This window comes from Vicia villosa, unplaced genomic scaffold (genome assembly GCF_029867415.1).
Source record: "Vicia villosa cultivar HV-30 ecotype Madison, WI unplaced genomic scaffold, Vvil1.0 ctg.000022F_1_1_1, whole genome shotgun sequence".
Lineage (NCBI taxonomy): Eukaryota > Viridiplantae > Streptophyta > Magnoliopsida > Fabales > Fabaceae > Vicia > Vicia villosa.
Window position 1 is genome coordinate 13,301 of NW_026704954.1, and position 72,089 is coordinate 85,389.

At 33.7% G+C, this 72,089-nt stretch overlaps 4 protein-coding genes and 1 long non-coding RNA gene across 5 annotated transcripts; 4 read left to right on the forward strand and 1 right to left on the reverse strand.

The window, feature by feature from the left end:
- Nucleotides 1-23,256: 23,256 nt before the first annotated feature.
- Nucleotides 23,257-26,036, reverse strand: LOC131621995 (B3 domain-containing protein At3g18960-like). The gene is made up of 5 exons (XM_058893052.1): nucleotides 25,959-26,036; nucleotides 25,017-25,425; nucleotides 24,209-24,315; nucleotides 23,478-23,765; nucleotides 23,257-23,392 (listed from the first exon to the last, which is right to left on the reverse strand). Exons 1-5 carry the CDS (start codon nucleotides 26,034-26,036, stop codon nucleotides 23,351-23,353), a joined length of 924 nt encoding a protein of 307 aa, XP_058749035.1. The 3' UTR covers nucleotides 23,257-23,350.
- Nucleotides 26,037-28,100: 2,064 nt separating this feature from the next.
- On the forward strand, nucleotides 28,101-29,263 carry LOC131622007 (uncharacterized). Its single transcript, XR_009289731.1, has 3 exons — nucleotides 28,101-28,197; nucleotides 28,389-28,453; nucleotides 29,020-29,263. It is a non-coding gene; the product is annotated as an uncharacterized LOC131622007 (long non-coding RNA).
- A 2,239-nt stretch (nucleotides 29,264-31,502) lies between these two features.
- LOC131621996 (uncharacterized) lies at nucleotides 31,503-33,063 on the forward strand. Its single transcript, XM_058893053.1, has 3 exons — nucleotides 31,503-31,649; nucleotides 31,942-32,127; nucleotides 32,218-33,063. Exons 1-3 carry the CDS (start codon nucleotides 31,503-31,505, stop codon nucleotides 33,061-33,063), a joined length of 1,179 nt encoding a protein of 392 aa, XP_058749036.1.
- A 7,075-nt stretch (nucleotides 33,064-40,138) lies between these two features.
- On the forward strand, nucleotides 40,139-40,516 carry LOC131621997 (uncharacterized). The gene has a single exon (XM_058893054.1). The coding sequence runs from the start codon at nucleotides 40,139-40,141 to the stop codon at nucleotides 40,514-40,516; it is 378 nt and encodes a 125-aa protein (XP_058749037.1).
- Nucleotides 40,517-46,958: 6,442 nt separating this feature from the next.
- Nucleotides 46,959-47,462, forward strand: LOC131621998 (uncharacterized). Its single transcript, XM_058893055.1, has one exon. The coding sequence runs from the start codon at nucleotides 46,959-46,961 to the stop codon at nucleotides 47,460-47,462; it is 504 nt and encodes a 167-aa protein (XP_058749038.1).
- The last annotated feature ends 24,627 nt before the right edge of the window (nucleotides 47,463-72,089 follow it).

Below are 72,089 nucleotides of genomic sequence, written 5' to 3' on the forward strand. Positions count from 1 at the left end.
AATATTGGTTCTATGATTAAGAATATATAATATTGTTTTATAGTTAAGAAATATGCTATTGTTTGGTTTGTTTGGTTTATAAACAAGACTATTTTGTTCTTCTCTTGATGACATAAGAATATTGGTTCTATAGTTAAGAATATATGATTTTGTTTGGTTTATTAAGAATATTTTATGGTTCTATATTTAAGAATATGTGATATTTCTTGGTTTGTTAAGAATGTATATTATTGTTAGATTTGTTAAGTTTATTTGGTTCTATTTTTGACATTGCCGTTAATGATTTGTAGAACCAAGAAGAAACAAAATTATGATCCTATTAATTTTGAAACACTTGGTGATCATTCTAATTGGGTGTTGGAGGATTCCCCACCATTCTTGACCATTGAGGAGGTGGAAGCGCTACACAATGATCTTGCTAGTATGACAATCCAACCTATTTCAAATGATATTGATATGGTATTGATTTTTGTGATTACAATTATGTTATTTTAATTTCTTAAAATATGTTAATTTCTAAACTCTTTAAATTGATGTTTTTATAGATGAATTAAATTTGGATGAGGTTGATGTTGAGGGAGATGCACCACTTAACTCCGGAGAAAACAACCAAAGTAATGATATCATTGATGGGGAAGATGTTGCAAATGCGATTGATTTTGTCGGAGATGGTTTTGATATTGAAGGAGATCCCAACATTGAGATAATTTTACCTCCTTGGAACTAAATTTAATAGATATTTGAGTGTTTTGGTTCTAAAGTACTCAATTAGTTTATGTTGCAATTAGACTTTGTAATTTGTACTACTTTGTTACGTGTAATACTTATGTTTAAATTTGCACTAAATTTGTGATTTTTAAGTGCTGAGCAAACTATATCAGTGCTTTTTAAGAGCCTTAAACTATATGGATTATTAGTATTTTCAGCACCTAATGTACAACTTCTGAATTTGTGATTTTTAAGAGCCTTATTTATAGATTATGCTGATAATGGATCAGCTTTTTAGTGCTAGTTATAATTTTTTTAGAAATTGAATGATCCGGTTCGACCGGTTTTATACCTATATAGTTTTATTATAATGACAGGTTAAATCCGGTTTAATCCGATTTGGTCATGCGGTTTGACCAGTGACCCAGTGGTTCGACCGATGAACTAGTGACCCAGTACCCTCACCGGTTTGATGACCGGTCCAGTTTTAAAACATTGCTTTTAGCCATGATCTAACTTTCTGAACTTTTCTTTATTGTTATTATTACTATTATTTTTACTTCTATTATTTTTATATTATTGTTATTATTACTATTATACTATTATTATTTTTATATTATTATTATTATTATTATTATTATTATTATTATTATCCTATTTTTGCAGGTACTTCTTTGGCCAAAAAGGAACGGGTGTAAAATCCTATCTCTCATTCTTGACACTAGTTTTTCACTCCATTTTTTAATTAACCATTTAACCCTGTGTTTTTTCTTTTCTCCTCGACAAACCTTTTAGTGCAGGAATATGAATTTACCATTGTTAGGGCATAAAACTTTTGCCTCTTCGAAAACCCCATTGGTACACCATGGACTTTCCAGCCTGCGCCACACCATATTGCTCGCTAAGTTTTTTCTAATTTATTTTATTTTAATTATAACTACTTCTTTTTCTTCTTCTTTTTTTCACTAAAACTTTTTTTATTATTCTTAATTAATTCTTTTTTTCTTTTTTTACACTTAACTCTTTTAAAAAAAAAATTTAGTTTTAAATAATTTAGCTTTTAGATTAAATAATTTAATTAAATTTATTTAGGTTAAATAGTTTAGTTTTTTTAACAATAATCTAATAAATTAGGATTTAAATTAGGATAAATAATTAGATAATTAATTTAATTTTTAGATTAATTTTAGGTTAAATGAATTAAATTAGATATTTTAGGTTAAGTAATTAGTAATTAATTAAATAATTTAAATTTTCTAGGTTTAGCCTTTTACTTCAAAAAACCGTGGAAACCTTAAGGCCTACGTTAGGTAGGTGTTGCCCATTATCTGTAACCATTAGGTTTTTCCCACTAGATTTTCTCCCTTAGGTAAATGTTGTCCGTTTTCATTTTTAGGCTAATAATATATTTTTAGACTAATGATTTATTTTTAGGCTAATTAATTTAAATTTAGGTTTATTAGTTGTTAACCTCAATTTTTATTTTTATTTTTAGGTTTTAATTTATTTATCCTTAATTTGATTTTAGGTTAACTTCTAAGATTTAAGATTCATCACCACAAATACCCTCATTTTCTTAATTATAATTTTTCTCCGATTTCTCATCTCATATCCCATTGATTGTAGCATGTGTGTTTAAATTTTTATTTATTTACTTAAATTTTGTTATTTAAATTTTAGAAAGCATGTGTAGGTCGCAAAAAGTTTTCTTGTAATAGTTGTAGGTTTTTATTTTCTGCTTTTATTTTCTGCCTTTTTCCCTTGTTTGTTTTGGTTTTGTAATTCCCCTGCCCCGAAGCCTTGTAATAGCATAGGTTTATTTTCTGCCTTTTATTTCCTGCAATATTAACTGTTAGCCATTGAATAGGATTGTATGGCAAGATTAAAAGCAACATAGCATAACCCTAATTTTCAGGATTAATATAAATCAATCACTATTGTTTCACACACACACACACCTTTAGGATAATTCCTCTTATGCTGCCTTCGAATAAAATAGTCAAGTCCCTCGAGCGTAGGGATACCTTAGCCTGCTGCCTTCGATTCAAAAATCATCATAGTCCCTTCGGAATAAAGATCATAGTCCCTTCGAGTTGCCTACGATAAAATGATCTCGTCCCTCGATGTTGCCTTTGATTAAATAATGATCGTCCCTTCGAATGCTAAGGTATCCTTACTGGTTGCCTAAAATGACTATTTCCATCCTTTCCTAAGACTTCCTACCTCCCTTATGGTATGGATAGACTTATGGAAAACGATGACCCTCAATGACCCGTACATCCAATGAAAGGACTACCTACCTCCTTATGGTATGGATATCCATTTCAAACGAAAGACTTAAAGAACAAGAAAGACAAACTTAGGGTAGATAGCTTTTAACTGATTGCTCACAATCAATTTAAAAGTCAAAATGCTTTTCAGACTTCTTTTCAAAACGATTTCCAAAAGGATACACTTATTTACAAGTTGAAGTCCTTATTCAAAAATCATTTCTAAACACACACTACACTATTTTCAAACATTTCAAGCAAACAATTGAGCTAAGCAAGTAAGAGCCCATGGATAACCATGGATACAAAGGGTGCTTACACCTTCCCTTTGTATAACCTACCCCCCGAACTCAATCTCTTTCAAAAAGATCTTTCCTGTTTTTTTAGCCTTTCCAATTGGATAAAATAAAAGTCGGTGGAGACTCTTGCTATCCGCAACATTTAAAAAAGTCAGTTCTCTCACCGTATTACAGAACTGGCGACTCTGCCGGGGATCTTAAAAGAAGGGTTTCCTTAAAGTTTAGTTCACTTTAATGTTTGTTTGTTTTGCTTGCTTTACTCTTCAAAGGTTGTTTTAGGAATTGAATGGAAGATGAATCATATACCCGGATTCGAGTACACCTTAAGATAGGAGTGGCATAGTCATGGCGACCTTTCTCATGTATGTGGGAGATGAGTCAATATGAGAGTTCACGCTTAAGTTAGGCCGCCATTGTTATATGCATACCTCTTTTTCATGAGGGAGGTTTATGTATGTACCTTGGTTGAGTCGGAGCTTAAGGACCTTTAGTCACCTTTAACCCATCTTGGCCTTTAGGAACGTAGTGGGGGGACTACCCTTGATGTATGTTGAAGGACACAATCACTACCCGATACTACAACTCAGATAGGTTCTTTCTCAAAGTATCATTGCATGGTATGTATGTATCACGTTCGAGGGTGCTTTAGAGGGATTGACAATTCTGAGTAACTTTGTAGAACATGTTGCTAATTTCATCCTTATCCTTAGAAGTACCTATTGGGGAAGGATAATTACCTGGTCAAACTCCATGCAAGCCTTTAAACCTAAGGACACTTGTGTGATTTGCTTGTGTGTGCTACTAACCCTTTGATTTCCTTGTAGGAATTGTTTGTAGGACTTACTCGTCCTTGTTACCTTATGTTTTTCCTGACGCATTACATTCGCATGACATCATGACATCATAACATAGTATGCTAACTAACCCTTTCAAGGATTTATTTTCCTCTAGCCATGTACCTTCGAATTCAGAAGAATAAGTATCCCAAATCAGAGGCTATGACCCATTGGATATGGTGAGCTTGATTCCCATAGAAGAACATCCAAGAATCAGAGTTCTTCAAACGAAGATGCGACCAAATCATTTTCTAATGTTGCTAACTAAATTCCTTAAAGATCCTTGAAAACATTGCATCTGCATTCATAACATCGCATAACAGGTTTCCTACAACGGGTTTCTCATCCTTCCTCGCTGTTTATTTCAGCGTCATGAATCTCGAGCAATCAGTCAAAGACCTTCAGGCTCAGAATAACCAGTTCCAAGAGATGATTTTTAACTTGTCCAAGACGCAAGACGAGCTGAAAACCTTGTGAATTAAGAAGGAGGAGGATTAGTATATGCAGCAAAGCGGTTGGAAATCCAAACCTAAGCGATCATTTACTCTGTTGCACATGTCGTTGTCTCAAGTTCTGCAACAACTGCTCAATCAAAACTTGATAACCTTATTCCCTCCGTATTCAGTTCCTACCAATCATGCTCACGGGTGCAAGTATAATGCAAGATGTGCTTATCATTCGAACAGTCCTGGTCATAATATCGAAGATTGTGGACCATTGAAGCATAGGATTCAAGACTTAATTGACGACAAGATCATTGACTTCAACTCACCTGAGATGGCAGATGCTATGTATAACCAGAAAGGTCGTAATAAACGCAACCTATCTGTTGGGGCAGTTCCACAATAATGAAGCAAGCCAGATGCACCTAAGCGTTAATTCACCCAGATTAATATGTCACTGGCTCAGGCATTACAATACTTTTTGAAGTCAGAGTTGATTACTTTAAAGGATCCCCCTAAGAATCCTAGTACTTCTTCTCGCGGCTATAATCCCAATGCGAGGTGTGCGTACCACTCTGATAGCCCCTGGTCACGATACAAATAGTTGTTAGATGTTGAGGAACAAGATCCAAGACATGATTGATGCTGGTGAAATTGAGTTCAACCCTCCTGAGACTCCCGTGGGGATCACCGCTCCCATGCCTAGTCATGACAAGACTGATTAATGGCTAGAAGGATGGACTGCCAGATCATTAGTTCTACTTTCATTTGCAATTTCTATTCTGTTTGTTTATACATTTGACTTATGATAGACATTATTCATTTTAATAATCATCACCAATGCATTGCATATGTTTGTCTTGAATAAATCATTTCACTATCACTCATTTAAACTGTGTCTTTACTTTATTTATGTTTTGTGATATTCAACTCCTACTAAGCTGTAAGCCTTTTGAGGGAGGATGACGAAAATGATACCACATCCTCATACAATATTGCTTTCGAACAGACTGTGCTGACAATGTACAGGCATTGTTTCAATTCCTAAATAGTGGAGATATAAGGATATTAATCCCTCGTCAACCCCTTTAAGCCTAAGAAGTAGAAGTTTCCTTTCTCGTACAGATTAAAAACTTGATCATAACCTGGGGGTAGGGTAGTTACTCAGTTAACTCAGCTTCACCAATATGCTTTTTACACAATTGGTGATGGGTTCCCGTAACCGTTAAGCCAGGTAGTCAACATCCATAAAAAAAAACTGTTAAGTCAAAACCTATGAAGGAGACTTACCAAAAATCAAAACATCCCGCTGACTGTAATCTCAAAATAAACAGTTCAGGCAAAAGTTAGGGATAACAAAGTCAAAAAAGAGGTTGTTAAAAATCCTCGACAAAAGAAAATATTACAAAAAGGATGGCTGCCTATTCAAATAAACTTCCGGTGCTTCAACCATCATCAAATGTCAGTATTACGACTTCAAAGCTCTGTTAGGACTTAAACGCAAAGTTAACTGAGCATAGGATCGAAGAACATCATGAAGATTAGGATGGGTACAAATACACTTTGAGCCATTATCCTTTGTTTCTTAAACTGTGAACCAAGCCACGTTACAACCCTTGAAAGTCCTAACTGAAGCATGGTTAGTTCGAAAGCATACTGTCACTAAAAAGGTATCCTGACTCCTTAAGGTTAACCATAAATGCTGAGTTGACATCACGTTCTTATAAATATCACGCTTTTACATATTCTATTTTAATGTTTTTAAAAAAACACTCAAGACAGACATATGCATTGCATCTCATGAATTCATTATTAAACATATTCTACTACATAATTTCAAATGTTAGCATCAGGAAGAATCTGCACAGGGTACGACTAATGACTAAAAGTCATCCTGACAAACGAAACCACTTCAGTAGCAACATCTCTTACACCTGACTCAGTTTGATTAGAAGTCAATGTATACAAGGGGCACGACATGTTTTGTCCAGCCAATCTAGGGCAATCAGGTCAAGATTCAAAGAATCTCTCAAGAATGCCAAACAATTAGGGGCATGCACCTCATTGGGTCTGAAGCTACTTCCTGATCAGTCAGGGGCATCATCCTAAGTTTATGAGTACTAGGGGCATCACCTATAGTATATATCCCGGAAGGTCCTCACAAGGAGAATCTCTCAAAGGTCCCTACTAGCTGGGGCAGAGCTATGCAAGGCCTGACTGACATTTCAACCAATACTTATTGGTATATCCCAATCAATACAAGGCCAGAAATGGCAGTTACTATAACCACTGGGGGCAATATTCAAAGCATCCATGTCTTCCCACAGAGCCGATTTCATAAAACCATATCCCCACAGAGTAATCCTCGGGAAGCTATCTTCGAATAATCTCCCCTCCAACAAGGTTTGTTCAAATTCATCATCTCCACAAAGGTTGGTACTCACAGTTGAGCTGGGTCAAATGGAACATCGAATATTCTATCCATCTCTCTTATCTCCATTCAGGGTACATCAAGATCAATCATTCAAGGTACATCCATCCCCATGTAGTAGTCAAAGATATCCAACTAAATATCCTCGAGCATGAAGCGAGAGTTCCTACTAGAATGGGAAGACTTGTACTCCGTATTCTCTGCAACAGTCAGGGATTTATTTTCCCCGCCAGACGCTACTACCATTTGCTGTCGTCGTTAACGACATTTTGCATTCATGCATCATGTACCCCATGGCATATGCATAACACTCTCATTCATTTCAAAAAACATTACAATACATGCATCACGACATTGCATAAAACTAATGTTGCTTTTTCAGTCTATTCCTACAAATCAAATGAACATTATCTTCTAGATATAATGCAGAGATAATCAAGTCAACAATTTAATTCTGACACTCATTCAAGACAGAGATTTAGTTCTGATACTTAATTTTCGATATCTTCTAGAGATAGTTCAGAGATAATCAAGACAGAGATTTAGTTCTGATACTTAATTTTGGATATCTTCCAGAGATAGTTTAGAGATAATCAAGACAAAGATTTAGTTCTGATACTCAATTTTGGATATCTTCCAGAGATAGTTCAGAGATAATCAAGATAGAGATTTAGTTCTGATACTTAATTTTGGATATCTTCCAGAGATAGTTCAGAAATAATCACGACAGAGATTTAGTTCTGATACTTAATTTTGGGTATTCCCTAGAGATAGTTCAGAGATAATCAAGGCAATGATTTAGTTCTGATACTTAGTTCCGGGTATTCTCCAGAGATAGTTCAGAGATAATCAAGAAACATTCAAAGATCTAATTCTATCATCACGAACGGTGTAGACACGATCATCTTTCCAAGATCTAATTCAGTTACTACGAACGATACTGACACGATCGTCCTTCAAAGATCTAATTTAGTTACTACGAACGGTGCTGACATGGTCAACATTCAAAGATCTAATTCTATCATCACGAACGGTGTTGACACGAATATCTTTCTAAGATCTAATTCGGTCACCACGAACGGTGCTGACACGATCAACATTCAAAGATCTAATTTAGTTACTATGAACGGTGCGGACACGATCAACATTCAAAGATCTAATTCGGTCACCACGAACGGTGCTGACACGATCAACCTGCAAAGATCTAATTCGGTCACCACGAATGGTGCTGACACGATCAACCTTCAAAGAAAGAGGTAGAATCGATACGAAGATTCATTTTGACACTCATCAAGACATCAGATCCAGTCTAATGTACGACTCGTCCTAAGTACATCCCTTCAGATATAGCATAACGTACGACTATTCCTATTAACCACATGACATTTCTTCAGATACCGTCTAGCATACGACTTATTCTGACCTCTATCTTATCTCCAAAAACGGATGGCATCTTTAAACCCATCTCCGGAAAAAAGTCCCTGCATCAGCAAGTGCAAATTTCTTGGTATTCTAGTGTTCAATCCTCTTCCACCTTCAGATTCCGACAGGCACACAAGCCAATCTATATCCTCAGGTTTAAGAAGATTGAACAGGGGCAGCTGTCATACCCCAAATTTGCCCTCATATAATTACAAATGTCATTTTATTTCGATTAAGTGACATGACACAATTGGTAAGGCTTTGAGGGTAAGAGGTATAAGAGCGAGAGGTCTCGAGTTCGAATCTCACTTCTAACATTTTTTATTTTAATTGTTTCTAGCTTTATTTTCATTCATATTCAAAAATCACAAAAAAAAATGTTTTTTTCGTCTTATTTATTAATTTTCATACTAATTAAATATGCATTTTTTAAATAGTCAAATTTTCATTTTTATGCACTTTTTAGCCAAAAATCATCACAAAAATATTTTTTTAATCATTTAATTATTATCTTCGAATTTATTTATTATGTATTTTTAATTTTTTTTATTATTGTAACTATTATCATTACTAACATTTTTTTATTATAATAATTATTATTACTAACCATTTTTGTTAATTACTTCTATTATTATTATATTATTTTATTATTACTATTATACTATTATTATTTTTATTATATTATTATCATTATTATTATTATTATTATTATTATTATTATTATTATTATTATCCTATTTTTGCAGGTACTTCTTTGGCCAAAGAGGAGCGGGTGTAAAATCTTATCTATCATTCCTAACACTAGTTTTTCACTCCATTTTTAATTAACCATTAACCCTGTGTTTTTTCTTTTCTCCTCGACAAACCTTTCAATGCAGGAATATAAGTTTACCATTGTTAGGGCATAAAGCTTTTGCCTCTTCGAAAACTCCATTGGTACACCATGGACTTTCCAGCCTGCGCCACACCAGATTGCTCGCTAAATTTTTTCTAATTTATTTTATTTTAATTATAACTACTTCTTTTTCTTCTTTTTTTTTTAACTAATTTTTTTATTATTATTCTTAATTAATTCTTTTTTTCTTTTTTTACACTTAACTCTTTTAAAAAAAATAATTAAATTTAGTTTGAAATAATTTAGTTTTTAGATTAAATAATTTAATTAAATGTATTTAGGTTAAATAGTTTAGTTTTTTTGAATAATAATCTAATAAATTAGGATTTAAATTAGGATAAATAATTAGATAATTAATTTAATTTTTAGATTAATTTTAGGTTAAATAAATTAAATTAGGGTGTAATTTTAGGTTAAGTAATTAGTAATTAATTAAATAATTTCAACTTTCTAGGTTTAGCCTTTAACTTCAAAAAACCGTGAAAACCTTAAGGCCTACGTTAGGTAGGTGTTGCCCATTATCTGTAACCATTAGGTTTTTCCCACTGGATTTTCTCCCTTAGGTAAATGTTGTCCGTTTTCATTTTTAGGCTAATAATATATTTTTAGGCTAATGATTTATTTTTAGACTAATTAATTTAAATTTAGGTTTATTAATTGTTAACCTCAATTTTTATTTTTATTTTTAGGTTTTAATTTATTTATCCTTAATTTGATTTTAGGTTAACTTCTAAGATTTAAGATTCATCACCACAAATACCCTCATTTTCTTAATTATAATTTTTCTCTGATTTCTCTTCTCATCTCATATCTCATTGATTGTCGCATGTGTGTTTAAATTTTTATATATTTACTTAATTTCTGTTATTTAAATTTTAGAAAGCATGTGTTGGTCGCAAAAAGTTTTCTTGTAATAGTTGTAGGTTTTTATTTTCTGCTTTTATTTTTTGCCTTTTTCCCTTGTTTTTTATTTTATTTTGTAATTCCCCTGCCCCGAAGCCTTGTAATAGCGTAGGTTTATTTTCTGCCTTTTATTTCCTGCAATATTAACTGTTAGCAATTGAATAAGATTGTATGACAAGACTAAAAGCAACATAGCATAACCCTAATTTTCAGGATTAATATAAACCAATCACTATTGTTTCACACACACACACACACACACACACACACACACACACACACACACACCTTTAGGGTAATTCCTCTTATGCTGCCTTCGAATAAAATAGTCAAGTCCCTCGAGCGTAGGGATACCTTAGCCTGCTGCCTTTGATTCAAAAATCATCATAGTCCCTTCGGAATAAAGATCATAGTCCCTTCGAGTTGCCTACGATAAAATGATCTCGTCCCTCGATGTTGCCTTTGATTAAATGATGACCGTCCCTTCGAATACTAAGGTATCCTTACTGGTTGCCTAAAATGACTATTTCCAACCTTTCCTAAGACTTCCTACCTCCCTTATGGTATGAATAGACTTATAGAAAACGATGACCTTCGATGACCCCTACATCCAATGAAAGGACTACCTACCCTCCTTATGGTATGGATAGCTCTTTCAAACGAAAGACTTAAAGAACAAGAAAGACAAACTTAGGGTAGGTAGCTTTTAACTGCTTGCTCACAATCAATTCAAAATTCAAAATACTTTTCACACTTGTTTTCAAAACGATTTCCAAAAGGCTACACTTATTTACAAGTTAAAGTCCTTATTCAAAAATCTTTTCTAAACACACACTACACTCTTTTCAAACATTTCAAGCAAATAAGTGAGCTAAGCAAGTAAGAGCCCATGGATAACCATGGATACAAAGGGTGCTTACACATTCCCTTTGTATAACCTACCCCCGAACTCAATCTCTTTCAAAAAGGTCTTTCCTGTTCTTTTAGCCTTTCTAATTGGATAAAATAAAAGTCGGTGGCGACTCTTCTATCCGCAACATTAAAAAAAGTCAGCTCTCCCACCGTATTACAAAGTGGGTACAATAAACAAATCAAAATGCAAAAATGGTACAATAACTAACCTGAATCGATTTACACAAAACAATACAAAAGAACACAGTGGTTCCTCCTAAAACAAATTGTAAAAAAAGATAACCTTGTCGGGCAACAAAGTGCAAGTGTGTACCATAAACAAATCAAAATGAAAAAATGGTACAATAGCTAAACCTAAATAGGGACCATAACCACCGTTTATGTGAGGGAACTCAAGCTTTAGCTCCACTTAAAACGAAGAAGACGATGCAGTCAGAATAACAATAGGAGAAATTTTAGGGTTACTTTTCTTATCAGTTTGGTGACTTTGTAATGTGATTTTGGATTACAACATGATTTAATAGGTTTGAAGCCACGTATGATAACCAAGACTCTATAAAATATAATGTTAAATGAAAAAATGTTACATGTGTAGTGTCACGTAGGCTGCCGTTAACTCCATTTGACGTTAGGGACTAATGATATGGATGAAAAAGTTTAGAGGGACGATTCATTAATGAAAATTTTTAGAGGGACTAAACTTAAAAACCGCAATATTTATAGGGACTAGAAACATATTTAACCCTTTATAGTATATTTACTATAAATAAAAAATAATATATTTTATATATTATTTTGTAATGTAGCCTTTAATAATTAATATGATTTACCTTTAAATAATATATTATCGGCTTAATTACAACTTAAGTTCCCCTATTTTGCCTTTTTCTTGATTTTTATTCCTCTATTTTAAAAACCACTATTTTAGTATCCTTTTTAAGTTTTCTATGCAATTTTTGTCCCCCTATTTTGCTTTATTCTGCAAAATTAGTCCATATTTTTGTCCATTTTTCAACAGAAAACTCAAAAGGGGGCCAAAATCATGGTTTTAAAAAGAGAAACTCTAACCCCACCCCTTGGGTCTCTTCTGCACCATGTGCGTTGCCCAAAATCCCCCCTGCTTACGTAGATGTAACGTCGGAAGCACCTTTCTTTATTTCAAATTTCATTTGTTCCGTAGATGCATCTAAGGAAGACTTCCAGCAATGCATCTACAGAAGCATTTGATCTTATATTCGCCCTTCTTCTCCTCCCTCATTCTTCACTTTTCTTCTTTTTCACACTCTCAAACTCTCTCAACCTCAAAAATCAAAATCCACCAAAGTTGTTTTTTTCTCTCGAGTTCGACGGTAGACGTGTGCATCAATGATCAACACATTCCAACAACTTCAAAACTCAATTTAATTGGTAAGTTTTCGAGATTTCGAGTTATTTTAGAGTATTTCCTGTAATAGAGTTTGAATACACTTTTAGGTGTAGAAATTATTAGTTAGTTTTAGAAACATAGTTTAGAGACAATGTAGGTATTTTTTATGTGTAAAACGGACGATCAAGCCACCAAAAGGGGGTTTTATAGTTGTTGGAACAGTGAGAGACGCCATTGTTGTGTCCTTGAAGTTTCAGAACCTTCCGTAGGTGCATCTACAGAACAAATGAAATTAGGTTGTTCCGTAGATGCACCTATGGAAAAATTCCAATTTTTGAAATGCTGGCTGCTTCTATAGCTACATCTACGGAAGATTTCCGTATTTGCACCTACAGAGGTAAATTTGTTTTTTTCCTTTTCTTTTTATAACTAAATTGTATCTAACTCGATTTTATTTGTAATATAATGCAGACATTATGACCGACCAGTTAGACAAACTTATACGTGGGAGGATTGCACCGCATGCCTCTGTGCGACGTGCACGGATGTAGGTAGTGTCACAGGTGGAGGATGGATCCGCCGTTCCAGCAGATGTACCTGATATATCTGTTCCAGCAGATGTACCTGATACATCCGTTCCAAATGGATGAATCCTCTGTTTTGGATGGTTGGCTGCCAGTTCGACCATCACTATTCGTTATCTTCCAAAACGCGTCATGCGGCAGTTCGGCTACTGTCAGATGATACCTTTCCACCATTCTGTCTCAACTCCTGTGCTAGTGACCCGTCGGCAGATAGATGAGGTCTTTGCAGACTTCGAGCATCACATGGTTCCTGACGAGGCTCGGGCGACTAGATCCGAGTGAGACTGGAGTTGCACCGACGAGTACATCACTTGGTACTTCACAGTGTCATGAGTTAGTTGACATGGAGCGGGTAGGCATTGCCGATGGTTTCTTATTTGAGGGTCTAATCATAGGCCTATACTGGATGACATCATTCAGGTGGAAAATGAGGCATTTTTGTACCGTCGACATCGTGCCAGGACAGGTGGGGTACTTAACGGTAGAGGTAGAGTAGCCATCAGATGACATGGTGGACACAGAGGCGGGGCCAGAGGCAGAGGAGGTGAGGAGGATGTTATCCCGCACACACAGTAGTGATGCCTGTGATTTTATTGATGTTTGTATTTTGATTACATTCATGTACTTTATTTTGATTATGTATTTGACACTATTTGGATGATTTATATGATGTATTCTTTTGGTGTATTATATTTCACTGCCTTTAAATTGCACTACTTTGATGTAATTTGATGTTCCATTTTTGTTAAAAAATATTGGAGTTTAGGAGTGAAATGTAGTTGATTTGAAAATATAAAAAAAGATTCCGTAGGTACATCTACGAAACATTCTATTTTTAACACATTTCGTAGATACATCTACGGAAGGTTCACTGAACTGAATTAATTTAAATTTTCCCAACATTCACTATGTTTTTAATGCTTCCGTAGATGTACCTACGAAAAAACAAATTTTGTTAAAAAAAGTGCTTCCAGATGTGTATCTACGGATTCAGGGGGCATAATTTGAATTTTGCTAGGTGCGTAAGAGTATAAGGGGTGCATTGAGATATTCTCTTTAAAAATGGGGGACCAAAAGTGAAAAAAAGAAGACAAAACAGAGGGACCAAAGTTGCAATTAAGCCTATATTATTTTATAATCTCTCCTTCCATAATTAATTTATCCTTCAATATATATTTTGTTTACTTAAAAAACAATAAATTTTCCTTCATTAATAAATTTATTCTTCAATAATATATTATTTTTCAATTGCTTATTCAATAATTAATTTAGTTTTGTTTACTAATAAAAACAAAGCGATATTTATAAGAAAGGAAAATCTTAATTGAATGGCAATTAGAAACTTATCATTTTTAATTTATTTTGGTTTCTCACCACCGGGTCATTTCTGGCATCAAGTGGTTATATTCCCTTCTGATCGCAGTTGCGGGGAATCAAACTGTGGTCCTTCCTACAAAGTTCAATGCCAATCACTACTGAACCAACTAACGATTAGTGAAACTTATCATTTAATTCTAATAAAAATATCTATATTATTTTCTAGAAAAAGACAATAATTGAATAACAATATGAAAATATTAATTGAATGATAATAAGAAATTGTAAGGCAATAATTGAATGACAATAGTAAATGATATTGAAATTTTAATTTATCAAAAGACCATTAGTAATATTTTTATGATAAAATGTTATTAGTTATACTAAAAAAAATTACAAATATTTGTTTTTGTTCCTATAAAAATTACAAATATTCGGAAAACACAAATTTCACAAGACCATTTTGTTCCTATAAAAATTGATTTAATAAATTAAGTATGATTTTATAATTTATCTAAAAAATATCATAAATTAAATGAAAAAAATTATATCTAATATTTTGACATAATACAAAAAAAAATTACTTAACTTCTTCTAATAAGAATTTCATATAATTAATTTTAATTTGAAACTAATAGATAAAAAAGTATTTATTTAATATTTAATCTAAATTACCTTAAAATAATTGGAATATAAAAAATCATGTTAAAAGATACAAAGTTATAGGTTTTAAATTAGATTAGTCAAAATAACCAAAATGTAATTTGTTATAATCCATCATTTTTTTTCTTATATAGTAATTCAAATAAGCACTTATTAATAGAACTCCAAATTAATTAATTTTATTTTATTTTGATTTTCAAATTTGTTTTTATTTAGAACGTCAATTTTTTAGACCACATCAATTTGCTTTTATAAAAATTGATTCAATCAATAAAGTATGATTTATTTTATAATTATTTTAAACAAAAATATCATATACCCGATGGAAAATGATATATGATATTATGGTATGATACAAGGAATAATAAAATTGACATGAAAAAATGTTGGATTTTTTATGATAAAATGTTAGAATTTATTTTAAAATTGATACAGAAATTTGTTTTTACAAAAAAAAATGAGACAATTATGATTGGTGAATAAACAAATTTTTTAACGAAGACACAAATTTATTATTATTTTTTATATTTAAAACAAAAGGCCAAGATATCAACTATTATATATTTATTTACTATTTACAACGACATTGCGCCACCTGTGTGAATATATGGGTAGATGACTACTTAATTATTTCCTTTATTTTCTCTACTAAAATGTACATTTTTGTTGGATTGAGACTATTTAATTTGTATATATTATATATACATTTTTTAACCATCACTATATTATATTTATTTACTATTTATAAGGATATTGTGTGACCCGTGCAAACGCATAAGTAGATGACTACTTAATTATTTCCTTTATTTTTCTACTAAATTATACATTTCCGACGGGCCGAGACTACTTAATTTGTATATCTTTTAAAAATATTTCTTAGCCATCACTATACTATATTTATTTACTATTTATAACGATATTGTGCGACTCATGTGAACGCACGGGTGTAACTCGGTTTTTCGAACTGACTCCTACTCTTTCTTTTGATTTCCGCATAGCAAAAATGTTTGTTTGCGGGTTTTTTTGTTGTTGCAAGAGTTGCCACCGACTTTTATTTTATCCAAATAGGAAAGGCATAAAAGAACAGGAAAGACCTTTTGACAGATTTTGGGTTCGGGGGGTTGGTTATACAAAGGGAAGGTTTTAATCACCCTTTGTATCCATGGTTATCCATGGGCTCTTAATTTTGCTTAGATCACTTTTTGTCTTGTTTGATTTTGTTTGCTTGAAAAGGTGTAAGAGTGTGTGTTTGAAAAATGTTTTGACTTTGTAATAATCCTTGGGGGATGTATACAAATATCATTTTTTGAATGGTTTGACTTTGTAATAATCCTTGGCGGATGTATACAAATATCATATTTTTTGAAATTATTTTGACAACGAGGTATGAAAAGTATTTGAACTTTTGATTTGAAAAACCTTGTAATGATCCTTGGCGGATGCCTACAAAGTTTTATCTTTTGAAATTTGTTTTGTGAAAACAGTGATTGAAAGTTTGGTTGAAAACCGTTTTGAAATTGATTTGAAAATAGAATAAGTGAAGATGGACACTAGGTCACATAGGTCTCTGAAGAGTTTCGCCGGGAATAATGCCCTTCAAATACCAGATGAAAGTTTTTGAAAATAGATGAGAAGTTTTGAAAACACGTTGTTTGAAAATGAAAAGTGTTTGAGCAAGTAATTAGGAGTTACCTACCCTCAATTTATAAGATCTTTCCTTTTCTTAAATGATGGTATAATAAAAAAAGGTAGCAAGAGAGGAAACCCTAGAGGTGCAAGTGTGCGAAGTGTTTTTTTTTAAAGTTTTATCTTGATTATTAATGTTTTAGCTCAAAGGTAAAAATATGGTCCAAGTGGACAAAAGGAAGATGGCGGAAACATAAACAATGCGTCCAAATGGACAAAGAGAAAATAGCGGAAACATAAATAATATGTCCAAATGGACAAAGAGAAAATAACATAAACATAAATAATACGTCCAAATGGACAAAGATAAAATAACATAAACATAAATAATACGTCCAAATGGACAAAGAGAAAATAACATAAACATAAATAATACGTCCAAATGAACAAAGAGAAAATAACATAAACATAAATATGATGAATGATAAAATAAAGCATAAAACAAGAAATATAAAGAACAATATAATAAAATGCGGAAATTAAAGTCAATTGTTAGTACGTTAGCACGCGAATCATCTTGAAGCTAGTCAAGTATATCCACGATGTTAGTGAAGATCGATGGTGAGTGAATGATGATCTCGGATTTAAAGTTAATGAAAATTTATCAGAAGCTTGATAGAATCATAGCGACTACACGATAAATTTTCAAAAGTCTTAAATCAACTGCATACAATCTCTGCCATATTTGATCTTTTATTCTGATTCGGGACAAAGAAAAAGATAAGAAATAATATAAAATAATATACAAAAATAAACCTAACAAGAAAAACATTCTTTTTTTATGTCAAAAATTAGAATATAAAAATATAAACCTAAATCTAAAAGGAAAATATTTTTGGAGTTTTTTTGATTGGTTGAAAATAATTAAAAAGCAATATTTACATAATTACTAATTAATTAAGCAAAATAAATTAATTATGAAGAAAAATAAAATATTTTTATGTTAAAAATTAAATAAATATTTTATTAACTTAAAACTGAAATTAAAATATTTTTTTGGTTTTTTAAAGTATTTTTAATTAATTTTAAAAAGAAAATAGATTAAATAAGAAAATATAAAGAAAATTAAATAAACTAGATCCTGTGTGGTTAATTTATGATAGACCATGGTGGTCTGCGCATGCTGGTGCGTTGGATGAAACTGCTGGAAGATCTAATGGCATAGATGGAGAGTGCATGGTGTACACATGTAAAGAAAAAGCACCAGACTTTGAATTAAGTGCAATCTCAGTCAGCATGGGCCCACGTGGGAGAGAGAAGACCTTGGAAGGTTGACTGGCCAATGGGAATGCAAGAAACTGCCACGCAGCTTGGTCAAAGAGTCTTGGCTACTATTCATCTTCTTCAACCTCTTACCTGCGGAATTGGCTACGGATTTTCCTGCGGATTTTCCTTCAAATTTTCAAGCTCTTGGACGACCTACAAAATGAAGATGGAAAAAAACAAGGGCCACCCAAATCACCTAATTTGACCCTTCTGAACATGATAGCGGTGTTAGTTTTTCCGTTTGAGCAACATAGCTATGAGTTTGGAGCTTGGCCATGGTTATGTTCACACATGGTGTTTTAACATGGTTCTCTTGGTTCTGGCCATTAAAGCTTCATGCTAACATTCAAAGTTACTCTAAATATTCCCAGGAACATGTTAGTGTCATTAGATTTCAACAAAATATAACAATAATAAAAATATGATAAAATTTGAAATATGCATAAATATGGAGTTTTTGATTCATGAACTCCTAACACTACTACATGTTATAGGCTACATGATGCTTACTCTATGATGTCCCAAGAGTGGAATAGAGTGATTGAAATTGATTGAAAGTGTCTATTTGAATGAGCCTTGATTTTTACAAGTTTATTGAAACTTTTGGAAAATATAAAGTTCTTAAGCTATGGCTTTTTGGTGATTGTTGTTGTTGTTCTTCTTGATCCCTTTTCCTCTCCTTTTTGATGATTTTTGTGGCCCCTTGTGGCTTATCTTGAATGAAGGAATGAACTCTTATTTATAGGCCAAGCAAGTGGAATTACCATGATTGATTTTGGAAACGAAGATAAAATGGAATATTTTTTCAATGAGTGCATTTCTTTAACCATGGTTAAAACACTCAAGTGTTATTCTCTCCAATCTCAAATCTTATCTTTAAGCATCTTGAATGGTCATTGCTTGCATCACATGAAGCTTCCTTGCATTATCCTTGAATTATCTCACTTTAATTAAACTTTAAATGAATAAAATTCAATTAAAAATGAAATAAAAAATGTCATGAATCATGGATATGTTGTGAATGCCCTTGAACATATGAGAACCAAGATTGAATCACAAAAGAATTGGTCTTTTTTGAAAAAGAATCAAATTTTGGTCATTACTTGTTTCATGCATTCTTCCAAAAAAGGTCAACTTCATCAAGGCATATCTCTCTCAATTTTGACCCTATGAAAGTGTTCTTGTACTTTTTGGAAAGCCCAAGATGTCCTCTACAAGCCACTTTGGAAGCTTTTTTGCATTTGGAGAAGTTATCTTGATGATATAGGCTTTGACAAAAAACTGTTTTTTGTTGACTTTCAAAATGACCTGTAATGTTTTGGCTTATATCTTTTATGCGAAGCATTTCTTGACCTTGGGCTCAACATAAAAGTTGTATAGAATTGAATTTCCTTGAGAACGAGCTTTGGTTGGAATTTTTTTGATGAATCAGGAGAGAGTTATGGCTAGTCAAAGTTCAGTTGACTTTTAGGTCAAAAACCCTAATTTTGCAATTTTGAGTTTTGTTGATTTCTGAACTTTTCTTGATGAATTATGATAAATACTTGATCAAATGATGAATATTACTTCAAATAATTGATGTTGACCAAAAATCTTGATTTTTGACTGTAGTTGACTTTTCTCTAATGAACTGCAGTTTTGCGATCTTTCATTGAATCAAGGTCTTCTCCTCAATTGAATGACATGAATGGACTATAATGTTGATTTGAAGGCCTTTGAATCATATTTTGAGTCTTGGAATCATCTCCTGATTAAAAGTCAATCCTCTGGTGAAATTAGGTCAAAACCCTAATTTGGCGCTTCTGGCGATCTTGAGAGTTGTCTGCCTTAAACTGAGCCATTCTTGGACTTGAATATTGATTGAAGGAACCTTTGAATCTTGAGAGAATGTTAAACCTCTCGTGGGCCTCAAAACCCTAATTTCTTCAGCTTTCTCTTGATCATTCTCCTGTCTTTTAACACACAAGCAACACACTTTTTTCTTTTTTTTTGTTAGTAAATAAAAATATGCATGATGATAAATGATAATGATAATGATCATAACACTTAGAAAATGATGGGATCTCAGAGGTCAAAAATTGGGGTGCAACAACGGGTAGATAATGATTTTATATATGTGTCTATGTGAAGTGTACTACATCATATACTCATATATTTTTTTAACGTAATTTCTATATATATCCTTACAGCTACTACAACGTAATAAATTAAATTAAATTAATATGACAATCATCATTTAAGACATTTTTTCTCTTAAGGATGAAGTATTTTTATATGTATTTTTTAACTATAACTATATAATATTTATTTAATATATATCAACTTTGTGTGACCCATGCAAACGCACGGATCTCTTACTAGTTCTCTATAAATGAGTAAGGAATAAACTGTAGCACAAATTGGAAAAAGAACGTCAAACAAATGATTCCTGATACAATTTCATGTTATGACCATAAACATAGCTTGCAGCTGATGACTTGTAGCTGGTAGCTGGTAGTTGGTAGCTGATAGCTGATAAGTTAATTTGAGTGTTTGATAAATTAGCTGTTATACTAGCTGATAAATACAAAATGACGTAAAAGGACATTCTTAAATAAGAAATTGATAGTCTCATTATATTATTATATTATATTATTAAATTAATTTTTATAAAATAAAAATACATATATTAGCAAACACATGTAAAAAAAATTAATATATATTAAAATTAAAAATAACATCAAAATATATCGAACAATTATATATAAATTTTTAAATTAACTTTTATAATAAAATCTATATATAAATTTTATGAGATATATAAATTAACATCATTAAGATTTTGAATTCAATTATATTAATCTAAAATAATAATAAAAAATAATTTTATTGTCTATTTTACGGTAAAACTCCAATATTATTACGAATCTTCGTTGTCGTAATAATCTCTTAATGTTTCACAAATTTAAAAATTAGCAACACTATCTCTAAATTTATTATAAGGCATGTAATTTTAATGTCGTTAAAAAATATTAAATATTGCATTTTTTTTATTAATCGACACGAATATAATTATACAATGAAAAGATTATTATTATTATTATTATTATATATATATATATATATATATATATATATATATATATATATATATATATATATATATATATATATATATATATATATATATATATATATATATATATATATATATATAAGGGTAAAATTATATTTTTGTTAAAATAATAAGGGTATAAATGAAATCAAAAGTCACAAGCTAAAAGCTAAAAGCTCAAAAGCTACTTTAAATAGCTTTTGAGAAAAAAAAACTAAAAACTAGTAAAAAAGCTACAAGCTAAAAGTTAAATGACAGTTACCAAACATAGTTTTTTTTGTTAATATGAACTGAAAAGCTAAAAACTAAAAATTAAAAGCTCTTTTCTGGTGTTACCAAACAGAACCTAACACAAGTACACATCAATATTTAAAATTTATGGGATTCAACACAATTACAAAACATCTTATAAGACCACAACCGAAAATTGATACCATAACAATAAGCATGAAAAACTTTAGCCAAACAAATTGCATATTTGTAATTAATTAAGGTAATTAAATGGTTAATTAACTATAGTAGTTTTTTTTAAGCCAAATTATAAAGAGAACTAAGAGTTCTCAAACCTGATTACAAGAAAGAACGAGACAAGGCTCGACATAAAGAAAGATTATTATCTAATTGAAATTCAAGATAAATAAAACAAAGGGTTTTTGCTAAATTTATAGAAGCTACAATTTGGATGAGTAATTTTTTCGATGAAAGACCATCTCCAAACCAAAGCCTTTATGTTCCACACCACGTCAAGAATATTCCATTCATTGTTTCTAAATATAATGCCATTCCTCAATATCCACAAATTCTAACAAATTGCCAACCAAATAACTCCCGCCTTACCAACCCACACCTTTTTGCAAATGCAAAAATCGCTCTAAGATATAGAGCTTTCTTAAGATTCGATCTCCGTGGGGGATATGTGGGGATGGAGATGGGGGAAAATATTCCCCCTGTAACGGGGATTGGGGACTGGGAGAGGGAATAAACTTGGGGGCGGGGTGAGGAGCAAGAAAGCATCCTCCAAACATTCTCTGCGCCTTGTTGACATCCCTCAGGGGCGGAGCCAAGGCCCAGCTAGCCCGGGCGCTGCCCGGGCTCAACCCCTATTTTCTTTGTACTCCCCTAATTTAATAGACGAATTTTAGACAAAATCAGGAGCAAAATTAGTAAAAATAAGGTGTGTAAATTAAAACAGATGAATAATCAATAATGTAAATTTTTTGCCCAGGCTGCATAAAATTTCTGGCTCCGCCACTGACATCCCTACTCCTACATTAACAAGAAACATAATTATTTTCGTTCTATTAATAATTATGATCAATAAATTGGTCATAATATCAAACTTATTATACACAAAAAAAAAATTGAAATATGTTATATGTTTCATACAAAAAACATACATGTCATTTGAGAAACAGCATGATACTATTGTAATGACCAAGTGACTATTACTATAAGAAAACTCAAACTATTGTAATGACCACAGTGACTATTACTATAAGAAAACTCAAAAACTATTGTAATGACCAAGTGACTATTACTATAAGAAAATTCAAAAAGTAATGACCAAGTGACTCAATTGCTAAGGAAAGTTAAGTAAACTCAAAAAAGCATCAATCAGAGTCTCAATAGTTGATTTGTTTTTTTTATAAGCAAATATATGTATCATGAGCGTAAGGGGTATTCAGCCCATATACAACAATCCCACAGAACAATATCTCCTGACAAGTCTTAGAGAGAAAATCTAATGGACATTTGCACCATTCATAAAAAGAACACATTGAATGTTTCAATAGTTGATTTGTTGATCCATCTCTTATCCACATAGTTGATTTGTTGATTTGTTGATCCATCTCTTAATTTGAAATATGGGTATTTAAGAAAAATTGAAAAAAATTAGTTATTTGAATGTTTTTGTTGTAAAACATGGTTATTTAAAAAAAAAACATCCATAAGTCATACAAAACTAAATTCAATGAAGATTTGCATGAAATTTTAGTTATAGCTTAAGTCACAATAAAGATAACAAACAACATGGGTACAAGGTCTAACCTTCTATTGCATACTACAAAAATTACTCAAGAGTTAACAATAGAAGAAGCATAATATATCATCAACTAATGACTAAAAATGCAAAATACTTGTTTTAAAAGCTAAACTGCTTCTTGGTTATAATAAGTAGTAGATTAGTAAGTTTTCATTTGTTGACAGAATTTCTAAAACACTCTTCTGGTTGTGATGATTTTCATTCCTTTTCTCTATCTATCCTTTAGCAGCTTCTCTTTTGATTTGGAAAGAATCTACATAAGATGAAAGAAGAAATTTATTTATCATATGACAAAAATAAATAATTTGAAACTAAATTTAAACATCAATTAGTCTTACTTGCAAACTATCTGTGCTGACTTGATTCGTCTTTCTAAATATGTGAACTAGAAAAGTCATATTAGTTTTAAGAACGAGCTCAAAGTTGCAAACATCACCGACTTTCAAATCATTGTCCGTTGAGAATTTCTTCCATCCACAAAAGAGTTCAAATCTTAGTCCTGTGGAGGACGTCCTAATTCCATACCTTGCAGGCCATACTTTTTCATTATTTGGTACCTGAAAATAAATATTTCCTTTTTTCTTTTTGATATCAAAGTGTGTTTTGCCAAACATAGAAGGTAGGGTCTGCGAAGGAAGAAATGATTTAGTTGAAAACAGGTTTATAGTCTTATTACAGGGCCGGCCCTGTGCATGTGCAAGAAGTGCTACAGCATAGGACCCCAAATTTTAAGGGCCACAAAATTTTAGAAGGTCCAATTTTTTTTCCATAAATATTAATTGAAATAAATAAAATGTTATGATAAAAATTCAATAAATAAAAAAAATTCTATAATAAAAATTCAATACATACAAAAATTGAGATAGATCAAAATTCAAAATAATTTTAATTAAATATATTATTATTTAATACATAAATATAATTTTTATGTATCTTTTTTAATTATTATAATTGTATTTATATTTTAAATTTGGGACCATTTTCAAAATTAGAACGGGGCCTCTACGTTGATTGGGCCCGCCTTGAGTCTTAAAATTATTTGCAAATGTTTCTTAGCTACTTTACTTACCAACATATAACGGGTTTCAACGTATGATGCACCCATGAGAAGAACAAAATATGGATTACATGTTTTGAGCTCTTTTGCTCTTTCAAGTGTTGTATTCTCTTGTTTTCCTGCAAAAATAAAAGATCATAAGCTATGAAGCCCGAACTCGGACATGAACACTGGACACGACACAGACACGAGTATACCGCTAATGTAAAAAATATAGGACACGCACAGAGTATATATATTTTAAATATTAATAACATAATACAATTTATGAGCACAATTTATAAATAGTCTAAAATAAGAACCAAAATTTATGTGTATTTAAACTTAGTATTCTCAATCAACCAAAAAAGACTTAAATTGAGTACTTTCAATTAAGAAAGAAAAAGAACGAGTATCAGAAGAAGAAGAAGAGAAAGAATGGAATACCGGCGTGCGGTCAAGCGGCCTGCAACAAAGATGAAAACAAATAAAGAAGATGAAAACAAATAAAAAAGATGAAAATACAAGGAATACAAGTTGTTTTTATAGGGGGAATGTAATATGAAAGGTAAAAAACGTTTTTATTTTTTTAAATTCTAAGAATTTGAGATGTTGTTGTGTCCGTTATTTGAAATAGTTTGTCGTATCCGTGTCCGTTGCATTTTTATTTTTATTTTCTGTTGGACATTTCAGAAATGTGTCTGATACGTGTCGTACGTGTGTCTGTGTCTGATATGTGTCCAGTACGGAGACACGCCTTCATATTGGCGTGTCTGAGCTTCATAGCATAAGGCACATAGTTTATGATGATTATTCTTGTTCCATAAGATATTACTTATACCTTTGTGCTTTTTGTGAGTATGAGATACAGCTGCTACCTTTTGTGATTTCACAACTTCAACACAACTAGTGCTTCCAATTTCAAAGGAGGAGTAAGCTTTTCTCTTTTGACTTGCTCTACAATTTTCTTCCTTGTTGACTTCAACTCTTTTTAAAGGATACTTTATCTCTAAACCACTCTTATCAAAGATTATTACCTCAAAGTAGGAAGCTTTTTCATATTTGAAAACAACAAGATGACCATGAGATAGAGAGTGATAGTCTGCAAATTCTTTCCAACCCTTTTCAAACCATATCTTGCCATCATTTTTCACCAAATTTATTTTCCAATCTGCACCATTCGGAGTCTTTATCAATATAGATGTTGGTAAACTATCTCCATATTTCTTGACAAACGTTATCGGTATCATCTATCAAAAAGAGTAATTTTAATAAGATTACTATATTTCTTCGCAACTATAAATATCATGGTTTTAAATTGCACTCTATATTGCGGATACGACAGCCTCCACAACTGTATTGGGCCGCAATAACAGTATGATTTAAAATCAAACGCCCGACTACATTAGAAAGCACATCAGACTATTTTATCTATGTTTTTTCAAGTATTCTCATCTAATTTTAAAACCATAAGAAAAATTTGAGTAGGAAGTTTTTCAATTTACTTTGGATGTAATGAAAAACTATGACATGACGCAAAGGCCGCAATCGCAACACTCACAACCGCAATTTAAAACCCTGATGAATACCATGGAGAAAATAAAGATACAATACATGAAACTATAGAAACCCTATGCTAGGTATGTCCTTTTATTATGCCCTGAGGTTTTCTTCAAGCAAAATACAAAGCAACATAACATGATGATTTTTGTTTGGGATCACGAATTAAGATAAAGAAACATAAACGAATAGAATGAAGAAAGAATATAAATAAGAGACTTACAAGCTTTCCTTGTTCAAGACTTTCAGAAACTATTATCTTGAAAAAATGAATCGGGGGAAAATCACTACACAATGCCATGACCTTGGTTCACAAAAACATAAAACTTTGTGACTTAGCAATGAAAAACAAACGACAGAGGAATATTGATATTGACTCGTCGGTTTCTTTTTTCTTCAAGAAAACTCTTCGGTACCCTAATCAACATAAAATTCCAAAATTAACCTTACTATTTTTATATTGTATCATATTATTTTTTTCTTTTAATTCATAATTATTTAATATTGCTTTGCAAATAAATTTGTCAAATTTTTTTTTCAGTGCAATAAAATCATATCTTACATTATTAAAAAAAAAAATCAAATCTTACATTATTATTTTTACTAATTTTTTTTTCAATTCAAACTTCATGATACAAAGCAACATAACATGAAGATGATGAACACGTTATTAAGATAAAGAAACTTAAACAATTGGTATACGCAGAAAGAATCATTTAATATAATAAAGCAAAATGAGTACTCAGGGCCGGTCCTTTGAATTTGGGTGCCTTGGGCGAATCAAAACAGTGGTGCCCTATAATTTTTTTTAACAATAAATACATGAGTATAAAAGAAATAATTGGATAAAAACACATTTTTATTTGACATTATGCAAAAAGAATACAAGTATGGATCTTTGAATCAATGTTTATACTACATCAAAACATAAACCACTATAAAGAGACTTATTCTTCTTTTTCTTCTTCTTGATCCGATCTTTTTTCTTATAAAAAAATTGACCAAACTTTTAAAATTCTTTAAATATCATCCTCTAGCATATTTTTTTGCAAAATCAGTAATAATTTATTCATAATCAAGGTTCTTTAAAAATTATTTTTAATTGAAATCAATGCAAGACTATTAAATCTATCTTGTGGCATAGTATATCTCAAATAAGATTTTAATAATTTTAATTTAGAAAAACTTCTTTCAGCAGATGTAACACTGATAGAAATAGTCAATATTATTCTATAAGCTATGCATGGAATAGAAAAACAATTAAAAGTCTTTAAAGAACTCAGTATCATATAGTTTGATTTTGATTCCGTTGTTAAAACATATATAATAACTTTCAATTCTTTAAAAAAAAATCACCATCAGGATCAAGAGAATCGTCATGTTTTAAACAAGTTTCAAGATGTTTATAACATGCTTTCAAATCCCTATCAGATAATGATCTAAGTCTTTCAATATTAAACAAGAATCCAAAAATATTTTCATATGTGCTATACTGCTAAAATCTCCTATCAAGTGAGTCAATTGTTTGATCTACAACATATAAGAAATAATGATTTCATCAGTGTTGTTTTCTATCAAGATTCGGTTGTGTGGGTTTAGATGGATTTTCATCAGTGTTGTTTTCAACAATTTGATGTTTTTGAATAAATACACATTCAATCTCCATTTCATTCTCAATCTTTTCAGCACTAGCCTTAAAATTTACAAATCCAGATTCACTTTTAATATATATAGATGTTAAAAATTATTTTTTTGGTGCCCCTAAAATTATGGGGCCCTGGGCTCCCGCCCCACGAGCCCGTGCTCAGGGCCACCCCTGTGAGTACTTTAGCAAGTTTGACAAGTGTCACTCCCTTATGCATTCTATCAATTTTTTTTCACTCTATTTATAGTAACTTCTAATTATTTCTCCATGTCAAAAAAAAAAAACTTCTAATTATTTTTTTATATTTTAAAATTTTGTTTTTTTTAAATTTTTATTTATATTTATTAGTATGATTATTCAGTTTTGGAAATTTGAAAGAACCATACTTTCCTCTTCATACTCAAAACCAATCTGTCTTTATTTTTTATATTTTACTCACTCTTTACCATTTTTCTTAACACTGTCCATATTTATTGTTTCACGTTTCTATGTAAAATCTAAAAAAACATTTTCCAATTTTCCATATCTTTTTCAATGTTCACTGCACTCCATGCATAGAAAACTGAAAAAACACCTTGGAGGTTGAGTGACACACTGAGTTATTAATATCACAATGAGAGGAAATAAATAGGACTTGACACAAAACCGTGACTCAGCCCAACCACATAATCTCATTTATAATTGTTTCTTTTCTCTACTAACCCTAGCTCAAAGCCGTCGCGACCCTCCTCTTTCACTTTCTCTCCTCACCTCCTTCAGCCTAAGCTATTCTTCATCTTATTGAAGCTATATCTTTGTCTTCCTTCTTCTATGCAAGGTTAAAGTTTTAATTTTATTTTTAGAATTTTGATTTTGGGTTTATAGTTCTAACACTTTTTTACACTTTATTTCATTTTCTCTAATCTTCCATTTCAAGATCTAAGGTCAATTCTCCTTTTTTATTTTTGAATTTATATTTGGAATTGAATTTGTGTTTTTCTTATTTTTATTCTTTGCCTTTTGTTTCAGGTTACCCAACTCTAAACTTCACTATTTTAAATTTTTTTTCTCTTCCTTTTTCCTGTTTAGCAAAGGTAAGGATTTACAGTATTTCGAGTTTTTGTTGTTTAGATTTTTTTTTTTTTATAAATTATGGGTTTATATTATTTAATTTTTTGTTGATCCCAATCTGTTAAATTAAGGGTCTATGTTGTCAAATGATCTTGGTGTTTTTTTTACATTGCAACAGTGAGACAAATATGCAGGTTGGTTGGTTGTTTTTAAAAAGGTTTATTTTTTATACTGGTTGATGTTTTTTTATCTGATCTCTGGTTGTATTTTGTTGGTATTAAAATCTTTTTATTTTGTAGAATATGGTTTAAATTTGATCTCAATTGTTATTTTCAATTGTTATTTTCAGCTGCAACTCTGATAATATTTTGTTGCTATTGGAAAAGGTCTCTGAAAGTATTTTGTTATTAGATTTTTTTTCACTTTTCAAGCAGTAAATTTATTATATTGTTTTGTTTTATTTAATAAGTATGTTGTTAAGTTTTAATAATTGGATTTTAAATATTATTAATCTCACTATTAATTTAAAATGCAATTTGTTATCTAAATTCAATATATTTAATTTTTTGTTATTTATAATATTTTTCAGGTTGAAGAACCGAAATGGACAAAGAGGAGCTATAAATCCAAAACTTATTAAAACTTATTTTTTGGCCATTAATGTGTTTAAATTTGGAATTAATGATTTCGTTTTCAATTTGTATAATTCATTAGTGATTAAATTTGACATTATTGTTTTCGTTTTAGTTCGCCATTAATATTTATTGGCCATTAATATGTTTGAATATTTGGTATAGTTCAAAATTCTGGGGATTTATTTTTTTTAGAAGGTAATAGATCAATTTAAATATTAATTGTTTTATATTTAGGTTAAATAGACAATAAAATGAATTATATTTTGGAAAAATTGAAGTTTTCTAATTATATTGGGTCTTAAATTTTATCGGCCCAATAACCCGAACAAACTGTTCGAATTAACCTGTAACCCGCTAAGACCCAACTTGTCTAAACCAAATTTTATTTTGGGCTAAATTGGGCCTTGATGTTCCATCTGCAAATTGAGTTGTGTGGTACTTTTTACGTTGAATGCGTCCTACCTGGTCCGTTGTTCACCCCTAGAAACGAACATAACTCTCTTTATCTATACAATCATTGTTGATGTTGTTGTGGAATCCGCTGCTGTCACTTTTTATCCATCATAAATCGCTGTCAAATTTAAGTTGTTTATTTGTTTGAATAAATGTCTAAATGAAAGGAAGGAGGTGAGTCTATCATGTGTATTCAACTTTTATGTGAAGATAAAGGAGGTGAGTAGCTAGCCGACTTTCAATGAATGTAATCAATGCAATAAGTAATTGCTCACCAAAGCTGTTTTACTTATGTTGATTTCGTTTTGAAAAACTATTTGCAAGCTCGATTATGGCCACGGCTTCAAAGTAAATGTTGGAATGATAAATAACTTTATGCCCTTTTGAACTACTTTGGAATTGGACATTCTATTGATACATCAATTCTTTAGATAACTTTTTGATTCTCTAATATGATTCTGCTGATACAAATATTTTTCACATTTTAAATATTCTCCACGTTTTAAATATTTGAATTTGACTATAAATTAGTTTGCACTTAATGAATTTTATGTAATGGAATTCTATTTGAAAATTTTGATTAAAAATTTTGATTCTTAATTAATATTATATATTTAAAGATCCAATATTTTTTTGGTAAGTTAAAAATTATTGAAACAAATAATTTTTTCTTAATTAACATTATCATTTAGAAATTAAAAAATTATTTATAATAAATTAAAGAAATTTAATTTTCAACTATAAAGATATTTTTATAAACGAAAAAAATGTATTGTTTATAATAATATTTTTCTGTGTACAATAATAAAGATACATTATAATGTTACTATAACTTCATTTGTAACTGTAAGTTGTTATAAAACATTTTTTTAATTTCAGAAATTTTGTCCCGTGCCTTGCTCGGGCATACCACTAGTATAAATAAGAGGCTTATAAACATCAAGACTTCCACTAACTATTATCTTGAAATATGAATTGGAGCAAATTTTATTTGATAGGGATGAAGTGAAATAACATAAAAAAAATAAAATATATGATTTCTATTAAATGATCGTATATTTTTATTAAATCACTATATATTTTTAACATAATTAAATAAAATAATTATGATATTATGGTGATTGTGGTATTGTTTTGGAAACATGTATCAAATTATTAGGATTAATTATTGTAAATATTTCTCTCTTTTTTGTATTATTAACAAATAGAATATAGAGGAGTGATTTTGGATTAAAAAATTGAGTTGAAATAAGAAGGGAGGCTAAAATACGATAGGTCTGCCATATGATTTGGATAAAATAGTTGAGTATAATTGTGTCTTTTAACAATTTATTAATTAATTAATGAATACACTAATTTAAGCTAACTCTTTATTCACAAATATTTTGCCCGTAAATCATTTTTAATAATAAATATAATTAGTCTTATTTTTATTTTTAAGATATAATTTTTTTTAATTAAAACATGTACACTAAGTATATAAAAATCATATACAGGACAAATATATTTAATCAAATATAATTTTTATAAAAGCATTGGAGCTTGTTCTGGTAGTGGGCTAGGGGCGACATTGGAGGATGTTCGTGTATCTATTTTGCAGGAGAAAAAGGGGCGGATAGGAGGAGAAAGGCAAAAGGCCCTTTGATGAAGCAGTGGGAAGGGTTCAGGACTTTAAAAAAGCAGAGTTAAAGAAGGCTTCTGAGTTTTTGCGAGCTGCTAGGGTGGAGAGTTTTGTTTCGGATTCGGTCGAGGACAGGGGGGGGGGGAGAGAAGTGAGAGGAGTTGGGTGTTTTCTTTAAGAAAGTAGTTGTTGGAAAGAAAAAAAAAGGGGGTTGTTCTTAGGCCAGAGGAATTATTTTAAGGAGGATAATAGGGGATCTTTGGCTTCTCATGCGGGCTTTATATTGTCTTCGATGGGAAATTCGGTGGTTTGGTATGGGGAACAAAAAGAGGAATCAGATATTTGGAGGAGTAATGCAAGACTATGGTGAGCAATGATGTTGGGGGTAAAATTTGGTCAGCTATTGTTGCATTGGGTGTTATGGATGAGGAGGGGAAAAACAAATTGGTTCGAAGGATTGAGGTGTTGGAGAATGGCGATGTTGATAGGAGGGATGGAAGGAAGGAGATTGCAAATTGTTTACAATGATTATTGAAACTTTGAATATTATAGGGGGTGGTAATGCCTTAAAGAGGAGGAGAATTAATGCGATTGTAAATAAGGGGAAGGAGGATATATATATTTATGATACAAGAAACTAAGGTTAAAGACTTCCAAGAGTTTTATGTTAAGAGTGTGTAGGGCAACACAGAGGTTGGGTCTTTTTTTATTAATTCTTCCGAGTTGTCGGGAGGATTAGTAACTATGTGGAGAGAGGATAATATGGATGTGGTGTATAGTTTTAAAGGGGATGATTATTTAGGGATTAAAGTTAAATGGAAGGAAGGTTGGTATTATGTTGTCAATGTTTATTCTTCTTGCGAGTTGGAAAAAAAAGTTATGGGAAGATTTATTGGAGTTGAAGGAGAAATTTAAAGACAGAGAGTGGATTATAGGTGGAGATTTTAATGCAGTTAACAATAGTAGGGAAAGAAAGGGGAGATCAGAGGTTGTGAATAATAAGGAAATGAGGCTTTTTGCGGAGTTCATACACAAAAGTTCTTTGGTAGATATTCTGTGTAAGGGAAATTTGGTATAGTGGGGATGGCAAGTCGATGAGTCGTATCGATATCTTTTGGCGGATGTGGTGGTGACAAGGTGGGGAGTGGTTGGTCAATTCATTGGAGAAAGAGATATCTCAAATCATTGTCTGGTGTGGTTGGTGGTTGATGAGGTAGATTGGGGTCTGAAACTGTTCAAATTCAATAATGAATGGTTTTCTTTTGATTCTTTTTTTTATCCTTTTGTGGAAAAAGAGTGGAAAAGTTTTGTGGTGGAGGGGAGAGGAGATTATGTGTTGAAAGAGAAGTTGAGACTTCTTAAATTTAAACTTAAGTGGTGGAATATGGAGGTTTTCGGGAGGCACGATTTGGAGGTGGATGAGGGGGTGAGGAACATTAATATGGAAGATGATAGGGTGGAAGAAGCAGACGGTAATTTACTTTTGGGTGTGGTTGAAAAGAGAAGGGAGGCGACTAGTAGATTTTGGAGGAACTTAAGAATCAAAGAGAATATGCTTCTTCAAAAGTCTAGATTAAGGTGGCCAAAGGAGGAGGACACTAATAGTGATTTTTTTCACAAGGTAATAAAAGGTAGAAGGAGGATTAATCACATAGGCCCACTTCAATCTTCGAGGGGTGTGATTGATGGGGTGGAGGAGGTTAAAGAAGAGGTGTTTAGGCACTTTTCAAGTAAGTTTGAGGAGACGGACGAGGTTAGACCATCATTGGATGGGATAAATTTCAACAAAATTAGAGAAGTGGATGTGAATTTTCTTGAAAGGCCTTTTCTTAGAGAAGAAATCAAGGAAGCTACTTGGAGTTGTGGTGGATCGAGAAGTCCGGGGCCGAATGGTTATTCTTTCCTTTTCTTTAAGAAGTGTTAGAATTTTGTTAAAGATGATATGGTGCGATTGAGAAATGAGAATGTTTGAACACACTATCTTGATGGCCTTGAACCAAAAGAAAACATAGCTCTGGTCCTTGATCCTAATGCCAAAGTAAAGACCAATAGATGCATGATATATTGTATGACCTAATGGAGGATATATGCATATGAAGATATTGAAATATACAAGCCATATGATTTATTAAAGGGTAGGACAAATTTGGGGTATGACAATTTGGTAGCGACTTGTCTTTTAGATTGAAGGTGATCTCATTGTGAAATTTCACAGGAATGAGAAGTCAATTCCCATAAAGGATGTTATTGTCCCGTACTAGAACCAAAATTGTGACTGATTGGTGATGATGAACTCATGTTATGATGATGCTGACTTTCGATGCGGTAGCACGGAGGTGGACCTACAAGATTAGCACTCCAACGCTCAAGGTCCACCTCCGTGCTACCGCATCGAAAGTCAGCATCATCATAACATGAGTTCATCATCACCAATCAGTCACAATTTTGGTTCTAGTACGGGACAATAACATCCTTTGTGGGAATTGACTTCCCATTCCTGTGAAATTTCACAATGAGATCACCTTCAATCTAAAAGACAAGTCACTACCAAATTGTCATACCCCAAATTTGTCCTACCCTTTAATAAATCATATGTTAGTGGGATCAATATTGTTGTCTTTTCTAGCTCAAAAGAGGAGATGGAGAGGTATAATAAGGCTTATGTAGGTGTTGTTAAGAAGACGGGGAGTGTGTTGAATTTAAAGAAGACTTTCCATGAAGAAGGTTTGTACAATATCAGGGTTACTGTGTTAGGACCTAACTTGTGTTTATTGGAGGACTTGGTGATGGGTGATGTTGAGGTGTTCATAGAGGAGCGCAGAGAGTGGTGGGAAGCGTTGTTCAGCTCCATTAAACCGTGGAGCCCTAAGGATGTGGATGCGGAGAGATTTATGTGGTTGCGTATTTCCGGTTTACCATGTCACGTTTGGAGTGAGAATTTTTTCAACAGATTGGTGGAGTCGTGTGGTAAATACATTAGCTGTGATGAGATTACGGAGGCTCGACTTTGTATGGATGAGGCGAGAATTCTTATAAAATTTGGGAGAATGGACATTATTAACGCCAAGATCAAAGCGGTGATTGATGGAGTACCGTTTTCAATCAGTTTGAGAGAAGATCCCTCCTTGAAGAAAGTTGCAGTGGGGTGTAGTAGCTTTGACGACGCTGTATCGGAGGCCTCCGTCTCTACATACGGAACCGATGCAGATGAGATGTATGGGGAGGTAGTTAGAACCGGCATGGAGGAGGCTGCCGCCGTGGTTTGCTCTGAACCGGTGTTGGAGAAGGTGCAAGCTGAGAATATTGCCCATAAGATATCGCCGTCTGACAGTTCGGCGGATTGTTGTTTCCTTTCACGATTTGAGGGAGATAAGTTGGTTAGGGGTGGAAAGGTGGCAGGAGATAGCTTACTCTATAAGGACTTGCATGGAATGGTGAACCCTTTTTCAGAAACATTAAATGCTCCCATTCATAAAGAATTGTTTGATGAAAGAGGGTCTCCGGTTTCCTTGGGATTAGGTACAGCTGTCGCTTCTAGCAGTTTTGATGAAAGTGGGACCAAGGTGAGAGAATCAGCAGATGAGGTGGACGGTCAAAATTTTGATGGGTGTAGTGGACTGTTGCTGGTCAATTCTGTTGTGGTTTTTAATAATAGGTGTGGGCCAGGGAAAGAGGACTTAGTAGCTCCAAATCAACCATGTGGGCCGGAGGTGAACAGTTTGGAGAAAAAAGGCCCAATTTCATTTGATTTGGCCTGTAGAAACATTAGTAGGAAAAAACAAAAAGCTTTGGTTAAACAGAAGAAGAAGAAAACGGTGATGGACCTGGGAAATAGAGTGGAGGTTGCGCCCTCATTTTTTGCTTGCATCGCGCCCAGGAATGGAGGGTCTTCGAAGGTTTCTTCTAGCGCGGCGGACAATCCAAAGAAGGAGGAGGATTCTATTTCCAACGGTGAGTCTTTTTCTTGTAATACTTTGTCTGATTCGGACATTCTGCAATGTAATCATAGATTGCTTAATAATCCGCATTCTGAGGTGGGGAAGAAGCTATGGAATTCAATATCTAATTTAGGTGTATCAGGAGTTGTTGATGATAGTATGAGTATCAAACTGTTAGAGATGTTAGAAAACAAAGACAAGTTGTGCACAGTAGGAAGGAAGAAGGCTTTAGATTCGTGTCCATGAATTTTCTCTCCTATAATATCCGTGGTGGGGGTTCTCTTTTGAAAAGAAAGAGAGTGAGTTTTCTGATTAAATCTTTTAATATTGATGTATGTCTCATTCAAGAAACAAAAGTTGCTAGTTTTTCTGAGTCCTTTGCTAAGAGTTTTTGGGGAAGTTGTGGTGTGGAATGGACTGCTTCAAATTCCTTAGGAGCGGCAGGAGGTATGGTGATTCTTTGGAGGAAAGATTTTTTATCTCTCAATTATAGTTTTAGAGGAGAAGGGTATGTGGGAGTCAATTTCTTTTGGAAAGGTGATTGTTATAACATTGTGAATGTGTATGCTCCGTGTAGTTCGGTGGAAAGAAGGCAAGTTTGGAGGTCTTTATTGGAGAGAAAAAGTAAGAGTGTTAATGAAGAGTGGTGTGTGGTGGGGGATTTTAATGAAATTGTGGGAAGGGAAGAAAGGTTTGGAGATGGGTCTCTCTCTATTTCTAGAGGTATGTTGGAGTTTCGCGAATTCATAGAAAACATGGATTTGGTGGACATCCCTTGTGTTGGAGGGAAGTACACATGGTTCAAAGATAACGGGAAGGCGATGAGTAGACTTGATAGATTCTTAGTTTCAAGGATATTACTTGACTTATGGGGGGTGGTGGATCAAAGAATTGAAAAGAGAGATATTTCGGATCATGCGCCTATTCGTTTGAACATAGGGGTGATGGATTGGGGGCCTAAGCCTTTTAAATTTAATAATGCATGGTTCAAGCATAATGATTTCAAGTCTTTTATTAAGGAGGAGTGGGGGAAGTTAAGTTTTAACGGAAGAGGGGATTTTGTTTTGTTCGAAAAACTTAAAAGTTTGAAAGGCCGCCTTCGAGAGTGGAATAGGGAGGTGTTTGGTTGGATTGATTTGAAAGTCAAAGAGGAGGTGGATAACATCAAAGAGTTGGATGATAGGTTGTTGGAGGTTAATGGAGATATGGTGAAAGAGGTGGTGGATAAGAGGAAAGAGGCGAACAAGGAGTTTTGGAATCTTTTACAAGTGAAAGAATGTATGCTTAGATTGAAATCTAGACAATTGTGGATGCATGAAGGGGATAGTAATTCTAGTTTTTTTCATAATTCTATTAAGGCAAGACAAAGAAGGAATTCGATTTCGATGTTGGATGGGAAGAATGAGCCGGTAGAGGGAGTTGAGAATATTAAGAATGAGATTTTTGGTTACTTCAAAGATTTCTATAAAGAAGAGAATTTCAAGAGACCAATACCGGAGGGCTTAAATCTAAATTGTTTGACTATGGAAGAAGGTGTGTGGATTGAGAGACCTTTTACGGAGGAAGAAATTAAGGAAGCCGTGTGGGCTTGTGATGGGAACAAGAGTCCGGGTCCGGATGGGTTTTCTTTAGAGTTCTTCAAAGCTAATTGGGAGGTGTTGAAAGGGGATGTGTGTAGATTAGTTTCGGACTTTTATGAGAAAGCAAGGCTTACGAAGGGATGTACTTCATCTTTTATTACTCTTATTACCAAGGTGAAGAATCCTCAATCTTTAGCGGAGTTTAGGCCTATTTGTCTAGTTGGTTGTTTATACAAGATTATCTCAAAGTTGTTGGCGGCTAGATTAAAGTGTGTAGTTGGAAAACTTATGTCATGTAACCAAACGGCATTTGTTCCCGGTAGAAGTATCTTGGATGGTGTGCTTGTTGTGAATGAGGTGATGGATTATGCTAAGAGGGAGAAAAGAAGTTGTGTGGGTTCTTAAGGTTGATTTTGAAAAGGCTTATGACCGTGTTAGTTGGAATTTTGTGAGATATGTCTTAGTTAGGATGGGGTTTGGAGCTAGGTGGATGAAATGGATGGAGTGTTGTATCTTTAATAGTACTATGTCCGTCATTGTCAATGGTAGCACGACGAAAGAGTTTAAGGTTGAGAAGGGTTTTCGTCAAGGGGATCCGTTGTCTCCTTTCCTCTTTGTTTTGGTTATGGAGGTCCTTACGGCACTTATGAGAAAGGCTAAAGATATGGGGGATTTTCGGTGTTTTAAAGTGGGTATTAATGAGGAGGTGGATTTACTTCAATTCGCGGATGACACAATTATTATATCGGAAGGAGACACGGCAAATTTGTGGAGTATGAAAGCAATTCTTAGAGGTTTTGAACTAATGTCGGGTTTGCGTATTAACTTCTCTAAAAGTAACATTTATGGTATCAATGTTGGTGATTGGTTTCTTGAAGCGGCATCTAGCTTTCTTTCGTGTAAGGTGAGTAGTCTTCCGTTCAAGTATTTGGGAATTAAAGTGGGTGGTAATCCTAGAAGCATTTCTATGTGGAAAGATCTTTTAGTGTTCATCAAGAAATGTCTAGCCGTTTGGAGAGGTAAGAACCTCTCTTTAGCGGGGCGCGTGGTCTTGATCAATGTGGTGCTTAATGCGATTCCGATTTATTCTCTATCTTTCTATAAAGCTCCGACGAAGGTGCTTCAAGAGATTCGGACTATCCAAAGTAAATTTCTTTGGAGTGGTGGTGAAGATAGAAAGTCTATTCATTGGGTGTGTTGGGACACGGTTTGCAAATCAAAAGAGGAAGGTGGCTTAGGAATAAAGAATGTGGAAATTATGAATGCGGCTCTTATAAGCAAGTGGAAGTGAAGGATTTTAAACGAGAACGAAGCGGTTTGGAGTGGCATCATTAGAGCTAGATAGTGTAAGGTGAAATGAAAGGTTTTAGTAGGTGACATGGCGGTAGTGGGCAAGAAGGATTCTATATGGTGGAGAGACGTAATGGTGTCGGATAATTATGAGAGACTTTTAGTCAATCATTTTTCGCGAGCAATTAAATGTTGTGTGGGTAATGGTGAAGATATTCCGTTTTGGTATGCTTGTTGGATTGACAAACAACCTTTATTGGAAGTCTTTCCGGATTTATTTCAGGTGACATCGGATCATCTTTTAGCGGTGGCTGATTTGGGGCAATTCGGACAAGAAGGGTGGCAGTGGGATTTGCGGCCTTTGCTGCCAGATACCGCAGCAGCCTTGCTGCCAGGGGCCAGCACTAGTTTTGCTGCTGGATTGCTGCAACCGGCCAGCAATGGCTTCACTTTTTTGATGTAGGAAATAGAAGAGGTGTTGAACCAATGCTCTCCGCAAAAGAATGTTCGTGACTCCTTTTCTTGGGTGGAGGATACGTCCGGTTCTTTTAGCGTAAAGTCTTGTTATGGGCGCTTCAAGTCGTGCCTATCGGGACCTCCCTTGCAAGATCCTTTGGTTAAGGCCTTGAATTTCCTTTGGAAGGTTAGAATCCCCTCAAAAATTCTTTTTTTTGGTTGGAAATTTTTGCATAATAGAATTGCAACAAAAGACCAATTGTGCAAGAGAAGGATTTTGGTGGAGAACATAGATTTATTATGTGTTTTGTGTTTGAAAGAGGAGGAAAATTTGGAACATTTATTTGATGATTGTGAAGTTGTTCATAATATTTGGAGGAGGGTGTTTTGTTGGCTAGGTCCTTCCCTTGATATGTCCTTTGATAGTTTTGTCTCTTTCTTTTTATTTTGCGACTCCGTGAAGTGCCCGACGAAGAGATCAATAGTAGGAGTGATTTGGTTGACTACTATTTGGTGCATATGGAAGAAGAGGAACGACATTATCTTTAAGAAGGAGAGTTTTTGTTTTACCGAATGTTATTCGAATATTATCATGTTTTCCTGGAATTACTTGTTAGCTTTCTATAAGCTAGGTGAACTTTGTAATTACCATACTTGGAATATCTTACCTCTCGCTTGTTTCGAGTAGGGAGAGCTTTCCGTTTGTATCCTTGGGCGGAGTATCTATTATACTCCCCTTGATTAATATCATTGCTTATTGAAAAAAAAAACGCTCAAGTTAGTTGAGAGTACAAAATAAGTAAAATGTGAATCTGAGATGAAGGAGTAAACCTTATATCTCTTGTGCACCGATTAAATATTATGGACAATTTGCATCATTAGGCTTTAACTCTTGAATCCTAGTCGTATTGAGCCTTGACCGGCCCAAAATAATAATGTTTCTAAACCTACACTTAAAAATATAACTAAAAATTAACAAACAACGATACAATAAAAAATAAAAGAAAATAAAAACAAACAATAAAAATATAAGAATAATGAAAACTAAAAGCAATATAAATTTACATTTGACATTAGAAACAAATATTTATTTTCTAACTTCTCTCCAACAATTCATTTTCTTCAACAAATATTTATACTAAAATTATATTTTACGATGCTTCAAAGTTACTCCAAAAAAAATTAGATATTAACAATCAATAATAAAATTGGTTAGTTGTTGTGAAAAACAGTTCAACTGATTGTATTCGATTTAAAAATTGAAATAAAAACAAAAACTAAAAGTCATTTTATTATTAAATTTTAAAAGTGTATAAAAATTAAATTCCGCATATTATTTTTATTGTCTTATCATAATATAAAAAATTTAATTTAAATCCTGTCATGTTCCGAAAAGAATATTATTTATTTTTTATTCAATTTTAAAATCTTTTTAATTACGACATTATTTAACTCTAGTTAATTTGTTTGAAAAAATTAAATCATGATGTTCTACTAAAAAAATTATTTATTTCTAATTCTAAATCATGATGCGCTACTAAAATAGCTATTTTTTTATTTTCAATTCTAGTTAATTATTTGGTATATATAATGACTTGGTAAAAAATAAAAATAAAGAGATGATACTAAAACCTAACGATGCAGTATATATAATGACTTGAGATTCCTTTGATTTGTTGGACAGCAAGATGGCTGAGACCACCGTGTTTCTTCCTCTTGAATTGATATAAAGGATATGACGATATCGGAGATAGCTTTGCCCGATGATTCTTCTATGTTGGTAGTTGGAGAACTGATCGGTGCATGGATGAAAGACCTGAATACAGTGAAAATATGGGTGATGCAAAAATATGCAGTGCACTCGTCTTGGACTAAGATTATTGAATTTTCTGTTGATCCTGTTTTGCACTGTTCTTTATCTATACTATGCTTTACAAATTGTGGTGGTATAATTGGAATAGATGGTGAAAGTAGATTGGTGAAGTTTAACGATAAAGGAAAGCTGATAGAGCATCCCTTCTGTCATAATTACCTCTCAGACAAATCCGCCAGATCAGAGTTCGTGGTGTATTCAGAGTCTCTATTTACACTCCCCGACACCGGTAAAGCTTAGGAAGATGATTTTTTTTCTTTATATTTATCTTGTATTATGAACTCCTAAGTATATCATGAAACATGAGAAGCGATTTCCTTCCATTATTTTACAGAATTTTAGTATGTTATTGTTGTGTCAACATTAGCAATTTGTTTCCTTCCATTATTTTACTTCTTTTTTGCTTGACATCTTGATGCAGAATTTAGTGGATTACTAGCATGATATGACTGTCTATTATAAAGCTTGGAAAATCAGTTGACAATGAATTTTTAAGCTCGGAAAATCACAAGCTAAAATTAATTTGCACAAACCTTTGTTTTCTAAAATTGATTCTAGCCAAATCTTGCTACCACGACATTTTGTTATCGCTTTTGAATTTATTGATTTGCACATAGGACATGTCCGCCCAGCAAAAACTTACAAAAATGGGGCATTGAACATAGTTGAGGATGCAATTAAACACTGCCATTTATAAACAAATTGATATGGGACTTTAAGTCTTCTTTCACATCTCAACAGCAAAACAAAAATGCTTTCTTCCTTTGTTTCTTCTTGTTGTTGTTCCATCAATGGTGATTGATACATTTCATGACAAGAGAAATATCAAGAGAGATGAATATTCTATATTTATTTCATGTTCTGTAATGTTGTTTTTAGAGGAAACAATGTAATAATTTTTCTTGGTTTAGCTTTTGTGTGCACACACTTTCATCTCCCCGGTTAAAAATATTTCCATCTCTCTTCTTTCTTACTCTATTGCTATTATATTAACATTATTCCCACATTTTTAAAGCTTTGAAAATTTAATTCAGTTACAGACTTATAGCACTACTAGAAGCATTGAATGACAAAACTGAAATGAAATTAAACACAACAAAATTAATGGATGTGATATTAATTAATAACTATTCCATAACATGCTACAAATACTCTCAAATTTTTAAGGTTCATCTCAAATCATAATTCCAAACTAAAGTATCCTAAAAATCATATACACACATTTTTGATGTGTTGCTGGCTTCTAATTTTGTAATCCAATATGTTGTTGCCGTAGAAAAAGAATTATTAGTGGGAGAAATGTGGAGAGATCTCAGATAGGTTTGAAATGTGGAGAGAATTCAACATTTATAAGTGGATAAAGATTATAAATAGAAAAATAATTATTTGTGTCACTTATAATAATTATAAGTGTGGGAGAAGGAAAATCACATACATTGGTTTGGAAAATAACATTGTATAGTTTATAAAGAACTTTTAATGCTCTATTTATTATTTTTCCTTTAAGATGGACCGGTTGACGTTTCTTCTAAGGAAGGAAGTTGAGAAAATGTAAGATGTATTTTGTCACTAAATTAATATTTTTTTAAATAGATAATTTTAAGACTAATGTGACAATCTAGTTTAATATTGTGTTATTTTTAGATATTGGAATTTACAAAAGTGTTATCTTAAATATTAATATTTAATATTACCTTTATGATAATTATCTAATTATAATATTTTTTATTTTTATGATAGAACTACTAAGTATGTCAAATATAGAAACCTATTGGGGAAGAAGCAAAAGCAAGCAATATCACACAATCGAGCGCCGTTCATTAAGCAAACAACTAACCACGGTGTGGAAACCGAGGTAGTGACCTGGGAACTAGGGTGTTATAGCCAACCGGAATGATCATCGGAGGTATCCAAGCGAGGGAATAAAAGGAGCTTAGCCAACAGGTCTTACAACCAAGGCTATGCGAGCTAATTATGGGAAGAAAGGGGAACTCGATAACTTTGCGTGCGTACGCAGAGCATCAGCGTCGGTCAACGCGAGCTAGAGAAGTAGTGGAGATCTGATTGCAAGATCCTTCCACTTGCGACTCGAAAACAAAGAACTGGGGGACGGTTCATAAGCAACAGCATGTATGCGCGCTTAACTTAATCAACTCGATGAAACATGGCGGGGGTCGATTACGAATTGATAAGTGCCAAGTTGTAGTTATTTTTGTGTATAGTTTTGTGGCACTTATCTTCTCTTTTTCCCATGTTTTAGTGTATATTACATAAATATACAAATTTTATGTTTAATCGAGTTTTTGATTCATTTATGTAACGACTAATAGTTTTTCATTCATTTTGTAGGTATTTGAGCATGTATGGAGCATTGAGTAATAAAGCTTCAAGGATCCAATTTTGGATCAGTAAAAGAAGAAGCAATTGAAGAAACAAAAAGTTGCATACTGGTGTGAGTCGTTCGGCGGAGCAATTGCTCGTCGGGCGAGCGTGGAAAATAAGTGTCTTGCTTCTGCCTTGACCCGCCTCTTGTTTGCTGGGCAGAAGAATAAGGAGTCGCCGAGCGAAAGAAGATATTTTTGCCCACTTGTTGACGTGGCCCAGGCTATGTGGCCATAATAAAACCGTTTGCCGACGGAGCAATTGGCTCGCCGGGCGAACGCGTCAGGACATAACTTTGTACAAATTTCATTTTAGTTCATTTTAGGTTTTGTGTTGTTGGTTTTAGGGATTTTTGTGCTCCCATGCCAATTCCACCCATTTTTCTTTAGGATTAGCTTAGATAACAACAATGGGTATTGCATTCGGTGATTCGGAGGTGGATCGCTCATCAACCGGCGCTGACAAACTAGAAGATTTATGGTTTTATCTCTCTTTCTGTCTATGTATTTCTCTAGGTTGGGTTTTGTAAATGTATTTGCTTTGAACTCATGTATATTTGTCGCCCATTGAGTTATATAAAGCTTGCTTTACAAATCTTTGTTGATTGTTGTCTTAGATTTTTGCTCTGTAATAGGAATTTGGATTGTTTTAGAGATAGACTTCTTGAATCCTTATCTAGGATGATTATTTGTTAGTTTCTGGATTTTAGAGATAGATTTAGAGCTAGCAATCTTTATCGGTGTCGAAGCTTAATGCTTTCATGTTGGTTGAGAGATCGTCGATACGATTGATATGGATGTCTGCTGTGCTGTTAAGGTGTGCTGAGAGATCGTCGCCGAGATGATATATTAGTTCTCTCTACTTTTGGTTAGAAATGACTTAGGGTGTGAGCGATGCCGGATGACATTGACAAGTATTGTAGGTTGAGTATAATTGGTCGATAAGTTTAATTTTGTAAGAAGTAGATTATATACAAAGCTTGATAAGTCTCTTCTTTCTGAAAAATGAATTCTTTTTGTGTTCATATTTACTTTTCTGCTTTTATGTTTTAACTATTGAACGGCAGTTTAATGTACTGATCCCTGTGGAGACGATAATTTTTCCCGGAGTAATACTTCCAAAACTTTTGTTGCTTGCCGCTTTACCGCTTCAACAAAATGGCGTCGTTGTCGGAGATTGGTGTTTTATTGAACTCGCGTCGCAATAGTCTCTTAGTTTTAAGTTTTGTATATATCGCACATATTGTATATTCTCACTTGTTTATATTGATACTTGTGTATGTTTACTATACTTGCACATGTTTCTTATACTTGTAAATTTGTTATATCATTGTTTGTTTCTTTTCACGTTTGCTTGTGTGTGGTTAGGAATAACCGGGCGGAAGTAACTTGGAGAAACGTTCTTAAATAACAGGCGTCGAGCTTACGACGTAAAACAAGCATGTTTATTTTTTTTAGTTTTTATTTAGTTTAGGTAGTGTGATGCAATTGTCTAAACAAATTTAGATCGGACCAGTTCTTAAATTTCAAATCTTCACTTTTTAATTTGTTTAGACAATTTCGTTTGGTCTTTTAGTTTATGTATATTAATAGTTGTGTGTTTGCCTTTGAGCTTGTTTTAAGTAGCTTGAGGATTTTGAGGTGATTTTCCAAGTTTGATCGTTTCAACTTGCAAGTGTATGGTAATGATTTTGTTAAAGTTTTATACATGTCCAAAGTATGTGTTTATCGGTTTCTAGACTTTAGCATATTTATTATAATTAGGATTTTTACAATTTCTATGCCATTCATTCTTTCATATACTTGTTCGTTTGTGAATCACTTTAGTTCCTACCCCTTTTTGTGAGGTAGCTTTCCATTGTTCACATATGTTGGAGACCACAATTCTTGTTCTAACTGGATTTTATTATGCTTAATATTTTATTTGTGTTAATTGTATAAATGCATGAAAGTGATCAAGAAATTTTGGTTCCATTTTGAGCACAACTACCTTGGCCAAATAGTCAATTCACCTTGCGAGTGTGTGATCTTTTGTTATCCCTTTTGAGCCTTTTTGGTCAATGTCCATGTTGTTTTTGCTAAATGCTGGTCTATGAGTGTTTAGTTTTCAATTTTTGCATGGATGTTAATTGTTTGTTTTCTTGAACCCTCAACTAATTGTTGTTGTATGAGTTTTTACCTTGCCTTAGAAAGTAGGGAGTATTCATATTATGATGACGGTTGAATTCAAGTTGGGGAGAGAATGATCGTGCATTTGTGGTTGATGGCTAAGAGGTTGAAAGAGAAAAGAAAAAAATGTGAAAAAGAAGTAAAAAGAAAAAGAAATAAAAAAGAGAAAAGTTTTGAAAAAGAAAAACAAAAAGAGTATGAAATAATGTTGTGTTAATAAGTATGTGATTGGTTTTAGAAATTTGGGATTATGAAGAAGTTTGATTGAAATTTCGTTGTTTGAGCTTTTGTGAGTTGATCACTCCCTTAGGTTTTGGCAAGTTTTTGTTTCGATTAGCTTTAGGAATTATCCCTTGTTTGTTGACCCGACAATGATACAACCTTAAAAAGCCCTTGTGATTCGTGTGTTTGTATCTTTAATACTATTTTTGGATGACGACATAATTTAGTATTTTGTTTGCAAGATTGTTGGATGAGTGAAAATTACCCCACTTTTGTGTTTTTCATCTACCGATAATTGTGTGCTAGATGTGATTCATTTTTGAACTAGTGTTGTTTTAGAATGGTTGGCATATTCTTGGTATTTAGCATTTGTGTCATGTTTAGTAGTAAGTATGTTACTTTGTGTGTACCATTTTGCATTTGAGGTATACATTTGATTTCGTTTTTTAAAACTTGTTGATTCGTGATTTTTGGATTTTCGCCTTTGTTTCCTTGAGTTAGTTGATTCTTGTTTAGGGACAAATAAGTTTAAGTTGGGGAGAGTTTGATAAGTGCCAAGTTGTAGTTATTTTTCTGTATAGTTTTGTGGCACTTATCTTCTCTTTTTCCCACGTTTTAGTGAATATTACATAAATATACATATTTTGTGTTTAATGGAGTTTTTGACTCATTTATGTAACGACTAATAGTTTTTCATTCATTTTGTAGGTATTTGAGCATGTATGGAGCATTGAGTAATAAAGCTTCAAGGATGCAATTTTGGATCAATAAAAGAAGAAGCAATTGAAGAAACAAAAAGTTGCAGACTGGTGTGAGTCGCCCGGCGGAGCAATTGGCTCGCCTGGCGAGCGTGGAAAATAAGTGTCTTGCTTCTGCCTTGACCCACCTCTTGTTTGCCAAGCGGAAGAATAAGGAGTCGCTGGGCGAAGCAATTTGTTCGCCGGGTGAAAGAAGATATTTTTACCCACTTGTTGACGTGGCGCAGGCTGTGTGGCCATAATAAAACCGTTTGCTGGCGGAGAAATTGGCTCGCCGGGCGAACGCGTCGGGACGGAACTTTGTATATATATTTTATTTTAGTTCATTTTAAGTTTTGTTTTAACATTTCCAATTGATTAGTATTTAATTAAGTTTAAATATATTAGTAGGTTCCAATTACATACTCTTCTAGTTCAATAAAATCAAAAATAGAAATATTCCCATAGTTATAACGTGTTATTATATTAAACAGTTATTATCTACTAAACCCTAACACTGCACGATATATAACGACTTAGTATTTCTTTGATTTATTCGGCAAGCTGGCGGAGACCACCGTGTTTCTTCCTCTTGAATTGATAATAGAAATTCTGTTGAAGCTACTTGTAAAGACTCTACTACGTTTCAGGTGCGTCTGCAAATCATGGCTTTCTCTAATCTCTAATAACAGTTTTGCTACTTCACATTTTGAACTTGCCTCCACCCGTAGACTTATCTTCATAAACCGGTATGCTCCTAATTTCCTATCCATAGATGTTGATGCATCGCTTCACGATGATTCTGCATATGCTTTGTTAAGACCTGATTTTGTTCGTCCCATATATCGAATTAAAGGCTCGTGTAGAGGGTTTCTTCTTTTGCACTGTGGCTTATACTTTTAAGTATGGAATCCATCCACCCGTCTGGTCAAACAAATACCTGAATATCCTCTTAGAGAGGCTGCTTCACTTAATTTTCTATTTGATTTTGCAGATACTATTCTGTTAGGTTTTGGATATGATAACTCAACTGATGATTATTTTATACTGTCGTGGATATTTGAAGGCTATCCGTTTGAAGGCTATCAGATAAGTAGTTCAACTTAGTTTTGGATTTTCTCTTTGAGAGCTAATAAGTGGAAATCAATTGAGGTTGCTTCTCATTTGCCTTATATGGTTACCGTGAAAGGGGAAAATGGCGCTAGAGGCGGGTTGTTCTTGAATGATTCTATTCATTGGGTGGTTTATAATGTTGAGATCTCAAAGTATGTTATAGTTGCCCTTGGTTTAAAGGAGATGAAGATATCTGAGATAGCTCGGCCCGATGATTCTGATATAGAATTTGATTTGTTGGTAGTTGGAGGACTAATTAGTGCATGGATGAAAGACGTGGATACAGTGAAGATATGGGTGATGCAAAAATATGCAGTGCAATCATCTTGGACCAAGATTATTGAATTTTCTGTTGATCCTGTTTTGAACGATTCTTTATTTATAGTATGCGTAACAAATTTTGGTGATATCATTGGAAAAGATGGTGAAGGTAGATTGGTGAAGTTTAACGACAGAGGAGAGTTTCTAGAGCGTCCCTTCTGTCATGACAATTGCTCAGAATCATCCGAATTTGTAGCGTATACAGAGTCTCTTTTCTCACTCCCTGACACCAGTCAAGTTTAAGAAGATTAGCATTCACGAACGGTGAAACTGCTATCATCATTATGTTTAAAAATTTTCAGAATTTTAGTATGTTATAGCTGTGTCAACATTAACAATTTGTTTCCTTCCATTATTTTACTGTTTTTTTGTTTGTTTGATGTCTTGATACAAAGTTTTTTGCATTGGTAGCATGATATGATGTCTATTTTAATCTGTTATATACTGATTAAGGAGTTAAAAAAAATGAGTCATTTATGTTTTGCCATCTTTGGGATACACTTTCATTCATAAACTGAAAAAGAAGCACAAAGCATTATAAATCAATAATCTATATCAATCTAGCATTTTAGAAGGATATGGTTAAATGAGTCTTATCTAATGGAATTATCTAGATGTTGCAAAATCAGAAACTTTGGTGTTATAGTTACTGTCTAGAAGTACGTTGGTTGGTTTGAATGTTTGATATCTATGTGAAAGATTGGAACAAAAGCTGAAAAATGCATATATCTCAAAAGAACAAATGTGATCGGACTACAACAGCCATCGATGAATCGTCAATTAAACCGAAGAGAGTTGGTATGCTTACACCAAAATCTAACACCATATATGTACCGATATCAAATACACAGCCCCTTGGAATTGTTTGTATTAGCAAAAATAAAAAATAATGATTAAATATCTTCGAAAAACAACACCGTATTATTATAAAGTGTAGATGTTACATTTAGTGTAAAAATAGCATTTCACTTTATTGAACTAGAAGAGTTTTCTTAGAAAAGTAGTGAAAATTTTTGAAAAAAAAGTTGTTAGGTGAAAAACACCCAACAAAAGTTGTTAGGTGAAAAACACCCCGCAACTATATTTAAAAAAAATTGAGGGAAAATTTTGGCATTTACTGATGGCACAGTGTGGCGTGTGTCCGTTTGACTGACACAAACGTTGCAAGGTGAAAATCACCTAGCAAGTCTCAACGACTCTAAAAGTAGCGGGGTATTTTTCACCTGACAAATTTACTTTAAATACCACCACTTCAGTTTCCTTTCTCACATTTCAGATTCAATAAATTTTACTCTTTCATTTTCTTTTTCTCCCAGCTACAGTTCCACACTTCAAAACCCTCAAAATCTTTCAAAGCTTTCATTTTTAACACAAATCAACACTTTCAAGACTCAAACTACTTGTTGGTTTCAAAGTTCTTTAGTTTTTTCATCAAATCCATTATTTAAGGTACACATATGAATTAAATTGTTTATTATTTTATATTCGGTTGTATGAACTAGTTTAAAGTATGCATTTTTTTAGTGAAGTTTGTAACATGTAAATAGTGATAGTTAGATTTGTGTATAATAGTTTAGAATTTTTTTTTGATGAAATTAGTATGATTTTGTGTATAAATATGTTAAAATGTTAGAATATATGTATGTTAGAATAGGTAAAATTGTTAGAAACCTGTATGTGAAATTTTTAGAATTAGGTACATATTTTTTTTCATTTTTTTCATACATAAATAAATAAATAATATAATAGTTTTTAATTTATTATTTTTGTAAAACAAAAATATATTTTATATGTATATATATATATATATTAATATATTATATTATTATAAATATTAAAAATTTTGCCAGGTGAAACTCACTCAGCAACTTTCTGTCTATTTAAAATTTGTCAGGTGAAACTCACCTCGCAACCTTCTGTCTATTCTACTTTGAACATCCCGCTCTGCTCTGCTCTGCTCTGACACGTGTGCTCTATTCTGCTCAACCTCTGTCTATGTTGCGAGGTAAAATTGTGAAGTGATAGTCACCTGGCTAATTTGCGAAGTACTTTTCCCCTTGCAATAAGTTCCGACTAACGTTTTTGCAAGGTAGTTGGTCAACCTCGCAATTATTGCGTTGCAGGGTGATTTTTTCTTTTGCGACGTGAAGTTCACCTGGCTAATTGCACTTATTTTTGTAGTGACAGTTGGTTAATGCATTATCCAGGTATTAAAAATAATTTTTAGCAGTCACCAAACTTGGTTAATGCAGTGTAAACATTTGGTTAATGCAGTTATCAAGTTGGTTAATGCACGTCCATGTATTAAAATAAAAGACCATATATAAATAGTATTCGTCCGTACATGAGTAGTGTTCGTCTATACATGAACAGTGTCGTCATTACATGAACAATGTCGTACGTACATACGGTGTTGGTATAAGAATAACATTTCTGTTTATTTATTTACATAAGACATAATATAAAATGTACTTTTTCTATAAATAAATAATATTTAATATTTGTACACTTTTAAAATTCTAACATTGTATGCACCTTCAAATTTCAAGAATACGAGGGATAAATTGAGAATTTGTATTGCCGAAGAATTATAAGAATTACAGGTTGGGAGACTTACAAATAATATTTTCTCTCTTCTCTATCTAGTGGTGCATACAAATTCAGGAAAGAGATTTTCCAATGTCAAACCTGATGTGGTGACTTGTGGACAAGGGAATGTCATAAGAATCCCCAGTAGTCAAAGCTTGGGAAGAGAGAAAGAAAACAAGATAATTTCGTGAGTGATGCACTGTTATTGAGGGTGATTACACATCTTTCAAGATTCTCTCCTTGACTAGTAGATCGATACAAACAAGGTGATGCCTCTCTATTTAAACTCTAAACCATATTACATCTTCCTCTTGTCAAGCTTTGTGTTTCAATATGAGTCAATCTCCCAAAAAGGTTGATGCTAAAAAGGTCCAGGAGTTAGGAAAGAAGGCTAAGAGTACTAATCCAAAGATCGTTAAATCCAAGGTGGAAACAATTGCTGGATCATCAGTGGATGGGAAAAATTTTGTAACAAAGATGAAGTCCCTAAAAAAATCATGGTCAATTACACGACTCTGTCTCAGATGCTGAAGAAGATTGGATCACTTTCATTAACTCAGGATGTAGGTTTGAATAGCTGTTTTAAAATAAAAAATTCCCACTGCTATTCCTTGTTTGTTGGTTTGTAATAACGTCCTAGGTTTTCTCTTGAGAAATTTCTGGATCTTTGTTGTTCTAATGCTCTGTTGTGATGAGCTACATGCTATGTTCTCTACCTAGCATCTGATTACACCAAGTTTTATTTTGCTTATATCTGTTGATTATACTTGTATGGATGTGTGCTTCTGATTTTTTGGTATATTTACTCTATGTTTGTCAAGATTGGCTAAACAGATAGGTTATTTGTCATGTTGTCATGACAAACGTCTTAACATGATGATGATTGATAGGATTGTACTACTGCTTAGGGAGAGTAGTCTTTATTGTTGCTTGCTATGTAAGCAACTATTTAGGGGGAGCATGAGTGTCTGTCATGCTTGTTGTTGGTGTTTCAGGAATTTGTCTTGTGTTTGCTACTACAATTGATATGTGTGTATGGTGTCATACAAGATGTTCTGACATGCAAGGATCTGTACCAAAGGAGTTTTCCCTTGAATAATGAGTTTGGTAAAGATGTTCTAGACCTAAAGAAAATGGCATAACTAATCAAGATAGCTAGTTTAATGAAGAATGTTGCTGGTGATTGAAGATATTATGAGAATTGTTTTGGTGATTTGGGTTTTCCCCTTACAATTGAGTTTGGCCAAAATTATGGCTAAAAAGGTCGAGAAATAGTTGTGGTTAGTTTTTGTTCCATGAGACAGGGAAAGTACTATAACAAGGGGAGCATAGTTTTTGTGTGTTGAGTTTCTCAGTTTTTTGTTTTTGAGATGTCACGTGTAATGATATCTTTAGAAGTAAAGAGTGTTGCACTGTTGATATCTTTAGGATTAAACTGTGTTGCTGCTGCTTGTAGAACTCTGATGTTTTTCTATTTGCAGTTTATACAAAGGTTACATGTATTTCATGTAGCCTATGTTTTGTTTTGTGGTTTTATTCCTTGTCTCCATGGTTGTTGTGCAAAGGTTGTTTTAGACGAAATTTCCCAAAGTGGAAGATTGCAAGTTCCTTGGGTTTTAGGATTGGCAGCAGTTTTTCTAAAACATGTATCACTGCCAGATGTTGGACACGATTTTGTGAAATCCTGAACAATTATCATATCAGGAACTAAACTGCTATTACTTTCTTGACATATTTGATTTGATTTTGTGAGATCCTCTATGGATATATCTCACTGACTTGTGCATGTCAAGAAGATTTTATTTGAAACAATTGATTTAATCTGCAAATGTGCATAAGTTTCTAAAATTGGATATTGAGACAATTGTGGAAACTTGTGATGTTTTGTTCCAAGATTCAAGGAGATTTTTTGCATAATTGGTGCAACCCTCAGCTTGAGGATCAAAAATTATTTGGCTAAAGAAGTCAAAGCCCATGGATAGCAGAGGAGTATATAAAGGAAGCCCTAATTCTAATGCAATTTGTCTCTTCACAAATTTGTAAAAGAAAAAGGGAAATTTAGAGTTTTAGATTTTGAGAGTTGTTTTAGTGTGCCGTGTGTTGTGTGTGTTACTCATGTATCCTTTAATGCATTAAGGTTGACTGCTTGTTCATTGTCAATTACTCATGACCTTTTAAACAATGAGTGTATTGTGTGTAATTGGAAGTATGTTCTTGTGTTATTTATCACTAAGGTGATTTGAAGTGAGAGGGGGTCTCATATATAGGGGAGTCCTAGGTAGAAGTTGCACAAAGTAGTAATTAGGCGATAAGTTGTAAATTAAGGTTGTTTATCTTTGAACTAATACTATCATAGTAAACTTTATTCCTGGCTTGGATGCCCCCAGAGTAGGTGATGTTGCACCAAACTAGGTTAACAATTGACTTTTGTAATTTATAGGTTGGTAAAATTTTTGTGTCATATAGATGATGTCTCAACCTCTGTCTTGACATTGTATTTTGATGTTAGGACATTGGTGTGACATCTATTGTAAAGTTTCCAGAATTTTAAGATTTATTAACGATCAGAGGTATTATCTCTCCCTCGTGTGATCTTGCGTGTGTTCTTTGCACGACTGTTGGTGAATCTCTAGAGCATTCCTTGCTTTTCTGTTGGGTCTCCGTGTTGTTCAGGAAGGAGGTAGCAGAGTGAATCGGTCTTTTGGAGTATTAGGTAAAGTGCTTCAAGGGCAGTTTCTTGAGGTGGTGTTCTTATTGCAAATATAAGAAAGTGAAAGTCGGCAACGAAGGTTGTGTTTGGTTAGCGACTTGTTGGAATTTGTGGATTTTGAGAAACGACATAATTTTTAAGAATGAAGATTGGAACATTTTAAATGTGGTTTGGAACGTTAAGGTTTTGGTTTGGAGATGGTCTTTCATCGGAAATATTACATATCCTAATTGTAACTTTTACAAATTTAGCATAAATCCTTTGTTTTATTTATCTTAAATCGCAACTGGATTATAATTTTTTGTTTTAGAGTTTTTGTCTCGTCTTTTTGTAATCAGGATTGAGAACCCTTAGTTCTCTAATTAATATATCGTAGTTAAAAAAGTATGATAAATAAATTAAAAAGAATTTTAAAAATAGCTATTTTAATAGCACATCATGATTTAGAATTAGAAATAAATCATCTTCTTATTCATTAAAGGGTTAAATACAATTCACCCCCTGCCATTAGGGCGTGTTTCAGATTTGCCCCCCTGAACCTTTTTTTTTAAGAAGACACCCTTATAAAAGTGTAAAGTCAGTTTCACCACACCCTTTTACTACTAATGCTTACTGGGCTTTGACTGATTGGCTGACGTGGCAAAGGAATAATTTTTAAAAATAAAACTCGTGAAGAATCCTTTATGTTAGGTTTACCCCCCGGGAATTAGAAAAGCTAGGTTTCATTGTTTGGGTTGGAGAAGACGACTTGAAAGCACAACGCAGTGGAGGAAGACGAATCAATGGACGGCAACGGCGAATGTTCAAAGGTTAGTTCCCTTAATCGATGTCTGTAACTTGATTCTACCATGGTTTTGTAAACTTTTTTCTTACATTACATTTAACATTTCAGAATAATGTACTATTTAATGTTGTGTTTCGACATGGAGGAGAGTTTATTGATAATAATGATGGTGAAACGATTTACAAGGGTGGTGTTTCTACTCTAATTTCTGAGGAACATATAGATGAGTGGACAATGCATCATGTTCTTAACTTAGTAACTGGGTGGGGGTACTTAGAAGGGTCTTTTAGGTTGTGGACCAAAATAGTTGACATAGACCCTAATTACTTTCAGATTAGAAATGATGGGGATGCCTATGATTTTGCTGCCTATAGTTGTGCGATGCAAGTGGTTGGGGAAATTTTTGTGGAATATGATCCAAGTGTAGTTGGTAGCACCCCTAAGTTTGTGTTTGATTTAGAGGTTAGTGATGAAGAGGTTGTTGAAGGTTTTAATGATAGTGAGGATGAAAGGGCAACTGCCATTGTTGATGGGTTTGATGAGCTTAATGGTATTGATGTCACTGTTCCAATTCGGGAGGGTCCAGTCATTGCAGGTTTGTTACCATGTCCAAAGAAGAAGAAATATGATGATGATGAGGAGGAGTACCTTAGTGAAGAGCTTAATAGTTCTGACCCTGATAACTTAGAAGATGACAAAAAGCCTAAGTTTGAAAAGTTTAAGAAAGAACAACTTACAAAGGATTTTAAGTTTAAGTGGGGTATGGAGTTCACTTCCCTAGATGACTTTAGGGAGGCTATACGTGAGTGGACAGTTTTAAATGGGAGGGAAATAACATTTGTAAAAAATGAGGGATATAGGGTGAGAGTTGAATGTAAGGCCAAGTGTGGTTTTTTAATGCTTTGTTCCAAAGTGGGCCACAAGCACACTTATGCAATTAAGACTATAAAGGACACCCACACATGTGCTAGGGTTTTGGATAACAAAACTGCAAATTCAAAGTGGGTGGCCAAGGCAGTGGTAAAGAAAATGCAGACTTGTGACAACTTGAGGATCTGTGATATTATTCAAGATATGAGGCAAAATTATGGAGTGGGTATCACTGTGGGCAGGGCACGAAAAGCAAAAATGATAGCAAGACAAATGATAGAAGGGGATGCAGACAAGCAATATTCAAATTTGTGGAGGTATGCAGCTGAATTGCATAAGGTGAGTGCTGGAAACACTGTAAAGATCAACATTGTGAGACCATCACCTTCCATCCAACCAAGGTTTGGTTCTTTCTATTTCTGTTTTGAGGGATGTAAAAAAGGGTTCATAAATGGTTGTAGACCTTTCATTGGGGTGGATGGCAGTCATATAAAGACTAAATATGGAGGTCAGTTGTTGATAGCGGTGGGGAGGGACCCCAATGATCAATATTTTCCACTGGCCTTTGGGGTTGTTGAAACAGAAACAAAAGAATCTTGGAAGTGGTTTATACAGCTGTTAATGGAAGATGTTGGAATAGAGAATAGATATGTATTTATCTCAGACCAGCAAAAGGTATTGCCTCCAACATTTAATTATATACTTTTAGTTTTGTCTTTAAACTAATTATGTGTTATTTATCATTGTTGCAAGGTTTGGTGGCAGTATTTGAAGAAATATTTGAGAGAATTGAGCACAGACTTTGCTTGAGGCATTTGTATGCAAATTTCAAGAAAACGTTTGGTGGAGGAGCACTTATAAGAGATCTAATGATGGGAGCAGCCAAGGCAACATACCATCAAGCATTCTTGCAGAAGATGACTGCATTAAAGGCAGTAGATCCACAAGATTGGACATGGCTAATGGGAGTGCCTACTAAATCTTGGTGTAAGCATGCTTTTAGCTTTTATCCTAGGTGTGATGTTTTGATGAATAATATCTCTGAGTCCTTTAATGCAACAATCTTATGTGCTAGAGATAAACCCATATTGACAATGTGTAAGTGGATTAGGAAATATCTAATGAATAGGTGTAGCCAATCTACTTTGAAACTTGATAAATGGCCACACAAAATCATGCCAATCCATAGGAGGAGATTAGATGCTGAGGTAGCTATGAGTGGTCAGTGGTTACCAACTTGGGCAATGGGGAAAAAAATTCAAGTCACACATTCTTATAACAGCCAAGAATTTATAGTTGACGTAGCTAAAAGGTCATGCTCATGTAATTTTTGGCAGCTAGTTGCTATTCCCTGTAGGCATGTTGTTGCTGCCCTAGGCTTTAGACAGCAAAATCCAGAAATGTTTGTTCATGAATGTTATAGCAGGGAAAAATATGCTTTATGCTATGGTTTTCCTTTTAGTCCTATAAATGGACAAGACATGTGGCCTATGGTTGAAAGTGAAGATCTCTTGCCTCCTGACTTCAAAAAGGGTCCTAGTAGACCAAGGAAATTGATGATTAGGGAGATTGGAGAGGAAGGTTCTAGGAGGAGGCTACCTGGTGTGTCTTACAGGTGCACTAAATGTGACAAGATTGGGCATAATATTAAGTCATGCAAGAGCAAGGTGCAAGATCCAAGTGCCTTGAAAACAAAGGTATGTCATTAATGGATATTGATATTGCTTTTTACTTTAAATTATATACTGATAATGTAATTATGTTGCAGAAAAAAGGACAATTGAGAACTGCTACTAATGCAAGTGCAAAAACTCCAAGTGCTAGTGCAGTCAACACAAATGAGGTCAATGAGGTCAAAACAAATGAGGTCAATCCAAATGAGGTCAATACAAGTAAGGTCAATCCAAATGAGGTCAACACAAGTGAAGGCAATGCAAGAGAAGGCAATCCAAGTGAAGGCAAGCTAAGAGAAGTTAAAATCAGTAAAGTCAAACCAAGTGAAGTGAAGACAAGTAAAGCCAAACCAACTCCAGCTGAAGTCAGTGCCAAAAACAAAGGAAAGGCTCAGGTGAAACCAGTGAGAATGAGGGTCAGTGAGAGAATTAAGGAAAATTGGTTTAAAAAACCAAGACCTTACACAGGTCCTAGGTCTGCACCAGAACAGCCATTATGCTTGACAGAAGAAGAAGATAACAATGCATCACAAAGGAAGATGAAGACTACTCCTAAGAAGAATTTGAAGAAGACCCCAAAAAAGAATTCTATCAAGGACTTGTAATTTGGTGTTACTAGTTTACTATGTCTGTTGCACAGTTTGGTGCTTTTTGTAATGAACTAAGTATGCACATTTGTGCTTTTGATAGTTTTCTGAATTATGCACTTTGGTGCTTTTTGTATTGACTGAATTATGCACATTTGTGCTTTAAGTGGTTTTCTGAATTATGCACATTTGGTGATTTTTGTATTAACTGAATTATGCACATTTGTGCTTTTTGTATTAACTGAATTATGCACATTTGTGCTATTGGTAATGAATCAAGTATGCATTAGTGTTATTTATATATGATTTTGAATTATGCACATTTGTGCTTTTGGTTATTTCTCAATTATGCAGTAGTGTTTCTCAATACATGTTCCTCAGCAAATTGAACCAAATTAAACTGTTAACAAAATCAGCAAACTCTTTCCAAATTTTAGACAAAATCATCAAACTCCTTCCATTAAAAACATGTTTCCAAGTATATTACACATCATAGAAAATTACATCATTCAACCCTAACTAAATTAGACAAATTACATGAAATTGTAAATAAAACCAACAATCAAACAACACAAGACAAGTGTTATCTTAAGCTGAATATTTTTCCTTTTCTGAACTTCAACCTTCATCTTCACTTTCTCCAATTTGTTTGACACTGATTCCAGTTTCATTTGTAGTATATCACACTTCTTACAAAATGGTGAAATGACAGCTTCTCCTTTGTTGAATTCAACAATTTCATCATCCCATAGAAATAGTTCACAGCTATTCTTAGTCTACACAAAATGATTTACACATGGGTTAGAATATAGAAAAATCAAAATTAGATGCTGAGATAAACATACTCACCCCAGCGCTTCGACATTTCCAGAATTTTCGGTTGGGGTTTTGCACTGTGTTGGCTCTCCACATCTTCATCGTTCTACCACACCCACATCTGGGCAAATCATGCGACGATACTGAACCAACCGTGCTCGCGCGTGAACTGCATCCAACCATGACTCCGCGAGGATTGAATTGAATGGACGAGGAAGAACAGGGTAAGCATAGGGTACGGTACGAGGATGGAATTGAATGGTACGAGCAATTATTCAGTTTGGGGGAGAAAGAAAACCCTAGAATTCTATTTATTTTTAAGAGGGTGTGGTGAAACTGGCTTTACACAGTCAGCAATTATTCCTTTGCCACGTCAGCCAATCAGTCAAAGCCCAGTCAACATTAGTAGTAAAAGGGTGTGGTGAAACTGGCTTTACACTTTTATAAGGGTGTCTTCTTAATAAAAAGGTTCAGGGGGAAAAATCTGACACACGTCCTAATGGCAGGGGGTGAATTGCATTTAACCCTTCATTAAACAATAATCGGAATTGAGAACCCTTGGTTCTCTTATCAATATATCTTGCTTAAAAAAGTATGATAAATAAATTAAAAAATAATTTAATAATTAAATAGAATTTTAAAAATAGCTTTTTTAATAGCACATCATGATTTAGAATTAGAAATAAATCTTCTTCTTAGAAGTACATTATGATTTAATTCTTTCAATCAAATCAAAGTGTGGTAGTTAAAAAGATTTTTAAAAGTGAATAAAAAAAAAAAAGTAAAATTTTTTAGGAACATGACATGAATCTATTCATAATGGAAATCTTTTCCAACATATACATAGGAGACACAATGAATCACCCCCATTCATGGGAAGTTTGCCTTCAACTTGCATGTTGGAGCTGTGGCATAGATGCATTTTTCAGTTTCAGTTCCGATTTCCGCATAGACATGAAACCAACCAAAATACTTCTAGACAGTAACTATAGTATCAAAGTTTCAGATTTTGGAACATCTAGATCAATTCCATTAGATAAGTCTCATTTAACCACATCCTTCTAAAATGCTAGATTAATATAGATTATTGATTTATAATCTTTTGTGCTCCTTTTTCAGTTTATGAATGAAAGTGTATCCTAAGTGTTAAGATAGAGGAACCACATGATAGTTATGATACTACTCCATGCACACAATCCACCTAACTGTTTTCAGTTTTTTCTGTTAGTTAGGTAGTTACATTCTGTTATGGCATAGTGTTGTATATATAGGATGTAAACTCAGTTTGTAGAGTTCATGATGATGAGTAATAAACAATCTATTCTATCTTCTATCTCTCTTCTTCTTCTTTGTACTCCTCTCTATAGAGAAAGCTTGAAGCTTAACATGGTATCATCGACATTTTCTTGATTCCGCTGCTTCTGTTTACTCATCTCATCATTGTGCATTCTTTTTCTTCATTCCTTTTTCTCCATTACTGCGACATGTCTGAAGCAAGCTCTGCAGATTCTACTCCTAGCATCCATGGTGTTCACATTCATGGAACTGCTTCATCCAAAGCTACGAACAAAGGTTATCAAACTGATACCCTTAACCCCTATTTCATGCATCCGAACGAAAATCCTGCTTTAATCCTAGTCACTCCATTGTTATCACCCAACAATTATCATTCTTGGTCAAGATCCATGACCATGGCTTTGCGTTCCAAGAACAAGCTTCATTTTATCAATGGTGTTTTGCCCCGGCCAATGGATGAAGATGTCAACTCTCTTGCATGGGATAGATGCAACACAATGATCATGTCTTGGCTTCATAATTCAGTTGAATCTGAAATTGCACAGAGTATCTTATGGATGGAAACTGCAGAAGAAATATGGAATGAACTCAAAGCACGATTTTATCAAGGCGATGTATTTCGCATTTCAGATATTCAAGAAGAGATCTACAATTTGAAGCAAGGTGATGCTTCTATCTCCTCTTACTTTACTAAGCTCAAGAAACTATGGCAAGAATTGGACAATTTTCGTCCAATTCCGGAGTGTTTGTGTGATTCCACTTGCCTAGCCATTACCAAGATTCGAGCTTACCATGATGGTGACCAAGTAATTCGGTTTCTTAAGGGTTTAAATGAACAATACTCAGCTGTTAGATCTCAGATTATGCTCATGGAGCCTCTTCCAAACTTATGCAGAGTTTACTCGTTACTTGTTCAGCAAGAAAGACAGGCTGCCATCTCCATTGATGAGTCCAAACTCCTTGCTTGCCCTAATGCCAACTCCACTGCTAACAACACACACCAACATTCATCTACCAACACCAGTTCTAGAGGCAGAGGTAGAGGTGGTAGATCTTATGGTGGTAGAGGAAGAGGATCCAGAATTTGTACTCACTGTGGCATGACTAACCACACAGTTGATACATGCTTCAAAAAGCATGGTTACCCACCTCATTGGAAACAAGAGAGCTCCATCAATATGGCACAGTCTGAACCTCATGATACAAGTCAGCTTGAGCCTCATGGAGACAAAGATTCAACTCAGACTAGTTTATCCTTCACCCCTGCTCAACACAAAGCTTTGCTGGCTCTATTACAAGGAGCATCCATGCCTCAAGTCAATCACTTAACAACTGAGTCATCCATCAGTGCAGGTATCACTGGAAACATTCTTAGTCCTGACTTATTCATTCTTGATACAGGGGCAACAGATCATGTTTGCCATAATAGAGAATTTTTCCAATGCCTCAAAAGAATAGAGCCAATTACAGTCAAACTGCCTAATGGAGCCTTAGTTACAACATCATATTCTGGCACTATTGTATTTGATCAATTTCTTCAGCTCATTGATGTTCTTTACATGCCTGATTTTTCATTCAACTTGATATCAGTACCAAAACTTACAAAATTCTCTCATTGTCAATTGATGTTTAATGATAATGACTGCTTGATACAGGATACACTTTCCAAGAGGAGGATTGGCACAGCTAGCATGAGTGGTGGATTGTACATCTTGGAGTCTCCCACAGTTTCTTTACATAAAACACCATCCATCCCCTCTATCAATTCAATACAGCATAGAAATCAAGACAAAGACTCTCAACTTTGGCATTTAAGACTTGGTCATCCCTCCTACATTACACTGATGCACCTTAACAAGTCATTCCCTTTTATACAACCTGTCCACAAATCTATCCCTTGTGATGTATGCTTCTTTGCCAAGCAAAAAAGACTGCCCTTCACTCATAGCACTCACAGTTCAGAGTCCAATTTTGATTTAGTCCATATGGACATTTGGGGACCACTTTCCACACCATCAATGATGGGTTATAGATACTTTCTCACTATAGTTGATGATAGAAGTAGGTTTACTTGGCTGTTTCTTATGAAGCTCAAGTCTGAAGCTTCTTCTCTTGTAAAATCCTTTGTATCAATGATCAAAACACAGTTTAATTCATCCATAAAATGCATTAGATCTGATAATGGCTGTGAATTTCTTTTGCATGACTTTTACAAACAAACAGGCATATTGCATCAGACTTCATGTGTTGGTACCCCTCAACAAAATGGCATTGTTGAGAGAAAACACCAACACATCCTTGGTATAACTCGTGCCCTCTTATTTCAGTCCCAGCTAGATCACATATTTTGGGCACATGCTGTTGGTCATGCAGTTCATATCATAAATAGGCTACCTTCTGCTTACTTACATCACAAGTCACCCTACCAATTGCTGTATGACTCTTTACCTGATTTTACCACACTCAAAGTATTTGGTTCCTTGTGTTTTGCATCTACTCTATCTGCCAACAGAAAGAAACTGGATCCTAGGTCTAGGAAATGCCTCTATTTAGGGTACAGATCTGGCATTAAGGGTCATACCCTATTTGATCTACAAAACAAAGAAATATTTGTGTCCAGAGATGTTACTTTCTTTGAACACATATTTCCCTATCAATCTGCATCACAATCCACATGTATTGCTGACTTCAACAAATTGTTTGATCAACCTTCTTCTTCAAGTCAAAGCCTACAACCCTCAAATATCCCTGATCCAAACACCTCCCATAATGCTGATTCTACCTCTTTACCAAACTCCACAACCCTTGCTCATCCCAGCTCAGATTCTTTACTACCTAAACAAGCCAAAAGACAACCAAAACCTCCCTCTTATCTCCAGGATTATCACTGTCATCTCCTAAGTACAATCCCCACTTCTGAAGGTACTGCTGCCAATTCTCCTAAGCACTGTAAGTATCCTCTTTCTTCAGTCTTATCATATGCTGATCTATCATTGACACACAAAAATTATGCTGTTCTTTTATCTGCCATCACTGAGCCTACCTCTTATGAATCTGCCATCACTGACCCTAATTGGAAAGAGGCAATTGAAACTGAGCTGCATGCTTTATCTTCAACCAATACTTGGACTCTTGTACCCTTACCACCTCACAAGAAATCTATTGGTTGCAAGTGGATTTTCAAGCTCAAACTACATGCAAATGGCACAGTTGAGAGGTACAAAGCCCGTTTAGTGGCAAAGGGCTTCACACAAACTGAAGGCCTGGATTACATGGACACTTTTAGCCCTGTGGTAAAGATGACTACCATAAGAATGCTCATGGCTATTGCTGCTATTAACAACTGGCCCTTGTTTCAACTAGATGTCAATACAGCATTCCTCCATGGTGATCTCAATGAAGAGGTTTATATGAAGCCTCCCCCAGGTCTTTCCATTCCTTCTCCTGATTTGGTATGCAAACTTCAAAGATCTTTATATGGTTTAAAGCAAGCCAGTCGCCAATGGAACACTAAGCTTACTGATACTCTACTTGCAAGCAAATTCATTCAATCCAAAGCTGACTATTCACTCTTCACCAAGATTTCACCATTTGGTTTCACTGTGGTCTTAGTGTATGTAGATGATTTAGTCCTTGGTGGCACTGACCTTGCAGAAATCACACAACTCAAAAACTTGCTACACAAGAAATTTAGCATCAAAGATCTAGGAGTCCTCAAATATTTTTTAGGCTTTGAGGTTGCCAGAACTGTTCAAGGCATCTCTCTATGCCAGAGGAAATATACCCTAGATTTAATTAATGATGCAGGATTGCTTGGTGCCAAACCTTGCAATACCCCTATGCAGCCTCACTTGCAACTTCACTCAACATTGGGAGTACCTATTTCCAATCCTACTGCATACAGAAGACTCATAGGCCGACTCCTATACCTCACTCATTCTAGGCCCGATATTGCTTATGCAGTAAGCAAACTCAGCCAATTCCTGAATGCTCCTACTGACCAACATATGCTAGCAGGATTACATATTCTGCGTTTCCTCAAAAATAACCCTGGTCAAGGTTTATTCTTCAGTGCCTCTAGCACTCTATGTCTCACAGGTTTTTCTGACTCTGACTGGGGAGCTTGCCCGGATTCAAGAAGATCGACTACAGGATTCTGCTTCTTCTTGGGAAAATCTCTCATTAGTTGGAAGAGTAAGAAGCAATTGGTGGTGTCTCGATCCTCCTCAGAGGCTGAGTATCGTGCCCTAGCTCAAGCCACTTGCGAAGGCATTTGGCTCGTTTCTCTCCTTGCTGACTTCAATATTACATATCAACTTCCTTTCACCATTTATTGTGACAACAAGTCAGCTATGCATATCGCCGCTAATCCAGTGTTCCATGAAAGGACAAAACATATTGAGATTGATTGCCATGTCGTGCGTGACAAGGTTCTTGCGGGAACAGTTCACCTCATGCCAATATCCACAAAAGAACAAGTAGCTGATATTCTCACTAAATCTTTGCATCCGGGTCCATTCATCAATCTGCAGTCCAAGCTTGGAATGATTGACATTCACTCCAGCTTGAGGGGGGCTGTTAAGATAGAGGAACCACATGATAGTTATGATACTACTCCATGCACACAATCCACCTAACTGTTTTCAGTTTTTTCTGTTAGTTAGGTAGTTACATTCTGTTATGGCATAGTGTTGTATATATAGGATGTAAACTCAGTTTGTAGAGTTCATGATGATGAGTAATAAACAATCTATTCTATCTTCTATCTCTCTTCTTCTTCTTTGTACTCCTCTCTATAGAGAAAGCTTGAAGCTTAACACTAAGGGCAAAAGATACATGACTTACAGTATTTTTTAACTCCTTAATCTGTAAATAGTAAAACTATGCATTTGATGTTGTATTTCACCTTAAATAAATATTAATCATTTCGAATTGATAAAATTAAGATTAGATATCGGGAGAAACTTTGTTTAAAAAAAATATATAATCTTTTTGTTGAAATGAGTCAATTATAAAAAAATGACAACAAAATGTTTAAGAAATATAAGTAATATTAGTAATGTATAAAGATAAGTCTATTGTACCCAAGAAATCTGAAGGCAAATAACGGTAATCAATATAAAAAGACATTTCATTGCTTTATACAACGACAAACTAGATGTGCAAATAAGGGTGGCAACACCGGAAGTCCGGAAGCGGGTATTAAAAAGAATTTTTGTAACTTTTTACTTTTAGGGGTGCAAAGACCATATATCCGTCCTATTTTCAGTTTTTTTTCGGGATAAGCCAAAGTTTCAGACTTGTATCCTCAACTATGTTCATTGTTCCTTTTTTTGCAAGTTTTTGCTGGACAGACATGCCTTATATGAAAATCAAAAAATCCAAAAGCGATAACAAAATGTCGTGGTAGCAAGATTCGGCCTTTTAGAAAACAAAGGTTAGTGCAAAATACTTATAGCTTGTGATTTTCTGAGCTTAAAAATTCATTGTCAAACTGATTTTCCTGACTTTATAATAGAGAGTCATATCATGCTAGCAATACACTAAATTCTGCATCAAGATGTCAAGCAAAAAAGAAGTAAAATAATGGAAGGAAACAAATTGCTAATGTTGACACAATAATAACATACTAAAATTCTGTAAAATAATGGAAGGAAATCAATTCTGTTTTGTAGCAGTTTGACATTGTTCTGTCCATCACTTCTCATATTTCATGATATACTTAGGACTTAGGAGTTCATAATGCAAGATAAATATAAAGAAAACGGTAAGTGCTAATATTTCACAATTACATTCGCCATGTTTGTTAAGGGCAACGATAACATTCTTTGAGGTCTCATCATTATAAACAACCCAGTGAATAGAACCATTCGAGAACAACCAGCCCGATATAATTCAAAATTAAATTTTTATATAAATACATAATATTTAATATTCGTACACTTTTAAAATTCAAATATTGTATGCACCTTCAATTTTAGTGGACCGCTATGATTTTAATTGTTTTTAATAATAGAATATGAAAAAATGAGATTGATGTTGAATATTTTTACACTTTCAAAATTTTATAATAAACCTGGTCTCATATTTTTTTTTAGATTTTAATCAAGCGAATTAGAGGTAAATGATAATTAAATAAAAATAATATTTTACCAATTAAAAAAAAATTTTAAAAATAGCTTTTTTATCAGCACATCATGATTTAAAATTAGAAATAAATCATCTTTTTAGTAGTACATTATGATTTAATTCTTTCAATCAAATCAAAGTGTGGTAATTAAAAAGATTTAGAAAAGCAAATAAAAAAAATTTGTTTTAGGAACATTTCATGATTTAAACTAATTTTTTTCTATTATGATAATACATTAAAAATAATATTTAGTATTTATACACTTTCAGCAGCCTATTATGGATCAAGAGTGTGGAGAAGGGTGAAGATGTTCCTTTTTGGTATGCTTGTTGGTAAGGGTGAAAATAGGTTAGGCTAGGTTAGACTTTATAAGGCCTGGGTCTGGCCTACGATAAAATTGAAAGGTCTGAGCCTGACCAATGGCCCATAATAGGCTCTCTTTTTTGGTCTGACCTTGCCTTTTTAATAGTCTGGTCTGGCCTGAAAGCATATTTAAAAGCCTATGTTTCATTATGATTTTCAATTAATCCATATTATTTAAGAAACCTTCTAAGTCGTCCAATATATGCATATATAGGCCGTCCTATTTAGCCTTTGTTCTATATATATAGTCTATTTTTAATATACATAAAAATATAGGTCGGCCTATAAGGCTTCATAGACTTTTTTTAATAGCCTAAGTTTGACCTATTTTATTAAATAGCCTTTTAAAAAAGCTTAAGCTTGGCCTTTTTGTTAAATAAGTCTAGTCTGGTCTGTCCTGGCCTTATATAGGCTAGGCCATAGGCCCCTGTAGGCCGGCCTGGCCTATTCCCACCCCTACTTGTTGGGTGGATCAACAGCCTATTATGGAGGATTTTCCGGAGTTGTTCCAAGCGGCGGAAAACCATCTTCTATCAATGGCTGAAGCGGGGAGTTACGAAGAGGACGACAAGCATTGGAACGTCCAAACGCTGCTGGCTGTATACAACACCAGCTCTGATTTTCTTGTGCAGGAACTGTTTTCGTTGCTGCAGCAGCGGTCTTTGTAGGAGGATTATCCAGATTTTTTCACATGGAAAGAGACTTCGACGGGTGTTTTTACTGTCAAGTCGTGTTATGATCGTTTCAAGCCCAATCTTTCGGGACCTCCTTTAAATCTGGGGTTGTTAAAAGCTGTGAATTATTTGTGGAAGGTTAGAGTTCCCTCTAAAATTCTTTTCTTTGGTTGGCGGTTTATTCATAATAGAATCACAACAAAAGATCTTTTATTTAAGAGGGGAATTTTGGTGGATGTCAATGACTTAACGTGTGTCATGTGTATGAAGGAGAAGAAATCTTTATCGCATTTATTTAGTGATTGTGAGATAACTGAGCGTATTTGGAGGAGGGTGTTTGGTTGGATAGGTCCCGTTCCGGAGTTGTCCTATGAGGAGTTTGTTTCTTTTTCCTTTTTTGTGATAAAGTGAAGTGTTCGGCCAAGAAGACTATTGTGGGGGTGATTTGGTTGGCCACGGTTTGACGTTTATGGTTGAAGTGTAATGCGATTATCTTTAAGGAGGTTTTTAGTTTTTCGAAATGTATGACAGATATAATTCTCTTCTCTTGGAATTGGCTTTTATCTTTCTACAAACTAGAAGAGCTTTATAATTTTCATACTTGGAATATCCTGCCGCTCTTTTTTATTTTTGTAATCAAGATATATAGAAAGGGATCAAAAGATCGTTTGTTTCGAGTAGTAGGAGCTTTCCGCTTTGTTTTTAGATGGAGTATCCATTATACCCCTTGTTTAATCTCATTACTTATTAAAAAAAAAAATTTACGCTTTCAAAATTTAAGAATAAAATTTTTAATTTATTTTATTTCAATAAAATAAAATAAAATAAATCAATTGAACCGCTTTTTTTACAACAATCAATCAATTTTATTTTTGTTTGCTAATATTTAGTTTTTGCTTAAATATCTGAATTTTTTTTTTTGAATAACCATATTTTTAAAAAAAAAAATTCAGAAATAACCAATATTTTAAAATAATTACACAAATGGCCACTTTTTTGCTAAAAAAACACGTTGTCGCCAGAGGGGTGGCGACAACACTTAAATTGCAAAGGAGTCGCCAGACCCATTGGCGAATACGTTCATAAAACAGGTGTTGTCGCCAGCGATAACACCTCCCCGATTTTTTTTTCAAATTTTTTATATAATTTTTTTTACCTATTATTTTTAACTATTTTTTTAGTTTGGAAAAATAATATAAATAAATAAACAAGTACCAAATACATTAATCATTAATCATAATAAAAAAATACATTAAAATTAAAAAAATACAAAATACATTAAAATTAAAAAAGTACAAAATACATTAATGATAATAATAAAATTTCTATTGACCGCGTGGACCATGGTACGATCCGCACCCAGGTTGTCTAATAACTCGTGTAGAAGGCTCACGAGTTGGTAGTGCTCCCCTATTCCTGCGACGCCCCCTCTATTTGGTTCCTCGTGTGTTTGAGTCGACGGCCCCTCAATGCATTCCGGGTCTACAAAATCTATGAGCCTTCCTTGACCTCTAGAATTCCCGCTATATGAAAGGCGGGTGCCCGCGACGCCTTCAAAGCTTTATCTTGGTGGGTTGAAATTTCTCCTAGTGGGTGCGGCCTCGAAGTTGATAATACGAAGAAATCACATGACTATATATGTGAAATATATTATAGTTTAGTGAATTGAAGAGAGAAAGATATGAGAGTAATAGAAAATATGAGTCCATGTTATAAGTTAAAGTTTGTAAATGGTATACATAATAATTTGAGGAATTTACCCAAATTTAAGTACTCAAATTATTACTTATTAAAAGGTGATTGTGAAAGTGTAGTATCGCTTACGTGTTTTTAGTAATAGGCAAGTTTGTTGATTAGAATAGAATACATTAGAAGAAGATGTCAAGTGTCCATGACTTTAGGACAATTGCAAATCATTATGATTTCAGAGTCTTTCATCTATTATGCTTAGATTTGATTTTTCTAATAAATGATTATCCAGACAACAAATTAGTAGATCCATAGTGTCCATAGGCAATTAAAACACTATGGATCCGTCCAATAATTTGTTTTCATATGTAGAAGATTATTCAATTAAAATGAAAAACAGAAATTGTTTGTATAGGATTTTTCATTGAGGAATTTTGTAAAGCAGGTGGCATGCATAGATCTCGGATACTATATAAAGAGGAAAAAGTTTTCACACCAAAAAGTTTTATTTTAAGTGGATCCAAACTATTTTCATATGAGATTGTGGATTGTAATCAAATAAATATAAAATAACTAGACACTTTAATCCATTTTATTTTATCTTATTTAATTAATTATTAAATAAGCATTTCTATACCTGGGGGCGTAGAAAGTGATTCAGGCCCAAGCTTGTGTTTTTGTACAGCATGCCAAAAATGGCGTTTTTGCGGGCTCACATGGGGGTGAGGATGAACATGGGTCTTATACTTCCAGCCAGTCACTTTCTTATATATAAATTTTGCTTATCATTTTAAAATCTTTATAAATTGTACTCATACATTGCATTATTATATTAACATTGTTAATCCTTAGACTCGATTCCTTACACTTCTGATTCGTTAAAGCTCACTTTAATACACTCATCACACAGTTAGCTTATACTGATCAGGTTGGAATTCAGTCCTTCAACCAATAACACATTGCCAAGACTATGAAGACCACGATACATAAGTTTCCATATGCGTGTCATTCATCAGTGAAAAATTTAACAAAAATCCAAAAGGCAATAATAAAAACTATAATTAAGTATATCTTTTAATTTCCACTGATCTTGGCAACTATCCACGGTACTTCCATTGATTACCGAATACTGAACTGGTCGTAATCGAACCTGTAGATTCCACCCGTCAGTTGGGCCAGTTCTGAGGTTTTGGCCCGAACCCGAGCCGTCTCGAACCGATGCCCAGCCCTAACTTCCATCTTTCGAGTAAAATGGCCTGCTCGTAGGTCACTAAAGATAGCTAATAAAGTCTTTTTGGGAAGGAATTGGCTCGTATGAAGCTTATATTCTTGAATCCTTAACTGAAACATATAAATAAATTCATTGGAAGAACATTCACGAGAACAACCAAGAGTTATAACTAAAAAAACACAAAAAATCAGTCACGAGAACAACCAAGAGTTATAATTACATTCAGAAAAATTGATCCTCCAGTGTGATTCAAGGGGTAAAGCCTATATTCTTAATTTGACATCTTAGTATGTTGTCGAAGTTTGTTCACATGTTGTAGCAGTGACACATTAGGTTCATTTACTAATTAAAGAAATAAAGTATTTATGCATGATAAAATCATATATCTTCAAGGACCTCTTTTATTCAAGTTTACAAAACCATCTCCATCCCCATCAACACCTTTCACCATTTTCTTACAAGCACTAAGGCTTGTAAGAAAAGCATAATTTGAGCTTTTTAGATTATTATTAGTAATAGCACAAACAAACAAATAATTAAGCTATAGAGAGTTGTCTAATCAATTAGAAGCATGTTTCACAAAAATCATGCTTCTAATTGTAAGCACTAAGGGATCCATTAGAAAATAATCAGGGATAAAATCGGTCATCCAGAATTAACCTTATTACATATTGTAATTATAAGGGTGGCAAACGGGCATTCCCATCCCGTTTAGACTCTCTCTGCAAAAGCCCGTGAAAAAATAAAATAGGGTGGGACAGACATATTTAAACTAAACTCGGGGTACAAGCTAACTTAAATATGTGAGATCCCCATAGGGAATTAATACTTAAAAAAAGAAATATTAATTACAGATTTCCTCAACATCGATTTGCAACAATAATCTAATTATCCTTCTGATCTTTTTGTCATTCTGTTTTCTTGTTCAAGATAAGGACTCAAAAAACGGTCTGCAATGACGGCCGTGCAAAACATTATCGGACAAGTGTACCTTTGGAGTAAGATCCGGTAAACTCTTAGGTTTCATCGTCAGCAGCAAGGGTATTGAAGTTGATCCTGCCAAGGTCAAAGCCATTCAAGAAATGTCCATACCCCGTACCGAGAAACAAGTCAGAGGATTCTTGGGACGTCTGAACTACATAGCCAGATTTATTGCCCATATGACTACTACTTGTGTGTCGATCTTCAAATTGTTGAAGAAAGATCAAGTGGAAAGATGGAACGACAAATGCCAAATTGGATTTATAATAAATTTGGTTTATTGAACTTTATTTGAGAAGCATTTATTCAGCATAGTAACCAGTTTCGGACATCAGAAATATTCAGAATGTATAATTATAAGTTATATATTCCTCCTGCAGCATTTCTTAATTACTTATGATCGTCACTCTATATGGAATTGGAGAGTTCAGCTTATAAACTGATTGAACTTTTCCCTCCTACAATAATTCAGATAAGATAAATTTTATCTTTCTCCATTCATTATCCTCCCTAATAAAAAAATTCTCATCCCTTCAAATCTCTCTTGCTGCATAATACCTCTATGAATTAGATCATCCCCTGTTAGAATCTTCGGCTTAAATTCCTAGCCTTAGGGTTAGGGGCCTTGGTTTTAGTAGTGTTTGATTCTGATTCCTTGGTATATTTGCGAAAAGGGCCATTCTAGTTTCCCGATGGCCGAAGAGGTTTGGAAGAAGGTAGATTATAGGAAGAAAGTGAGAGTCAGCTGGGATGCGGTCAGAAATGAAGAGAAATACGTAGAATTTAGAGTTTTTATACTGGCATGATTCACGATCTCCCTATGTGTTTATACTTTCGTTTTCTTTAGAATAAATGATAAATTTGTAGAATTAAACATTCAATCATTATCTCAGATCCATTGAAACCATTCTTCCTCATCTCTCTCCATCCCCTCTCTCATTTCTCCTGTATATGATACTGATTTCACAATCACAACTAAGATTTTGAAAACTTATCCTTGAAATGTGTGAGATAGATCAATGATTCGTAAACAACTAACATTTGATACACCTCTAGATGCTTGTGGATTATCAATGGAGAGTTATAAATAGAACAATCTTTATCTATATTTTTAATATAGTTTTTGTGAGAAGAGAATGAAGATGAAGATGATGAAAACGACCTTATAGTGTCCCATGCTTTTCCTAACACTACCCAGTGACTTTCTATTTAGGTCTCCCTCTAAATATGAGAATCCCTCTCACTTTCTCTCAGACATTAATCCAAGTCTTTGGACTTACAATCATTACAATATCAAGCCTAATGGTTACATAAAAATAACAAGGACTCTTTTGAACCCTTAAACTCTATAGATCTTAAATGTTAGTATGAGTGTGACAACTAAAGTAATCATGGCAATCCAGATATATTAGAATAAAGTATCCTAGTTGAATTATTATGCTCCTAAGGCTTGAGAGGGTTTAGGTTTAGGTTTGTGGCAAACGGTTTAGGTTTTTGGCGAAATTTTTAGGGTTTGGCTATTTCGCCATTCTTAGGGTTTATGGTTTTTTTTATAAATATTTAAATTTTATTTATTTATTTATTTGCCATTACATTTATTTACCGCAATTCCTTTTATTTACCGCAATTCAATTAAATGTTTATTTATTTGAATATGTGTTATTTTATCGCATTCTTGGGATATATAAATTGCAGTTAAACCTAAGCATGGGAATTATATTTAAGACCAGAGGGGAATTACATCGCCTACGAGTCTTATTATAATTCCACTCAGAGTGGGTTGAATATCCGGAAAGGTCTGATACGAGGCTTGACCTTGTTGAGGGCTGGACTTGGTATTTGGCTGATCTCTCTGAGAACCTACCCCTAAAATTCGAACCTCATGGATAAAATGAGTTGTTCTAAAATCCAAAGAGACAAAAAGTAATCAAAAATTGAGGATTATAAGTAAATATAAAAACAAGAAAATTTCTTTACCCACCTCCCTATGGGGGGTCACCCCCAGCGAAATTCCCAAACTACCCCTGCTTCGGAAATGAACTTCCGAAGCGCTTTTTTTTTAAAAAAATTTCCTTGATTCGGAAGTTCATCTCCGAAAACACCTCATGGGGGGTGCGTTCGGAGATGAACATCCGAAAACACCTCATGGGGGGTGAATTCGGAAGTTCATTTCCGAATTATGCAGAAACTGTGTTTTTTTTTATGTTTTTTCTTAAACGCAACTGCATTTTAATTAAACGTTACCGGCAAATAAAATAAACAATAGATAGACTGAAAACACTAATATGATAAATAAACAAAAAAAATACTAATATGAAAATATTATATACAAACCGAAATAAATAAAAATAGTGTGCTAAATATACAATCCAAAATCAAAAAATGAATAAACCCCACCACTACTGGGTGTGCCTAACCCGCTCACCCTGGGCCCTCCTCTGCCGCCTGTACCCCGCCGCACGGCCCGCATCAGTGAC

What these genes read in the sequence shown, in the direction of transcription:
- LOC131621998 (XM_058893055.1), top strand. Translation starts at nt 46,959, where the DNA reads ATGGTTACCGTGAAAGGGGAAAATGGCGCTAGAGGCGGGTTGTTCTTG.
- LOC131621996 (XM_058893053.1), top strand. Translation starts at nt 31,503, where the DNA reads ATGGTGAGCAATGATGTTGGGGGTAAAATTTGGTCAGCTATTGTTGCA. An exon ending in GGGATGGAAGGAAGGAGATT is followed by an intron (nt 31,650 to 31,941) that starts GCAAATTGTTTA and finishes ATGATTATTTAG; the next exon opens with GGATTAAAGTTAAATGGAAG. An exon ending in AAAGAAAGGGGAGATCAGAG is followed by an intron (nt 32,128 to 32,217) that starts GTTGTGAATAAT and finishes AATTTGGTATAG; the next exon opens with TGGGGATGGCAAGTCGATGA.
- LOC131621997 (XM_058893054.1), top strand. Translation starts at nt 40,139, where the DNA reads ATGACGATATCGGAGATAGCTTTGCCCGATGATTCTTCTATGTTGGTA.
- LOC131621995 (XM_058893052.1), bottom strand. Translation starts at nt 26,036, where the DNA reads ATGGCATTGTGTAGTGATTTTCCCCCGATTCATTTTTTCAAGATAATA. An exon ending in GTCTTGAACAAGGAAAGCTT is followed by an intron (nt 25,426 to 25,958) that starts GTAAGTCTCTTA and finishes TCTTTTTGATAG; the next exon opens with ATGATACCGATAACGTTTGT. An exon ending in TTGAAACCCGTTATATGTTG is followed by an intron (nt 23,766 to 24,208) that starts GTAAGTAAAGTA and finishes CTTCCTTCGCAG; the next exon opens with ACCCTACCTTCTATGTTTGG.